Raw genomic sequence first — 60,948 nt, 5'->3', positions numbered from 1 at the left:
GCGCTGGAAGTCTCTACCCTTCCACTTCCCTTCTTTTTTTTTTTTTTTTTTCCCCCCCAATTTATTTATTTTCAGAAAAACAGTATTCATTATTTTTTCACCACACCCAGTGCTCCATGCAAGCTGTGCCCTCTATAATACCCACCACCTGGTACCCCAACCTCCCCCCCCCCCGCCGCCGCCACTTCAAATTCCACTTCCCTTCTGCTCTTTTCTCCTCCATTGCCTGGGAGCCTCACCCCAATATTGAGAATGGAGTAAATATCTTCTCCTGATCATCCCTCCTTCCAACCTCCAGAGTTCTTGAAATGAAAACTCACATTCTGGGATTCTGGATTAGTGGCCTGTTGGGGATCTGGCTGTTAGTGAATACAGCTCCACTTTCTGTTTACATAGGATTTCCCCACAACACTAAGGCAGGTGGTTATCAAGGAAGAGAACAATTCTAAGGGATCCTAAGGTGGTTCCTGCCAGAATCCTAGGTAGGATTCAGCCGGATGGAGGAGGCTACCCCTGTTACAAAGTCTTGAATTCAAATTTCAGTTCGTTAACTCTCCAAAAAAGTTTAAAAAAGATTTTATTTATTTATTTGAAAAAGAGAGATGGAACACAAGCGGGGGAGGGGCAGAGTGAGAGGGAGATGCTGACTCCCTGCCCAGAGGGGGGCCTGACTGCCCTGGGCTAGATCCCAGGACCCCGGGCTCCATCCCAGGACTGTGGTATCATGACCTGAACCAAATCAGGTGCCCAACCCACTGAACTACCCAGGCGCCCCTCATTCTACAAACGTTTGAAGCAGCTAGACTGTACTGTGCTGGGCCCTTAGCCATTAGATTTCTTTTACTGAAGACAAAATAAGAGGGAATAAAAAGTACCCGCTACAGGAGGGGCCGAGGTGAGACACTAGGAATGGTTTCCTGGTTCTAACGGAGTTCCGTACAGAGACGATGCAGTCCTGCCGGCTCTGGCAGATTCTGTCCGGAAAGCTTTAAGCTTAGAAGAAACTCCCTCTGGCCAAGGGGATGGATAGAGGCACCAGGAGGGAAGGCCACAGCGCTGGAGACAGATCAGGACCATCAAGTTAAGGGAACTGAGGGGAGGAATGGGGCCCCATGGCAACTCAGAGCAGACCTTGAACTTGTCCCCTCAAAGGCCGGAGTGCAAGGTGGGAGGCTCTGGTCCCGGGCCGGGTTCGGAGGGTGGTTGGCTGCCCTCAGCCACAGCACCCAGCTCCCCGGGGCGAAGTGGGGGAACTCATCCCCGACCCCTCCCTCACGCCAAGGGGCTACAGACGGCTGGGCGCTCATGGATACACGAAGCCACAAGCACATCCACAGAAACTCAAAGCACAGAGCCGGGAACGCCCCCGGCCGCCCACGCAGAGGGCTGCGGCCGCCCGCGCTGCCTGCACTCTGTCAACACGCACTCGCGGCCCCCGCGCGGGGCACCCGCCGCCGCTCGTCCCGGGCGCCCGGCTGCGTGCGCTCGCCCTCGGCACCGCCGTCTGCGTGTGCCCCCGGCTCCCCGTAGCTCCGCGGGGAGGGGGAGGAGGGGCCGCGAGCAGCGAGAGCCGAGCCGGCAGGCCGAGGAAGGCGGGAGCGCAGGGAGGGGGGCCGGCCGAGGGAGGAGGAGAGAGCAGAGGAGGCGGCCCCGGCAGCGCGCGGCGGCGGCGGCGGCGGCGGCACGGAGAGCTCGGACTGGGAGCCAGAGCTCGGCTGGACAGCGCGAGAGCAAGAGCCGCAGGAACTGCAGCTCCGCCAGCTTGGGCCGAGCCTAGACACACCGGCCTGGCTGCTCCGCGCCAGCCGCAGGTGGGAAGGGGCTGGGGTGGGCGGGCGAGGGGCTCCTGGCTCCGGGCTGAGGCTGAGCCGCGGGGCCGTCCCCTCCCTTCGTTCCGCAGACAGAGGGTGAGCATGGAGCTGTCCCCCCGCAGCCCTTCCGAGATGCTGGAGTCGGATTGCCCGTCACCCCTGGAGCTGAAGTCAGCCCCCAGCAAGAAGATGTGGATTAAGCTTCGGTCTCTGTGAGTCCCAGGCCGGGAGTGGGGGGAAGGGATCTCAGGGAGCCTGGAAGTGGTGGTGGTAGCGGCGGGGTGGGGGGGAAGTAGCCGGAGCCCGGCCAGTGGATTGTCTCCTGCACACATGTTGGCAGGTGCGAGGAAATAAGCTGCCCTGACACGCAGGGTCAGGCCACATGTGCAAGGCGTGTGCGGAGCAAGCCGGCTGGTTGGAGCGGGTTTAGAGGAGTTGCAAAGCTAACGCTGTGCCAGTGCCCGTGGACCCCCGGGTGACACACGCAGCGCGGACAGGAGGCACATTATGCACGGTGTGGCAGGGCTGCAGACGGGCAGCATTCAGGAGGTGCCGGGCTGACTCACACGTATCCGTGTGTAGGGGTGTGCAGATGTGAGACACACATGACATGTGTGTGCGCGAGTGTCCGTGGGACACACAGATGTGTGTAGAGTGATCGCACACAGCTGCAGATCTAGTGCGCGGGGATACTTGTGCCAACCTGTGGGTCATATGGTTCCCTGTTGGGATTGGTGGTTTCTGCCTCCTGCATCTTTTAGGGGGTGGGGATGGGGGGGCGCTCCATACCTGAGCTGCTCAACACTGGGGGCCCGGGAAACCCCTTGTGCACAGTAATGTTGGGGGCTGTAGCTGGGATCTGGGAGAGTTGGGGTGGAGCCCCTACCTGGGAGCTGGGGTGGTGGTGAAGAAAGATTGATTGACAAGGGCAAGGCAACTGTCAAATCTTTTTGTTGCTGTAGCGTCTCCCAAGGATCTCCAAGCACATTTAGGCATCTTTTCTTGTTGTGGCAGGAGGAGGGCATGGGGGTGGGGGCTGGATAAATAGGAAAACCAGGGACTTGGGTGTCCCTACTCCAGTCCCAGGAGAGAGAAGCAACTTTTCTTTCTGTTCTTCAGAGATGGAAAGGAGTGGGTCAAAGACAAACCAGGCAGCACCTTTATCTCCCAGCCAGCCGTCATCGGGTAACCTCCGCAGTCTGTTGATTCTTGATCAGAGAATGAGGGAAGGTGCCCCTGTCCCGGATATGACTCCCAGTGGTCCCAGGAAAGAGACCGTAGATGTTCAATGATGCAATGCAGGAACCATAGTCCTGAAACCCAGTTCCTTCTCCTTATCCTCAATAGTGAGCCCTGAAGCTTTCCATTTCTGGGGTCCATTGGAGGGAGAGATGGTGGTAGGAGATGGATAGATGCTAGCGATTGTTTTGTTTTTTAAAATACATCACCTGTGGTAATAAGATGACACCTTGATATTGGGTGGGTGGGTCTGATTTATACTTTAGCTGCTTAGCGAGGCCTTAGGGAGAACTGAGGCCCAATGGGCAACAAGGCTTGGCATCCAAATGTGCTTCTCAGTTCCTGTCCTTTGCTGCCTCTAGCCAATGCAATTTGCTGGGCTCTGTGAAGCGCAGCCTTGGAATGAGTTCTGGGATGAAGAAATGGAAAACCGGATTGAATTGATTTTTGTTGGGAGGAGCACCGAATGATTCTTGATAGAAAATGATGCTCTGTTAATGGTAACTAAGCTGGGGGGGTGGTGGTGGTGGTAGGTAAGGAAGTGGTGGAAAGGCAAAGAAGGGGGCTCAGGGTTTATAAATGAGAGAATTCAAGGTGTCCCAGGACAGCTTCCCCCCATCATATATTTTCCTTGCCTCCATTCCTGGTAATGAGTGGGCCATGCAAGAGGGCAGGTTTTCCCTGTTTCAATGTCTCCCATATCTTTCTAACCAAAAGTCTTCCTTGGAAGCAAATCACTATTTCTTCCTTCAGTATGAGACGTACTCAATGGTGAGAGAAGATGATCCCCAGAGGAGGCATTGAAACCCAGGGAAAGAAGGGAGTAGAGGCAGCTGCCCCTACACAGTGCATTAGCTGAGATGTCCTTAAGGAGATCATGGTGGACAAGGAGCACTAATCTTATTGATTAAATTATTCCGGTCTTCACTTACTTCAGCAGTCTGGTCCTTAAGAGTGTTAGCTGCATGTAATAACTTAACCAGAAAAGGCCCATTTCCATATTGTTAATCACCAGGAATAGATTCTCACTTTCTTAAAGCAGAGAAAGATTTTGATATCAAGGTAGATCCCCACTTGATGGCTTACTGGATTTGGCCCTGTTTGAATATTGGTGAGGCTCTAATGAGAATAGGGGGATAGACACGATTATCTCATGGCTGTGTACTGAATAGAAATGAAGATATATAAGGCCTCCACACAACACGTCCTAACCCCCCCACCACCACTCCCCCAACTAACCTTTTAATTTTTAATCTAGGACATCTAGATTGTCTTCAGGGAGGCCGGGTTTGGTGTTTTTGCCTCCAGTTAAAAAGCCCATACTAATATAATTTTGCAGGGCAATTTCTTCTTGGGAAGGGCATCCAGGAATTCTGTTTTCCACAGCAGGACTCTGCCAAAGATTAATTCAGAATCTGGAGCATCTGAGCTGAAGAGTCTCCAGCTATGGGATTTCACCTCTACCTAGCATGAAAATTTTCCTAACTAAGCAGACTCAGCAGTGAAGGCATTCGAATGGCTGGAATAGGGAGTCTGGAGATGATGAGCTGACTGGGGTGAGCATTTCTGGCCCTAAGATGAAGGATTTGACTGGACTGCTTGCCTTCCTCTGAGACCCGAGGACCTTGAGAAGCCTAGAGGAGGCTCAGGAGCAAGGGGTTTCCTGTGTCTTTTGTGAGTCAAGAAAATCTGTGAAGGGAGATTGGTTTGGCATCCTTAGCTCATTCATTCATTCATTCATTCATTCAGCAACTATTAATTGAGTGCCTCCTGAGGGTCAGGTGATGTGCTGGAGACCGGGGTATGGTTATGGGCAAAGGAGACACAGTCCCTGCTCCTATGGAGTTGATAATCTGGTTCACATATCTCGTGGAGTTGCGAGTGGGTGAGGCACCCAGTTCCTCATTTTGCTACCCTCATCCAAGTGTTAAGACTTTACCACTTTGGTTTCGAGCTGATCCTTTCCTTTGGACCGGGGGGTGGGGGGGGGGGGGGTGGGGTGGGGGGGGGTGGGGTGGGGGTGGGGGCGCTATGCTCACAAGAAAAGCATAGAAACAAATTCTTTCTCTTTCTCCCAGGATTGTACAAACATCACTTTCTTCTCTCTGCCCCAGTTTCTCCTGGAATTTTACAGATAGAACTTCCCTTTTCCTTTGGGATACTATAAACACAATCCCTTTCTCTTCTCCTTTCTTCACATGGGACTCAGTACTCCCAAGGTCTAGGCTCTATGTCCTAGGCTGTGGTTCAAGGTCATTACAGCTGAGCGGGAACAAGGAGCCAGCTGGGTATTCTTTTTGCTCTTCTTTGTTTCATCTGAGTCTAGTGTGGTACCTGAAACATAATAGGCACTCAAGAAATATTGTTAAATAAAGGAATGGACAAATGAATTAATGAGTATCCGTGTATATGTCATGGAGCCCAGTTCTGTCTGATTCTGTGGTTCGTGTGCTCCTGTGCGTGGGCGGGGGGGTGGATGGGGGAAGGAAAGGAGGTGGTGGTGTTTTGAGAGGGTGATGTTTAAAAGGTACAGGGTTTGAGGACCTCAGGACAGAGCCTGGAACTGAAGGAGTTACAGAGAGGCTATGGAAACGTTATTTGGACGTGTGAATGAGATGTTTCAGGATGAAATCGTGAATGCCTGACGTGTATACATATGTGTCTGGGTGAAGGTTGGCAGGCGGGTGGGGGACAGCTCATGGAGTCAGAGCTCCGAGATGATGTCTCTTTGTTTTCATGTTTATAAATGGCACATGTGATAATGAATAGGTTCAGAAGCTTTGCACTTACTTGAATACCTGAGATTGCCTTATGTATGAATGAGATGATGCATGTGTGTGAGTGAGTGTGTGTGTGTGTGTGTAGGTAATGGGATATTATGTACCTGTGATCTTGTGTATGTGTTTGTGACACACCAACATTTTTTTATAATCCTGGGGAGATCAAATGGGCAGGAGGAGGAAGCTGAGGGACTGGACTGGGTGCCTTACCGGTTGATTTAGTCCACCTTTTGTCTTCATTTTCTGTATGCCCCACGGAGTGACCTTCTGTGGTTCTCACTGGTTTTGAAAGCTGTACAGTGGTTCCCCTTTTTCTGCATATGGTCGTGGAGCTGCTGTGAACATAGCAAGGTATATGTGCTGCCGAAGCGAGCACGTGAACATAGCAAGGTAAACTGTGGCCCCCTGGGTCTCTGGAGCAAAAGGAGCACCATTTTTCCCAGGCATTGGCAGTGATGAGTTTTTGTGCCTCCCTCCATGGAGCAGCCCTTCCTCTTTCATTTCCAGCCATGGCCAAGGGGATCTCTCCTCCCTGAGTTTTAGATTCCCTCTCCCATCAATGCCTTCTGTCTTTACATTTCTTTTATCAGCTGTGTCTTGAATGGGGCATCTCTGGATGGGAGAGGGTAAAAAATGCTTGCGGGAAGGTGAAGGGAGCTGCAGAGAGAGGGGACATCAATTTAGACCAAAGAAAGAATTTCACAAAGCTCTGGTCAGAAGAGGGGATTAGGGTCGCAGGGAGGTAGGAGGGGAAGAAGAGAGGGAATGGTGGGAGACTCGAGTTTGAGTTCAGGTTCCCATGCTGCGAATTACTAACTGCATGATCTTGAAGTCACATTGTCTCTCTGAATCTCAGTTCCTCGTTTGATATTATGCATATGAAAGTGATTTTGAAATGATATGGTCTGGAGTTCTTTCAGCATTGGAGAGCTTGCTGTATGAAGAGGCGGTGGAATGGGAATGAATGGGGGACCATTGGCTGGGATGGGGAGAATGATAAAGATCCAAGAGGCAGGAATATGAATTACTTAATAAGTTTAAGTCCTGCTGTCTGGGGCATGATTCAGAAGAGGCTTGTTGATGAATGGTTGTCTGGAGGGGGCGAGACAGGTGTCTGAGCTGAGAAACTAGAAGCTTGAGTGGGGCAGTCTTACAAAGGATGTGGGCCACCGAAGTCAAAAGAAAAGGGAAGGACTTAACTCCTATCATCTCTTTTCCCAGTGGTTAGAGCAACTGTAGTTCTAAGATGTGGAGGGTGTGGGGAGCTCCAGGACTGCCGTTGGTGAGTTCTGTAAGCGTTGGAGAAACTCTCTAGCATTTATCCTGCATTTCTAGGCCTTGGGGGTAATATAATCAGGTATGCCACATCTTATTTTAGGGAATCCCTAAAGTCCCTGAAAACCCAAATATCACTTTGTTTGCCCAGAAGCCCCAGGAGGCCAGTTAGAAAGACTGAGAGGAAATTGGACAGTGGAAAGTTGCATTTGTCCCTTTTGCCAGGAGGAGAGTGAGGTAGGCCGGGGATGCTCTGATCCTGGAAGGCCACATGAGAGACCCAGGAGGGGAGGGGCCTGGACTTCTCTAGACCCCTTTCCACCTGCCTTCTGTCTAGGGAGCTTCTGAAGGCACTGAAATGAGTGGTTGTTTCCCATCTTCCCCTCTTTTTTTGGCCACTCCCATCTGACTGAGATGGAGGAGCAGGGAACCTTTTTCCTCTCTTTGATTCCTCTAGAATCCTGTCTCTCTGTCCCTTTCCTCCTTTGTTCCCATCTCTCTTTGCTGGGCTGCATTTTGCTCTTCTCTCTTGTCCCACTTCCTCTATCCCTATTCCTTTTGACTGGGCTTCTCTGGCCTTCAGTGCCTCTACCCCTTTCTCACCTTGGCTGGGAGCCAGGAAATCCCTGGGGGCTCCCTCCTCCACCCCCAGGTGTTGGGTTGGTGGCTGTACAGGGTGAGTCGGCTGTGGGAGGACCCTTCGGGACCACCTTAGGAGTCCAGCCTCAACTGCTGCGTTCTGCAAGGCCTTTCTTTTGCCTTCTCAGTGACCTCATCCTCCCAGCTCCCCTGGGGAGGAAGCCAGTAATTGCCTTCCACTCTCAGGGGGCTGATTTTCTCAGGTACTGGAAGTTGAATAGCTATTTTCCAGCTCTCTTCAGGACAGCAGCAAAGAGGGACAAAACCAGGGCAGCAGGTGGGGTGCAGGTGAGGCCCCCCCCCAGGGTCTGGAAGTTGTTAGATAATGAGATTGTGCCCTAAGGGAGGAAGACTTAATGGTCCTCCAGAATTGGTAGAGCATCCTGGGGCTATGGAGTGGGGTAAAGACGGGAACTGAGGGGGAAGGATGGCTTCTGAGAAGGGAAAAGGAGGAAAACAAGTTGTTGTCCATTCAGTGCTGGGAAGTCCCTAATGCCAGTGCTTTCGCCTCTCTGTCTTGAATATCCTGCCCCCCTCCACCCCACCACCTTCCTGCAGCTGCTTCTCTCTCCTCAGCTCCGGCTGCATCCATGTGGATCAGGGAAGGAAACATCAGGTTAGGATTCTACTTCAGCATCCCAGACCTGGCAGGAGTCCACTGAGTGATCTGGGATGGGGTTGTGGTGGAGAAGCAGGCTTGGTGGGGAAAGGACAGGGGAGATCCAGGTCTAGGCCCAGGGGCATGGGGCTGGGAGAAGAGCTAGAAAGAGGGTGCTCTAGGGGGTGCTGTTGGATACAGCCAGGTTCCTGGGTCAGTGGGTTCCTCAGCTGCAAAGAGAAGTCAGATTTGCAAATAATTATTGTGGCTGCAGTAGCATGATTTGGCTGCCAGCTGGTGTTGGCACCATTTAATTTTGGGAAGGGAGCTTGGCTTCCAGGGGGCTTTGTGGTTCTTTGGCAGGCAAGACCTGGGAGCTGGAGAAGCTTCTCTCCTTGCTATTCCTTGGCTTCCCTGCTCCCCTGTTTGTCTGCTCTTGCAGGTCTAATGTGGCACCATCTCCCTGGCTCTTGATGCCCACCATGTTTGGGAACTTTCTGGGGCCTGGGCTGAGGGAGCACACATGCCAGCAGTGTTGCCAACTGTATCTCTTCTAAGCAGTAGCTTTAGAAATTCCAGTCTTAAAGAAATACTATAAATCAGATTGCACCAGATTCACCCAAAAGACTTCTTTGTCCTGCTTCTCCTCCTCCTATCTGTTCTTTTTTGGAACGCCAAGAAAATTTGCTGTTGTTTTGATTGCAAGATGGAATAAGCAAGATGGAATAAAGATAGATATGCGGGAGAACTTCCTGGAAACTTCATGGAGGTTAGAATGTGACCTTCCTGTAATAAAGAAGAAAGCCCTCCTCCTTCTTTTAGCATCAGGTTAGGGATGCGTTGGGGAAGCAGTGAGTGAGTCAGAAAGGATGAACTTGAACCAGGGTATTGAGACCCAGGCATCCTATTTCCCTAGTGCCTCCAAGCCCAGCACTGAATCTGAGAACCATAAAATGGAACAGAGGAGGAAAGTGTTGCCTAGAGGTGGTTGGTAAGGTTTGGGGACAAGGGTTGGGACCCCAGTCGCACTGGTCCACACTCTTGTGCTGCTGCCATCACACCTGCAGTCAGTCCCTTGCCAAGCCTCCGACTCTGTTTCCCATCCCAGGCCACCTTTCACATCTGCTAGGCCCCCTGGACACAGGGCATCTGCTGGAACATCTGCTGGGATGTGATTTGGAGGCCTGGTGGGGTGGTCCATGTGGAGGTGGTTAATGAGCAGAATTAAACAGTGTTGGAGGGTTAGGGGAGAAGAGGGTTGTACAAGAGAACCAGAGAGAGAGAGTGTTCTTCTGGCCTGGGTCCTGGGAGCCTCCTCTCTCCTTAGCCTTCCTTGGATTTTCTTGCCCCCTGCCCCCCCCCTGCCCCCAAGTTCTTCTTTCTCTTCAGGGCTGAAGTCTGAGAGTGAGGTGACACTGGTGCATGCTGGGCTAGGAGCTGGGATATCTGGGGTCTTTTTAGTCTGGGCTAAGGCTCAAGCTGTTGAGAGTACCCTCTTCCTCATCTGATCTGAGCTGTGCTGGGCTGTTGCTAGGAACACCTGTTAGAAACAGCTTCTGGTCAGGAGGCAGAGGGGGAGTTGTTTTCAGACAGAGCATGGGTGGGAGCCAATCCCCTGTTCTAACAGTTCCCCTCCCCGTCCAACACCCCCCCATTCCCTACCTGTCCCCCCCACCCCCGCCCGCTACCGCCTCTGCTGCTGTGCTTCCCAGACCCTCTTTAGCATCTTTCAAATCTCTCTTTTTTTCCTCCCTACCCTCTTCATACCTCCTGCCCCCCTCCTCTCCCTCCACTCTCTTGGTTTCTGTTCTTCCCACACTACCCACCCCCCCATCCTCCGCTACCCTCCCTCTGCCCAGCTCCTCAGTCCAGTGCCTAGAGATCTCTTAGGACCGCTGCTGTGTCCACCCGGGGCCTGCTGCCTCCCAGAATGGCACCCCAGCTCTGCCACCAAGGGGGCTATTTTTATCTCCAGAGCCACCCCCGCCACCGTGCCCAGCCAGCTGCCAGAACCCAGGCTGCTCTATAGCAATGGGAAGCCAGCGGAGTGAGGGGAGCGCAGGGCTAGGGTAAGGTGGGGAGCCGGTTGTTCTTGGTTTCTGGAGCTCTATGCTGTGCACATTCCCCTTTCTCCTTCCACTGCCTCATGGCCCCTGTGGAATAAGGAGCCAGGGAGAAGCCCTGGACATCTGGAATGGTGGCGGCAGGGTGACTAGGGCTTTTCTGCACCAGAGGGCCTGGATACAAGGGTGGGCATAGGAGACTTTTTTCATGGAGGATTCTTTTTTTAAAAATATTTTATTTATTTTTTTGACACACAGAGAGAGAGATCGCAAGCAGGCAGAGAGGTAGGCAGAGAGAGGAGGAAGCAGGCTCCCCGCTGAGTGGAGAGCCCAATTCGGGGCTTGATCCCAGGACCCTGGGATCATGACCTGAGCTGAAGGCAGAGGCTTTAACCCACTGAGCCACCCAGGCTCCTCTCATGGAGGATTCTTTTTTTTTTTTTTTTTAAGATTTTATTTATTTATTTGACAGATCACAAGTAGGCAGAGAGGCAGGCAGAGAGAGAGAGAGAGAGAGAGAGAGAGAGGAGGAAGCAGGCTCCCTGCTGAGCAGAGACCCGGATACAGGGCTTGATCCCAGGGCTCAATCCCAGGACTCTGAGATCATGACCTGAGCTGAAGGCAGAGGCTTTAACCCACTGAGCCACCCAGGCACCCCGTCATGGAGGATTCTTAATGAACATTTGTGGAACAAACTAAATGAAAGGTTGGGCGAAGGACTATTCTGTTGCATTCATGCATCACTTTATGGTCCCTAAAGTGCTCCCATGTGATCTCATTTGATCCTTGTGTGAATTCTGTGAAGCACATACTACTTACCCATTTTATAGACAAGGAAATGACCTCAGGGTGTCCTGCCCAAGGTCATGCCTAGTGATAAATTCTAGGCAAAAGTCTCCTGATTTCTTTTTAGTTAAAGATTTTATTTATTTGACAGAGAGAGACTTAGGAAGAAGAGGGAACACAAGGAGGGGGAGTGGGGGAAGGAGAGGGAGGCTTCCTACCAAGCAGGGAGCCGGATGTGGGGCTTGATCCCAGGACCCTGGGATCATGACCTGAGCTGAAGGCATGCTCATGACCTGAGGCCAAAGGAAGACACTTAATGACTGAGCCACCCAGGCAACCTTAGAAAGTCTCCCGATTTTAATTCATATCCTCTTTCCACTGGATTTAGGTGATTTCTTTGGTTTTTTCAATTTCTGAGATTTTGGAGCCTTGAGATCAGCTGGTTAATCCCTTCCCTAACACCCCCTACCTCCTACCTACTCCCCCATCCCCACGCCCTCTCTGCTCCAACCAGAGTCAGGGTTTCTTATCCTTTGTTCATCCCCTATCCCAACTCCTATTCTTCAGGAAGGTGGGGAATGCTGGGAATCAGCTTGGGAGGGAGGCGTTATGGTTGTGCTCCTTGCTATTTTTAAACTAAATTTAAAGACTAGAGGATGATCCATGGTGGACTCTGCCAGGGCCATCATCTGTCTGCCCTGTCCCTCATTCAGGGAAGTCTCCCCAGCTCAGATAGGGGTGTGGTGTGTGTGTATATGCATGGGTGAGTGGATATGTGTGAGATCCCCAGGAAGGGCTGGTGGCTGGCCAATATCCTTTCCTGTTAGGAACAGTTAATCATAATACTAGACTGGAATGAGCAGGTGTGGGCTGCATGCTGGGACCGTGCAGCAGGTATGGGTGTGTGGGGAAGTGGTGAGCAGTCATTAGTCCAACCAGCTTTTGGTTGGGCAAGAGAGCAGAGGGATGGACAAGATATCCTCCGCAATGCTTTCCTAGTCTAAGAAATCTCCACCTTGAGGTGGGTTGAGGTGAGTGCCAGCTTGAGGTGGCAGGGCCTAGAGTGAGGGCCTGAAGTCAGGTGAGGGGTGGGAGCTGCCCTGGCTTGGTGTTTGTTGGGGTTTCAGGCTGTATGCAGCCAGCGTTCCTCCACTCCTGTCCTACCCTGGTCCCTCCAAGCAGGCATGGCCACGGAACCAGGGAATCTTGTCCTTCATCCCCTGGGTGTCAGTTCTGGGTTTCTGATTCAGACTCTAGTTCTTTTCTTCTAAAAAACACGAACCTGTGTGTGTGTGTGTGTGTGTGTGTGTGTGTGTGTGCGCGCACGCGTGTGCTGGGAGCGCAGAGAGAATGAGATGGACCCAGAGAGGGAGGGTTTCCTTTCTTCCAAAATCTGCAGCAGCCCTGCTTCATGGCTACCACGAGTTCACTGGAAAACAATTTGTAGATATTTAACTTCATCCCTCTGGTTGCTGTTGAAGCCCACTTCCACTTGTCCCACCGCTCACTGAAGCTGAGAAACAGCAGGTTCCCAAACTTCATTTGTTTATAATCATTCAAGGCTTTGGCACAGTGACAAGCTTTTTAAATTTCTCTCTGCTTTTGTAGGATAGAAGCGGGGAGGAAGGCTTCCCGTCATAAAATTCTGGTGCTTGGTCTGTTTCTTCTCTTTTACCTTTCTCCTGTCATACTCATCCCCACGGGTCCACTTTCCTCATTTCCACATCCTCCCCAGCCCTAGACTCTAGATGAAGGAGAAGGCTGTGGCGCTGAACTCTCCACTGGATGCGTTGTTCTTCACCCCGGGCTCTCCTCCTTAGCCCCGCCCAGCCTCTCAGCTGACCAATCGTGGCCCCGATGCGCTTGTATTGGTGACGTCATATCACAGCCAATCCGGAGGCGGGCAGGGGCTGTATGCGCACGTCCACTTAGCGCTGCAGAGGCTGGCTTCTGTCCCCCAGTCTGAGCGAGGGCAAAGCCTGGAGGCGGAAGAGGGGTTCCTGGTCCCCAGGCCCGCCCTAGGCTGTCTCATCAATGAGAATTGGCCTGGGCTGGGTTGGCCTCTTCCCAGTTAATGCCCAGTATTCCCCAGTGCTCGTTTTCCAGATGAAAAAAAGGGGGCTGGGAGTGGGAACGTAACTTGCCCAACGTCTTGGTTTGTTCAATCGAGCCATCCCGACTTTCATTCACTGCTTGGGCGGGGCCTTCCCTCCCTGTGAGCTGGTGTCTGGGTGAGGAGCCCCGGAGCCCCAGCTTCAGTGAGCCCCTCCCATGTGGTTTCTGGTTCTTTTCCCTTCTTGGCTTCGGCCCTTTCAGGTGGGCTAAAGCTCCTTTTGAAAAATGGCCCCTGAAGAAGACTGTGGGAGGGAGCTGAATCTGCGTTAGTCCGTCCAGGGGGCTCGCATGGACCGCCTGTCCACAGAAGATTCAGGGTGGTTTCCTGTCCCTGCTCCCTTAAGCCTTCTGCTAACCCCATCTCCCCTAAGAGGAGCCCCACCTACTCAGAGCAAGGGGCTGGACTGTGCTATTTCTGTCCTTTCTGGGATTCTTCTGAGAACAGATTCTTGTTTTCCGTCTGATTCAGATGTGAAACTTTTCCCGTGGCCTCTCACCCAGTTGCTGTGGGCTGCTGCTCTGTCTCTTCCTCCAGCCAGGCCCCTCCTGTTCCCCTCCCCAAAGCTCCTCTCTGGTCAGAAGCTCAGTTCTTCGGAGACCTGGAGGAGGAAGTTGGGCCCAAGAGGGAGTCATTCCCCGCGTGGGGCCCTGGGGGGCCTGGGCGCGGCATTTCAATACTCTGAAGTAGGACACTGTGATTCCCATGGCAAAGCTTGTTCCTGTGCAGAGAAGTCACCTGCAGGGCCCCATCCTCAGGTAGGCACCAGGGGGAGGCACGGAGAGGGGAGGAGGAGGACAAGTTGCTGTGGGTCCACCACTAGTCGTTTGGTGGAGGGGAGGGATCAAGGCTTGACAGTCCCCATATGTTGTGTGTGCATGTGTGTCCACATGTGTGTCCACTTCTCCACCTTTTCCCTTGCCTATCTTGCCCTTTCTCTTATTCTCCTCCCGTTCCCATCTCCCTTTCCTTTGTAGTGCTTCCTCTTGCCTGTGGCAGGTGTCTTAGCTGTGATTGCCCTCCTTTCTCTCTTTCCTCACACCAGCATCCTCAGGACTTCATATCCCTTGAAATCTCCCCATCTGATCTTAAGAACCTGAAAGGGAAATCCCATCCTTCTCCCAACTCCTAGCCTTTTGGCTTTTGGCTGCCCTGCACTAAGCCCCCTACTTAACAGTGATCTTTTAGGGTGCTGGAAGTAGGACAGGGGCTTTGGAAATTGCCAGATCATCAGCCATGATGGCCCAAAGAAACAAACTAGTGGGGAAGTTTAACTCTTCTGGGCTGTTGGGATTATTACTACCCTGAGACTTCTCGTTCAGTGGGCTGCCTAGAGCTGGGAGAGGTGCTTTCCAGGGGTCAAGGTCTGAGGCTTTTCCTGGGGTGCAGGGGCCAAGGGTAGAGGAGAAAGCAGTGGGTGTGGTGAAACAGGACTAGGGGGGGGAGGTGGAAGGATTGTTGTAGAAGATTCCAGTTTTCCTTAGGCCTGGATGGGGACCTGTCAGTGGGTGGGGAAGTAGGACTTCCTGCAGGAGAATGCTGAGGGGAGGGCTATGGGTGGGCCAGGGCAGGGGAGGGGGAGAGGATGGGGGATCCTAACTCCTATCCCAAGGCTCCAGCCACATATGACTTTAGAATCCGAGAGGCCAGTGCTGGGTCAGAGCGGCTGTGGGGGAGTTAGAGGAGGGTGACATTCATTCAGCACTTGGGTCCTTCTGGCTGCCTGAGTCCAGGTCCCCTTCTTAGACTCCCCATTTATCAAATTCATTCTTTAATCTTTCTTCCCCTTGATCCCCACTTCTTCTGGTGTCTGGATCATGTCCACGTCAGATTTCAATAGGAACTCTGAAAGAGCAGGGTCTAGAGGTGGAGTCAGGAGGAACTTGGAGGAAAGGTTGTGTGGAAGGCCAGCTACAGCCTCCTTCTCCGCAGGCTCTCCATTAGAGTTTCTGAAACCTTGCCTCAGAGATCTCCATTGTGAGCTTTGGCAGATAGCCCCCCACCTGATTAGTCTGCCCCCTCTCCCTTTTATTTGTTTATTTATTTATTTACTTATTTTTAAAGATTTTATTTATTGAGAGAGTGAGAGCATGTGAGAGAGAAAGAGAGAAGAAGAGAGATAGTGTGAGCAGGGGGAGGGAGGAGGGAGAGTGAGAAGCAGACTTCCCACTGAGCAGGGAGCCTGATATGGGGCTTGATCCCAGGGCGCCAAGACTTGAGCAGAAGGCAGACGCTTAACAGACTGAGCCATCCAGGCGCCCCCTCCCTTTTATTTAAGGAACATTCGCTGAGCACATACTGAGTGCTCCGAGTACAGCAGCAGGATAAACAAGTCACTGTCAGTCCCATCAAGACGCTCACAGTCTGCTATGAGCTGCCAGACACCAGCACTTCAGACCACAGATTGAGGAGCTGTGATGGAACAGGCCCCAGCCTCCCTCCAAGTGAATTACACGATCGAACCCCTTCTGCCCAACACCTTTGGTGTACAGGGCACAGTTAGGCCCCAGCAGTGGGAGTCATAGGCTTGCGGGCCTGACTGAGATGGACAAGTTGTGTGACCTTGGGCCAGTTGCTTAACCTCTCTCCTCAGGTGGTTATGTGGCCCAAATGAGGTTTGTCATTATGAAGGAGAGATTGTGGCTACTTTTTCTCTGTTAGGGGGCTTGCCAGTCACCAGTCTCCATGCAAGCTAGACTAACTCTTCTCCACCTGGACTTGGGAGGGAAAAGGCAGGCACTTGTTGGTCTGGAGGCCACGAGGTGTGAGCTGGGTGGGGCCGGGGTGTTGTTGGTCAGTTCACTTGAATTCCTATCACATTTATATAGTCCCACTCTCTGTGTCAGGCGTGTTGCATACATTATTTCATTTATTAAATAAATTATAAAATAAATAATAATTCTTATTAACAGGCCCTTCGCAGGTGGTTTGTCATCATCTTCACTGTTTTACAGAGGAAGGAACAGAGGCTCTAAAAGAAAGGTCCTGAAAGCTTCATGTGCAGGAGAATCAGCCTGGGTATTTGTTAAACATGTTTGCAGATCCTTGAATCCTACCCTCAGAAATTTTGTTTTAGTAGTAGGTGTGCCACGAGGCCTAGAATCTCAAATCTCGGTTTTTCGCAAGCATCCCAGGTAATTCAGATGCCAGTGGTCTACAGGCCACCTTTTGAGAGGTTCTGATTGAGAATTAGTGACTTGCCCAAGGGCTCAGGGCCAGGAAGTGATACTTTTGAACCAGGATTCCTGCCTCCCAGAACTGTGGCCAGAGCCTTGGTTTCAGCACTGAAAATAGGGGTGGCAGTTTCTTCCCAACTCCCTCCCTCTAGGCCCATTGTGAGGATAATCTGAGATAACGTAGGAGAAATCCCTTTTTAAAATGCAGAGCTGGCAGCATTGTTAACGATTATGCGAATACATGCAAATGAACACCCGTGGGCTTGGCTGTTCACTTTGGGAGCCTGTGCTGGGATGTGTGTTTCAAGATGTGGGTCGAGAGAGAATGTGGAAGAACTTTGGCGAGTTTAGGTTTGGGTTTTATAAAGGGCTGACCGACGTGGAAGATGAGGGCCAGGGTAGGAATCTGGGAGACGGATGGGACCAGAGGCTTTTCTTTCTTTTTGGATTGTGTGTTCCCTATATCCAAGGGTCTCTGGCCACAGGGACTGACCCGGAGAGAGAAGCCCTGGTTTGTACCTGGGCCCCAAAGGTGGAGCTAACCTCTTTGTTCTGTGACCTCTAGGTCAGCACCCTGGGAGATGCTGGCTCAGTCCCCCTTCCCAGCTCGTTGGCTGGGAAGCCTTTTATGTTGTCTGGCCTCTGTTCCACCTCCCTAATGAAGCCCTTGCTAGGCAGAGATTTACTGAAGTCGGCTTCTTTCTTGATGAACAACCGCTGTTTGCACTTGCTGCCCGGGCAGCAGGAAGGCCAGAAGTGGGGTTTGAAGATCACCCACTGAGGATGCTGCAGGGTCCCCCTCAGCTGCTTTCCTCCCATTTTCCCCTTTGCCCTTCTGCCCCGTTTGCATTCAGACCGTTCTGGGCGGGACTGCTGGCCCTGAGGTGAGAGCTGGCCTACAACTCTTCCTGAGGCTGGCTGTTTCCGGCAGCCCCACTCCAAAGCTGCTGAGACCCCGGGACTCTGGAGCTGCTTCTGTTCAGGAGTGCCATTGTTCTCCCTCCCTAGCATCCCTGGGAATTGATGCTAATTTCAGCCTCTGGTCCCTGACTCATTCTTTTTTCCTCCCTGACTCATAGGGTGACCTTGGATTTCTGAAGCCCCTCTCAGTGGGGAATTGTCCTGGCCGCCACTTCACCCCTACCGGGGTGTTAGATGGGGCAGGGCAGGGCTGGGGGAAAGGGGGAGCAGGAAATGTTTAATTGCTTTCTTTAAAATCACCATCTAAAGTCAAAAGAGTTTTGTTTGCTTAGTGGCTGCCTGGGCCAGACTTCAGACTTCTAAGAAGTCTCTGGCTTCATCCCTGACCCCCAGCATTCCTGAGTGCAAAAGATGAGGGACTGTCCCCTCAGGCAGAGCGTCCTGGAAGTGAGACCCCCTGGCCTCACCCCACCACTTGGGCTCTGGGGGAAGCCGCTGAGGGGCGGAGATAAGGGATGGGTACAGACACACATTGCCAGAGGTTCTCTTGGGCACCACATCAGGGAGGCAGGGGTTAATCCTGCTTTGTCCTGGTTGATGGATTCTGGAATCATAATCCATTAGCTCTGCCTGAATGGAGTGAGGCCAGGCGAAGAGTATTCAGTCAGATTGGTCTTTGTTCTGTATCTTCAACATCCCTGCCAGGGACAGAGAGGCTGTGGACATGTACCTCCCCCCCACCCTGCCCCCTTCCTGGCAATGACCAATGGATATAATGGAAGCATCTTGGGTGCTCTTTTGATTGCTGTTGACCCCACAGCTCACTCTGCTGGGGGAAATTGGCAGTCTCAGCTCTTGGTTATTCAGGCTATCAAACAGATCTTCCCCAGAAAACCAACCCAGGGGCTTGTACCTGCCTCAGTCTGCTGGGCCCTGGGCAGTGTAAACAAGTTTTCTGGGAACTGGCCCAGGGGAGGTGTGGGGAGGTCAGAGGTGGGCCTCGATGGTGGTGTCAGAAAAAGGCCAGGGGTTAAACTTTGGGGGTATGTAAATTTAATACAGGCAGTGGCAAGAGCCCAGATGAAACACCCTAGCTGCGATCCCACCCCTGTTGGAGAGAGTACCTATCTCTGGAAGACTGAGGCACCTTATCCGAGGGCGTTCTGCTCTTGTGACCAGGTAGGGATGGCTAAGCAGACTGTCTGTGCCCACTTCCACAGGTTGCGCTACATGGTGAAGCAGCTGGAGAATGGGGAGGTAAACATTGAAGAGCTGAAGAAAAACTTGGAGTACACAGCTTCTCTGCTGGAGGCCGTCTACATAGATGAGACGCGGTGAGAGACCTGCTCCCGCAGTAAGACACCCGGCAGACACAGTGATGGGGGTGGGTGGGAATAAGACAGAAGGCTGGAGATAGAGACCCGCGATAGGACCAGAGCAGGGAGGAAGAGCTGTAGATGGAAATACCACAGAGATAAAGGGGCAGAGGAACAGATAGGGGGTTGCAGAGACAGAGACAAACACAGGCGTCAAGGAGAGAAGACCGTTTCAGAGCTGGAAGGGACCAGAAGGCTCACGTAGTCCTAACCCTCTGGCCAGTGGGGAATCCCTCGAGACCTCTGTGGCCCAGCATGGGAGCCACTGGTCTCATGTGACTGTTGAGCCCAAGGATGAACCGAGACGTGGATTTGTGGGTGACACGCATGCTGGATTTCAAAACCGAGAGAAAGGAATGTAAAATCTCTATATTTTGTATTGACTTCACATTGAAATGATACTATTTTGGGTGTATTTGGTTAAAGAAAACTTATCATTAAAATGCATTTCACCCATCTGTTTTTACTTTTTTAATGTGGCTCCTAACCAATTTAGAATTACTTCTACGTGGCTTGCATTTTATTTCTGTGGGACAGTGCTGCTGGTCTCAGCCTCCCGGACAGGTGGCATCTCTTCCGTTTGCTGCCTGAGTGCTTCTAGAGTTGTTGGGTCACTCACTACCTCACAGAGTGGCCTGTTTCATTATGGGAGGCATCAGAGAGACAGAAATGAACAACACCAACATGTAGTGAGAGAAAGGAAGGGGAAGGTCAGAGAAGGGAGAGACCTGGCCTGAGTGTTCCTGAGCTGTGGGGTGTGGCTGGGCCCAGCGTCCCTAGGTTGTGGAAGCACCTGCTGTCTTTCTTCTGTGACTCCCCTTCTGGGACCTCAGGCAAATCTTGGACACGGAGGATGAGCTGCAGGAGCTGCGGTCAGATGCCGTGCCTTCGGAGGTGCGGGACTGGCTGGCCTCGACCTTCACCCAGCAGGCCCGGGCCAAAGGCCGCCGTGCCGAGGAGAAGCCCAAGTTCCGGAGCATTGTGCATGCGGTGCAGGCTGGGATCTTCGTGGAACGGTGAGGCTCCTTGCTCAGCCTCCATCTGCCTCTAGTTGCGTTTCCCCTTTCCCAGACACTCGGGGCTTCTGGGATCCCACCAGAGCCCCAGTGGTGTTCCTCCCACCCCCGTCCCCCAGAGCTCATCCCCATAGCCCCACCTGATCAGACCCCAGTTCCCAGACCTTCACTGTGGGCTGCTTCTCGTTGTTTGCCCTTAGGATGTTCCGGAGAACATATACCTCTGTGAGCCCCACCTATTCCACTGTGGTTCTCAACTGTCTCAAGGTGAGTGCTGGGTGTTTGGGAAAGAGGAGAAGGTTGGGGGAAGGAATGGTCACTGGGACTTTCAGATTATTTGTGGGGTGGTTTTTGCCTTCTCTTTTAACTGTCATTCCCCTATTCCTCAAAACAATATTTTGCCCCCTCCAGAGGCAAACTCCTGTCTTTTTGTCTCCCCTGCACTGGGACGAAAAAGGCCCATGCCAGCATTTCTTTGTTTTCCTTTTCCCCAGGTCTCTGTAAACACTGGGAAGTCCCCCTTGAAGTCTAACTATAACCCTTGCTGCTGCTGGGAGTCTCCCTGCCTAGTTTGTTGTTTCTCCACAGAACCTGGACCTCTGGTGCTTTGACGTTTTTTCCTTGAACCGGGCAGCAGATGACCACGCCCTGAGGACCATTGTTTTTGAATTACTGACTCGGCATAACCTCATCAGCCGCTTTAAGGTTGGGCAGCATCCTACCCCTGTTCCTGGGCAGGGTTCTCCACTCCCATCACTCCTGTTCTACAAGACTGCCAGCAAGCAGGTTCCACAAGCTCCTTCACTCAGTCTCACTGTCAGGGAAGTTTCCCCGTGCCCATCTGCCTAGTCTTTCTGTTACTTGTGCACCCCCAGCTTCTGACTTCATTTATTGCTTTCCAGAAGATTCTAGGTCTGTAATCCCCCAGCCTAGGATTCTGCTCTGTCCTGTTTTGCTTCTTCCCCATAACTTGTCCTCTTCAGGCTGGCTCGAAGTTTGCTTTCTGATTTCAGCTGTCCTGCCTCCCGCCTGTGGACACCCGAGGCCTAGAGTTCACATGCTGTCAGCCTGTGCCGTTGGGACTAGAATCTCTCCACTTGTTCTCTGGGATGGGGGGGTGGGAGTGGGGAGGAAGGGATAAAACTGGTCACTCTTCCCCTTCCCCTCCCTAGTGTCTGTCTGAGGAGTTTTATGGAGAGGATGGGCTCTTGGCAAGGCTGGATAGGACCGTATGAGGGGAGGCGAACTCCATTTGCTCTTCAGCTTGGCTGGCCATGAATATGGGATTAAAGTCCTCTCCAGATTCTATGCCAGGAGGGAGTGTCTTTTGGGAATAGGGACTGGAAAAAACCACTTCCATGTGGAAAAACCACACTTGGAAGTGGAGGGTGAAGGGGTTGAAGAGTCGCAATGGGAATATTTGGTTAGCACTTAGGTGGGGGGGTGGACATAGATATTAGAGTAGAGGAAAACATGTCTGTTCTGAGGGGGCTGTGGGGGAAGTCAAGGGAGTCCAGTTGGAGGACCCTTTCTCAGAGGGCTTTGGAAGATCATGAAGCCATCCTCAGCCTCTACTTTATCATAATAGACTGTTGGTGCCTGTGAACCTTTCCTCAACCTTTGACTCCTCATTTTACACCAACTCCCGAGAAGGTTTCCAGAACTTTCCTGAGATGCTCAGTTGTGATTTTTCCCTCAGTGCCTTCCTGAGGCATTATCATCTTTCCAGTCCTGCCCTTTCCAGGACAGAGAACAGCAGCGTCCTCCTTTTCCTAAGACTTTTCCAGCTCATATTTCTTCAAAGTGGTTCTCAGACATTCTCCAGACACCAGCTTCTCTTAAACTCTGCTTCCTTACCTGGAAGGACTGGTTTTGGAGGACCCCAAGAGTGAAAGCGTCAGGTTGGGTTTGGCCCAGCCCCAGTTCGCCCTGCTCTGAGGCAGTTGGGGCGGGGGGCACTTCTTGCTTTGGTGTTTACTCATGGCAGGGATTCCTGTTGGAGCCACCCTTCTCAAGCTCCACATTCCCGTCTTGGGCACCCAGCCCCTCCCCTGTGTCCCTTCCCTTCCCTTCCCTTCCCTCCGGGGACACCATGGCAACGCCGAAGAAAGGGCAGTTGTCATGGAAACAGTCCTTTAAAATTCCCTGAATTTGGGGCACAGCCCTTCGAGGTGGGGGTGGGAGATGTTAGGGTCTGACTGATCAGTGGTGTATCTTCTGTGTCTCATCACTACTGCTCATCTCTACAGAAGCTTCCCCAAGTCTTGCACCTTGCTCTCCTCACAGCCTCAGGAGATCCAGGGACTGGTGCAGGCACCAGCTCTGCCCTCTGGGAGCCTGAGCCTTTGAAGGAGGCAGGCAGACTGCAGGGGGGTAGACAGAGACAACTGATAGGAGCTGGACAGAGCTCTGGCTCTTGGTGTCCCTCCGTGTGGTCTGTGTGTGTGTTGGTGTAGGTACAGGGAAAGCCTTCTTAGAGGAGGGGATGACCCATGTCTGCCTGGAAGGATCCTCTCTAGGTCATCTTGCTCTTTCCCCTGCTTCTGAACCCCTTTTTATGGTACTGGATTGGGGATGGGATGGGGTGGTTGGAAGAAAGGAGGGAAGTTTGCTTTTCTTAAAAAGCTCCAGGGAAATAATTATAGCTACTCTTTAGAGAGCACTTACTAAGTGCCTTGTACTTATCTCATTAAATTCAAGGAGGTGGTGTTATCTTCATCCTGAGATTAAGTATCAGAGGCATAAGATTTAACCCAAGGTCACACAGCCAGCAGGTGGTGGAGCCAGGATGTGAGCCCAGGTCCACCTGACTGCAGCTGGTGCTTTCTACCCACGTCATTCTACCTTCTAAAGAAAGGTGGCATTGCTGATATCAGTCCTCAGCTGCCTGCCTTTCCTGCACATACCCCGTGTATCTCGATTTTCTCCCTCCCACTTCAGATTCCCACTGTGTTTTTGATGACTTTCCTGGAGGCCCTGGAGACAGGCTATGGGAAGTACAAGAACCCTTACCACAACCAGATCCACGCAGCTGATGTGACCCAGACAGTCCATTGCTTCTTGCTCCGCACTGGGATGGTGGTAGGTGCCCAGAGATCATTCTGTGATTTAGGGTCTTCTGGCTACAGGCCTGGGAAGTTTAGACTCTCCTCCCATTTCCCTTTGTCTCTCTTTGGTTCCTCTCCTTTGGTATTCCAGAGTCTTTACAGAACCAAATTTTACTTACTCCAGAGAATTCCTGGGTGGACCATAATGTCATGGGCAGTGCTGGGATATAGTGGGAATGTGTCAGGTTGGGGTAAAGGGGCGTATTTCACCATTCTGGGAGCTGAGAAACCTGGCCATCTTAGCCCAAGAGCTGGCCTTGAAGAGCAGAAGAGATGGGCTGAGTCCTATAGCCTGGGGTGGAGGTCTTTGGGCAATGATGGGCAGGGTAAAGCCCTTCTCTTCCCCCCTCTCTCCTGCCAGCATTGCCTATCCGAGATCGAGGTCTTAGCCATCATCTTTGCTGCAGCCATCCATGACTACGAGCACACAGGCACTACCAACAGCTTCCACATCCAGACCAAGTGAGGGGTGCCAGTGTGGCAGGGGCAGGAGGGGTCCAGTGGGGGTGGGGAGGCTGCCAGAGCCCCCACTTGCAGGGGGCTGGATGCGATGACCCTTGGCTCTGCAGGTCAGAGTGTGCCATCCTGTACAACGACCGCTCAGTGCTGGAGAATCACCACATCAGCTCTGTCTTCAGAATGATGCAGGATGACGAGATGAACATCTTCATCAACCTCACCAAGGATGAGTTTGTGTGAGCTGAAGGCGGGAGTGGGCCTCCCGAAGAGACCTCCCTCCACTCCCCCGACCCTCTCTTCCTATGCGCTGGACCTCCGGCCCATCAGCACTGTGGTGGGGGCTGATTGCTGTCTGGTTCTGTCCATCCAGAGAGCTCCGGGCCCTGGTCATCGAGATGGTGTTGGCCACCGACATGTCCTGCCATTTCCAGCAAGTGAAGTGCATGAAGACAGCCTTGCAGCAGCTGGAGAGGTGGCATCTGGGGGGATGTGGCTGGGTCATGGCCAGAGTGGGGGCTGTGAGAATCGGGCGCACGTACGCGGGTAGCTGGTATGCCAGGCCTTTACCTGGGTGGAGAAACTCTCCTGGTTCCAGGTGTCAGAGCCCATCTCCATAATGTGTGTGTGTGTGTGCGCGTGTGTGTGCGAGAGACGTGTGTGCACACGGGCCCAGATTTGCATCTGGGGCACTGTGGGAGGGCACATGGGGCCAGGGGTCTGAAATGCGCGGTTTCACTATGGGACAGCCTGACCCTGCAATGTTGGGAAAACCTTGCAACGTTTTTGGATTCGGTTCCTTATTGTGCCATGTGAGAATGAGAGGCCTCCCCACCACAGCTCGAAGCCACTTCCAACACCAGTAGGGCTAGCCTGAGAGTCATGTGAGGTTAGAGGAAAAAAGCACAGAGCAAATGCCTCGATAACATTGAATGTGGCTTAGAAATAGGTGGGAGAATATAACTGTGTGTAAGAGAGAGGAGACTATGTGTGGGGGGGTCCCCAGGGTGTGTGTTCATGTCCAGTGTCTCTGGGGGACAGTATGCAGTGTGGTACCATTGGGGAATAATGACAATACTTATGATGATGAGGAGGATGATGGAGATTAAAGATAACATCTACTTTCAGCACTGTGGGCCAGACACTCTACTAAATACTTCTGTGTTGTGTGTCATTGAATTTTCAGAACAACCCTACGTGGCAGATTCTGTTCCTATTTCCTGTTAGGATTGAGGAAAGTTCAATATGAACATTTAAAATAACTTGCTTTGTGTCACACAGCTAGTGTGTGATACGTACAGTGGGGATTTGAACCTGTGCCCCCTGATTCTCAGCGCTTGGCCTGGTTCCACCTATATAGGTGTGTGTGTGTGTGTGTTTGCACATGTGTGCGTATATGTTGCCCCAGAGGGTGGCTGAAATTCCCTGCAAGGATCCCAGGGCTTGTGATGGGAAGTTAGGAATGGTCCAGTTTTTTCTTCTCCTAAAAAGATGAGTCTCCCTTCCCTTGTCGCCTGCTCTGACCAGGATTGACAAGTCCAAGGCCCTGTCTCTGCTGCTCCATGCTGCTGACATCAGCCACCCAACCAAGCAGTGGTCGGTCCACAGCCGCTGGACCAAGGCCCTGATGGAGGAGTTCTTCCGTCAGGTAGCGGGGCGTCTTCACCCACGCCTGCCCCCCTTCCCCTTGTTCTCCGGGCTCCCACTTCACTTCCAGATCTTCATTCAGCTCCCTGTAGCTTCTGACCTGATCCCAAAGCCCTGGGAACAGAGGTCATTTTCCTAAAAGCTTAACTGTGGTAGCATTGCATTTGCGTATCGTCCATTTCCAGGTCAAAGGCACCGAGATGCCTCTTCTCCCACAATAACCCCTGACCTCCCCCAGCTGCACCCCAGAGTGGGGGTGGTCTGAGGCAAGCCTCAGAGGAAAGCCTTCAGCTTTCCCACCTTGTCTTCTCCCCAGGGTGACAAAGAGGCAGAGCTGGGGCTGCCCTTTTCTCCGCTGTGTGATCGCACTTCCACTCTGGTGGCACAGTCGCAGATTGGTGAGTGGCCTCTCCTGTGGGGAGGAGAGTCCTGGCAAGGGACAGGATGCTTTCTGGGCTGAGGCCAGGCCTCTCCGAGTTGCCATCCCTTAAAACCAGTCTTCCTGTGGAGTAAGCTTGTGCTGGGGCCTGGGGTCCTGGGTGGAAGGCCTGGGGGTGCAAAAGTGGGGTCACAAAGACATCGTTGCAAAGGCTGCCCCCTCTGGGAATTTCTCAGCCTGGGTCACCCTGTCTTACCCGCAGCCAGGGGTTCCAGCCACACAGGCGCCTCTGCCCAGCCCTCTGTGTGTGTGTGTGGGGGGGAACTCTCCATTGTGTTCCCCCTTTACTGCAGGTTTCATCGACTTCATTGTGGAGCCAACCTTCTCTGTGTTGACTGATGTGGCCGAGAAGAGCGTCCAGCCCCTGGCGGATGAGGACTCCAAGTCTAAGAGCCAGCCCAGGTGAGGGTGGCTGGGGCAGCTCTGTCTCCTGGTTCTTGGGGAGGGAAGAGGGACTCTCAGAGAGCATTGATCGCAGGGAGGAGGTACAGCCATGGCAGGCCAGTGGAGAAACTTGGCTACCCAAAACTTGAGACTCTCTGTTGCCTGTCACACAAAGGGGTGAGAGGGTAAGGCCGGAAGGCTGTGACCTGCACCTGTGGTCCCCTCCAGCCATTTTTGTTTGCTCTGTCTTTATTGCCCTTTTGCTAATGTTGTTTTTATTTTCTTTCTAGTAGTAGGGAAGGTGTGGAGAGGAAGGGGTGAAACTGTAGGAAAAAGGGGCAGGGAATTGGGGTTACCCAGCAGTGGGAAAGGGGGAGGATAAGTCTCCCTAAGCTTCCTCCTGGTCTTCCATCCCTGCCGCTGAGGGCTGTGAAGGCAGTTCTGGAGTGGGCTGGTCTCACCTCTGGAGTCGGGGTGGGGGGCTGCTTTAGTTTCCAGTGGCGCCAACCCTCTCTGGATGTGGAAGTAGGAGACCCCAACCCTGATGTGGTCAGCTTCCGCTCTACCTGGACCAAATACATTCAGGAGAACAAACAGAAATGGAAGGAACGGGCGGCAAGTGGTGGGTGCTGTTGGACCCAAGGGTTGGGGTGGGGTGAGGGTGAGGCCTTGTGGGGAGGGTGGCTGATGGAGCCAGAGCAGGTCTACTTTCTTTAAACCCCTGGAGCAACCCTTTGTGTGACTTCCAGAGTTGAGGATGGAGCTGATCAGACTAAAGTAAGATGATAGAAAAGAGTGTCAAGCTGATTGGCCTGGACTAGGGACAGGGACAGGAGACAGGGGACAGGAGAGAAGATAGGAACAGCCATAGAACAGGGACAGGAGAGAAGATAGGAACAGCCATATTCCACAGCCCAAAGGACCCCATGCATGTTGTGATCTGTAAATGGTGCCCCAGTAGATCTGGGTGACTTGGTGGCCTTGGCTGGGAAATCTCTTTTCTTTAGGTGTGAGTTGACGGTTATGAATTTTAGCAAGGATGGGAAAGAATGCTGGGGAGGCTCTCCCTAAGTTGTCATGTGTTGAATGCAGCTCATCTTGAAGGCAGGAGGATGCATGAGAATCCTTTACTTTTCTCCACGTGCTCCTGGCATTTTGGGGAAAAATATTTCTTGTCTGGGTCCCAACTTCCTAAATGCCCCCCTGCAGGTGTCACCAACCAGATGTCCATTGATGAACTGTCCCCCTGTGAGGAAGAGGCCCTGCCCTCCCCCGCTGAGGATGAACACAACCAGAATGGGAATCTGGACTAGCCTGGGGCTGGCCCACGTGAGCCTGTGTGCTGGAGGGGGGAAGGTCTGGAGAGTCTGTAGGGAATAGAAAGAGCTGGGTGTCCAACATGGAGTCTCTGAAGGGCCATGTCTGGGGTTCTGTGGATGCGAGGTTCTTCCTAGCTCTTCTGAGGGAGGAAAATGGAGGAAGTGAACACATACTTGAGCCAGGGCCTGAGTGGGAAGCAGGGAAATCTTTCCACCCCTTCTATCCAGTCCCTGCAGGAAGGAGGTAGCTCCTCAGAACAGGGAGGGCCTGAGCAAGGCTACAGCACCTTTGTGAGGGTTCGGGAACAGGGCCTAGTCAGGGCGCAGGACTCTGAGAGGTCGGTTGGGTGGCTTCGAGAGCAGCCCCCTGCTCAAATGCTTGGTTGAGCACCCTATGCAGGCATTGTTGGCACAACTGTGTGTGGGACTGGGGTGGGGGGTGGGTCTGGCGGGCCTTGGAGAAGGTAAATCAGGCTGGAGATAAGGCAAAAATCAGAGCACTGAGGCCTCTCCCTCTTTCCCAGGTCCTCAATGCGTCCAAAGTGTTCGATGTCATCAGCACCATTCATCGGGACCGGCTCCCCCATCTGCTCCAAGGGAGCACGGAGGTTGAGGAACAGACAATCCACCCGAAGGCCAAATGCCAGAGATTGTGGGGTTGGGGGAAGGGCCCCTCCCCACCTGACACCCATTGGGGCGCACTTTAATTTCCCAGCAGCAAGTCTGAGAAACTTCAGGCTCCCAATGGTCACTGTGCCCATTCCCCTGCCTCTGGACTCCCCCCCCCCCACTCTTATAGCCAGTTGGCTGGCTGGGAGAGGGGAGCTTCTTGGAGGCCTCCCAGGGCCCAGGGGGGAGGGTCAGAGATGCCAGCCCCTGGGCCCTCCCCCATCCTTTTTTGCCTCCAAGTTTCTAAGCAATACATTTTAGGGGGTTCCCTCAGCCCCCCCAGATCTTAGCTGGCAGGTCTGGGTCCCCCTTTTCCTCCCCTGGGAGGAGCTGGAATAGGATAGAAAGCTGGGGGTTTTCAGAGCCCTGTGTGTGGAGAGGGGAGTGGGCTCCTTCAGGGCATGGGATCTTTCTAGGGCCTGGGAATGCAGGGGGTGTTCTCTTTACCCCAGACCTACACTGCTACAGCACCATCCCCAGACCCTCTCCGCATCCCAATCTTCCTTCCCTCCCATTCTGAAATGTGGACTGGGGGAAGAGAGGAGGCCTTCCCTGGGGTCCACAAGAACTTGGGATTGGTCTAGGTCTCTGGGGCTTGTCACCTACCCTGGCTGTCCTGAGCCCTTTGCCTCCTTCCTCTCCCCTCGGGCTGGGAGGCTCCCATCCGACCAATGTCTGTAAAGTGCTCTGAGGTCTCCCCAGCAAAGCACCTTCAGGATGCATTTTATGAGCAAAAGCAGGAGAGACCAGCTGGGTTGGGGCTAAGGGTGCACGGGGAGGGTGAAATGTAATCCAGGAAGCCTGTAGTGTTCTCAGAGGGTCACTCCCTGCCCTCCCCCTTCCAGCACCTGTCCAGCCACTGCTGACGGCACCAAGAGGCCCCTCCCCTGGGACAAGTTTGGAGTGGTGGGTAGAAGGCAGATGGAAGGGACTCAGGGATGCTGCTGTTGTGCTTCCTGAAGAGAGCCTGCCAGGCCCTGTGTCCCTTCTTCTCAGACTCTCTGAGCAGCCTTGTCCCAGGAAAGGCCCAAGTCCCGGTGACTGCCCTCCTCTTATCTTGTAAATACCAACCATGCATTTGTACAGTGGGCCCTGTTCCTGTGAAGTCCATATCCATGGTCTCTTAGACCTACCACCTTGACACTTGTCCCTCCTCCCCCACCCCAAGTGGGGCAGAGACGCATGTGACTCACCCCTGCCCTTGGTCTCCCAGAACCCTGCTATAGCCAGAGATCAATAAAGAAGGGAGACCAGGCCTGGTTGTGTTTCGTGTTCACTGGATGGAAGCATCTTCATGTATACTGTCTCTGTGAAGCTCGAAAAAATCCTGGTGTGGTATTCTCCCTATTGTGTATGTGGGTGGGGATGCTGGGGCCCCCTGGAGAGGTGAGGTCTTCCCTGAGGGCACATAGTAGGGACCCCTGAGACTCTCGCTGCCAAAGTGCTTCTTCTGTAAGGAAGGGCGATTCTTGCCTTTCCTTCTCCCCTCCCCACTCCACCACCTGGAAAAATCAAAAGCAGTAGGCAGGAGAGGCCTGGCTGTCCAGGGAAGTTTCTTTCCCTGTTCTGGGTTTTTGTCTTTTGCCCTGGCCCCTCCGTGTCTTAGACCAGGGAGAGAGAGGCTCCCAGCCAGGGCCTTGTCATTAATAGTCACTGTGTTCTCAACCCAGCTTTGCTATCAGGTTGGAATAGGGGTGGTGGTTTCCTCATCTCTGGAGGAGGGACCACATCTTGAAGCCGGGAATCACTGAGGCTTGGAGAGCGAGCAGTCAAGGAGGCATCCACACAACACAACAACCCCTTTCCCTTGGGCCAAGGGCCAGGATACAGTTCCCCCTTTTGCCCAGTAGACGGCGGCCACAGCACAGGCACAGCTGGATGGGCTGTAGAACCAAGTCTCTCAGCTTTGGGACAATCCTGCTGGGGGCTGGTATCTTTTCCTCAATTAAGAAGAGAACCCAGAACCCAGGCCTTTCCTTCCTTCTTGGTGCCCTGGAAGTTAGTCCTTACACCTGTCTGACCCCCCCCCCCCATCTCTCTTGCCACAGCAAGTAGGGGCAGGGCTGAGGGGAGAATTCTCTCCCCTTCCCCAAGGCTCCCATCCAGCTTCTCTATTTCCTCTCTTCCAGAGGAGCTGGGCAGGAGAGGGGGCTGCAGAGAGGGCAGGACAAGAAGGGAGGGAAAGAGGATTCTCCATGCCGGGAAAGAAGGAAAATGCCAAGGACCTAACACCAAATTTATCACTTTTTAAAAACAAGAGATTTTCCCCAAAAGTGAAGAGTAAGAAACTGATCCAGTGTCCATGCATTCCCAACCGCAGTCTCCATTGCAGGATACCTCCTCCACTCTCAGACCTGTTGTGGGGGAGGGGCAGAAAGAGAGGGCGAGTGAGAGACCAGAGGGCCTACTGTCCCCACCCTGGCTGCTCTGCCCATCGTCAAGCGTCTAACCTCTGATGTCTGACACCAGTCCCCCCAACTTGTCCAGCTTCACGCAGGGGAGGGAGGAACTGGAAAAATCAAAGCCCACAAGGCTTCTCATCAATGCCTCCACTCTAGGCAGGACTACTGCTCACAGACTGGACATGAGGTTCTTCCTTTGGGTTCCAAATACTTTTTCTCAGAAAGCTGATGGCAGACTTCCATCACCCATTCTAGGAGCCAAACACCCTAGTACTGAGCCTAACCTCACTCCTTTGTCCTGTAGCTTAATCCCATTTCTCTTTGTCCATGGATACATAATACCCCCAAATCTCCTGCCTGAGACAAGAGCTTTTCAGTGACTGAAACTGGTCCTTTATTCCCCCTTTTCCTGATTCCAGATCTTCATCCTTGCCGTTATCTACGCAGCCTACATTCCTGCAGACTGGGGCGCGCAGTCCTGGGCTCTTACCGAGTTGGCTCCCTGGGAATCCAATGGTGGTATATGGGTTGTGGGTTCCTCTTTGCTGTGTTTCTCACTGCCCCTCTCCTGAGCTTTAGGGATGGGTTCTGCAGGCTCTAAGGAGGGAAAATGGGCGGTGGGAGGGAAAGGCAGTATTCATGAATTTTGGTAGAGGTTGCTGCTCCTCTTACCCCATCTGATACTCTAGTGACCCTTGAGAGGGGCCCAAGACCAGGAGGGGGGCAATCAGATAAGACCCATGGTGTGTCCTCTGATCACAGCTATGACTATAGGACCATTTTTCTTTTTTTATTTGCCATCAGAAATTAAAAAAATAAAACAAAACAAAGGAAAGTTAAAACAAGTTTGGGTACAATTTGGCTAAACCTGACTTTGTATGGGACTACGGATGGTCTTCATTGATGTCATTTAGTGGGACCATTCAGTTCACTGCAGAACTATTACCATGTTTGATTACAGGGTGCCCTGCTGGGTAGTATGTAATACACAGTACATGTATGATGTCACCTTCATGTAACTGGAAGAACTCTGGATTCTGGAATCCACGTGGGATAAGGGACTGCGGACACGTGTTAACAGCACTTCCATTTACTGCAAGCTTTGTGTGTGTCAGATCCTGGGCTAAGAACCGGTCTCATTCCATTTCCACAAACAACCCAAGGCCAGAGGCGTTGTCATTATCATTTTATAGACCGAGGGCAGTGAAAAACAAACAAACAAAACAAAACTGCTGGTGGAATGACAGAGCCCAGGTTCCAGCCTGTGAGTGTGGGTCCCTTGTTGGTGGGTTCGCAGCACCCAGCAGGGAGCACCACCCCCCAACTCTGTCTAAGCAGGGAGGGGCTGGGATCATTCAGTGAGGCAACGTGAACAGAGGCAAACACGTGTGGTCCATAGAAATGGATCCATATTCTCAGGGCAGTTTCTGGCTATGATGAGACCCCTCCCCATGATGGGTAAGTCTGCCTCCTCCTGGGCCAGTCCCTCCCCAGCCTGAACGTACTTTGTGCTCTCCCAGACGAGCCCAGCCTTAACTCCGCTTCTGTGTCTTTCATCCCAGGCGGGCAGGACTCCTGGGCCCCTGTGCTCTCTGCTGCTCCCTCGGGTTCCTCTCCCTGCTGCTGTTGCCCCAGGTGATGTTCAACCATCATCTGGAGCTCTGGGGGCACAGAGAAAGGGAGGGATGTGATAGCTCAGAGTCTCCTCTGTGGACTGTCCTATTCCACAGCCCCATGGAAGGGCCAGTGGATCCTGTGTGACTTTTCCACCCTCTGAGACCTGAATGGGGTGGGGGTAGGGGGATATTTGCTGGGCACCAGGGAGGGCCTAAAGGTATACAATAAAACATATTTCCTTCGAAAGTAAGGGAGGGGAGGGGCAGGGCCTTCAGGAACCATAGATCTTCCTAACTCTCTGAGATACTTGATCTCCCGTGGGGGGAAAGAGTAAAGACTCCATTTAGATTCAAGAAATACTTGAGAACCTTCCGTGTGGTGAGCACTCATTGTCTCTTTAGCTGCCATAGTGAGGTGGTGCTCAGGGCTCAGTGGGTGAAGCAGGTTCTCCTAGGCCTCCCAGCTAGTCGGAGGCAGAGCTGGAACCCAGCCCAGACTGTCTAGCAGCAATTCGATGATAATAAAGGCGGGTTTAAGGACTTCCCAAGGATTCCCTCCAAAAAGGGGTCATTAGGTCTACTGCTCAGTCTTAGGCACAGAGGGGAAGAAAGGGATGGGAAGGTGGTGGGGGGGTCTTCCTAACCTTTCATTGTGGGTGTGGTCCTTGTCACCTTCTTCCGTTGTCGTGGAGACATGGCCAACGTGGACTGTGAAGGACACAGAGCATAGGTGGGGGGGCCAGCCCTTCTCCCCTGCCTTCTGTGCCTTGCCATGCTTTTGGATTGGAGATTGAGGGTCAGCTATGGTCTTCAGAAAGTGAGGGGAGAAATATCCTGCTTCCCAGGGTGCTCCCCTCCCCCACACAGTGGTGAGCAAGGAGACTGGGTATGGGGGATATGGTGTGTGTATGTGTATGTGTGTGTACGCTCATATTCACTTGGAGGCAGAGGAGAGGGAGTCAAAAGGCCTTACAGATTGGGGAGTGGGTGGTCTTAGGAATAATCCTCTGAAGAAACTCTGGGTTCTCTGGGCTGGGCTGAGCGAGAGGGACCGGCTCACCTTGAGAAGCGGGTTGGGGATCCGGTCTTCATCTATCTCTGAGGGGAACAGGGAAAGGATAATGTGAAGAGGACTGAAAACCGAGGGGTCCCTATGGAGCTGACTTCCCAAGGGGAGAAGCCTCAGCAGTCACCAGCTTTCCGATCTGTCCCTCACATCTGCCCTAGGATGCTGGCCCTGATGGCTGCCCCAGGCCCGCTCCCTTTGGCTCCCTCCTGCCCTGCTTTCTTCCCTGCACGGAGTCCTGTTCTTGACTCTGTGGTCAGTCTGTGTCTACATCCTTGCCTTGGACCTGGAGGTTCCTGAAGTAGAATCTGTGGTCCTTTGGCTCTTTCCCTCCATCTCCTCCCAACAATTGCCCCCCAACCCCGGGTCCAGAACTGAATCCTGCACGGGAGGGAAGACCGGATAAAGGAGAGCAAGTTTCCCCTGGGCAGGGAAGTACACCAACCCTTTTTGGTAGTTGGGTGCAGGCTGGAGATTCCAGCCCTTTGAACTCCAGGCTCACTTATGAGCACGATCGCCTTTCTGCCACTGTCCTGGCAAGCTCCCCTGATATTCTCAAACACCTGGTTCTCTCTCTAGACCTTGCTGGGCACATGGGTGACCGGAATGCCAGCTGCTCCCTGAGCTGTGTCTAACCTTCCCCTTCCCCTCTGGGGGCCGGGAAGATGGCTGATAGAGGCGGTCCCTCCCCCTCACAGCTGTCACTGCCTCTGGGGGTGGGGGGCCTGCAGCATCTCCGATGCTGGAAAAATCTGGAAGGCTGTTGCCGCAGCAACCAGCACTCAGTTGACCACCCCAATTCCTGGGGGGCTTAGGAGCCAGGTGCTTTCCCTCCCCTTCCCCAGAACTGCTCCATCTTGCCAAAGCAAAGGAAATGCTCCTGCTAATACAGCCACCACTTTCCCGACTCTGATCCCCGGGGGGCTGTGGAGCTAGCTTTCTGAATCCTTGGATCTGCGCTTGTTCTCGCTAGTGCCCGCCTGCTCTCACTGGACCTGGCTGTCCGCAGCAGCACCCATGCCCTTCAACGACCCATCCCTGGGGTTACCTGGGGAGGACTGGTCACTGGTCAGCACGAGGGTGGCAGGGGTGGGGCGGCGCCTCCGAATCTGAGGGAAGAGGTCAAGTGCACGTGGAAGCATCGAAGCCCCACCCAGTACCACTCAGCAACATAATCCAGGCTCCTGGCTTAATACATCTCAAAAAATGCCACATTACACTGAACCTACCATCCCAAGATGGACATTCTCGGGCCCATCCCTCTCCCTTGGGGACCCAAAAGACCCCCCAACCCCTTTCTGTTTTTGCATCTCCCTCGTAATCCATCTTAGCAGCTTTATCTGCTCTCATGCATTGATCTCTGGCTGGCTGTCCTTCCGTTCATCCTGATCAATGGTCAGAAATAACCCTGGAGGTCCAAGGCTCTTCCCTCAGTGTTCCAGCCCACAGCCCCAGACAGACATTAACCTTTAGTGCGCTGGCATCAATGGAGAGCACCCTTTGGTCCCCGCCCAGGCTTGGGGAATGGCGCAGGGAAGGTAGGGCTGAAGGTGTCTTCTCCCGGCCAACGCCCATGCCTTGGCTCATTCTCCAAAGTCCTCCCTATCCTTGGGCACACTGCCTTTCTAATTTGTCAGGAAATGCGGTCTGGGGAAATCCTTGTCATGGTAAATAAAATACTAGCAGGAGCCATAGGCAGGAGTCTAATCAGGGCCTAAAGTTACCTGAAAAATCTTATCCTGGGCTCCAGGGTCCCGTTCTAAGAAATTAACATATAAAAGCAGACTGCGGGCAGGGTGACTGCTGTTCCTTTGCCATGCTGCCAATAAAGTTGATTGTTGTTGAAGTCAGTCCAAGGACTCCTGGGACGTGTGGTTTTTTTCCCCTTTCTCTGGAGGGTTTAGAGGCTTAGAAGCGAGGGGTCTCATGGGGCTGGAGTCCCCGAAGCTCCCTCCAGGGCAGGAGAGAGGAGGGAAGTGTAAAGGGGTTGGGAAAGGGGCTAAAATTATCCAGGGCTGAGGGCAGTAGGGTGAGGATACTGAAGGATCAACTTCCTATCTTCTGTGTCCATTATGTAGCTTCACTACCATTGGGGGTGGGGTAAGACGCCTGCCCTTCTCTATGCCCAGAAATGGATTTCAGCCCTCACAAGAGGTTAGTCTGAGAGGGGGACTCTCCCCAAAGAAAATGGGATGCATTCAATGGGGGCATTGTGGGGGTAGGTCACTGTTTCTCTGGAGATTCCAGCGACATCTGTTTGGGGTGACATTTCAAGGTCCCTGGCAGTACCAGTCCTCTGTGTGTGTGTGTGCGTGAGCATGCGTGTGTGCACACACACGCGCGCATGCACATGCACATGCATATACATATAGGCACTACACAAACATCAGCTGTGAGTCTGACTGGCCGTTCCTGAGGCAGAGGGGCTGGGCGCCAGCAGGCCAGCATGTGGGCTTCACATCTGTGGGGTGAGGGGAATCCCTTCCCCGGGGAGGACTCCTCTTTATGTCTTTCTTGCTGTGGGTGGAGGGGGGATACTGGCTGTGGAGGAGTCAGAGACACAGGGAGAGGATGGGGATGTTAGTGGAAGGTGGGAGGCTGAGAAGGGACCACAAGGAGGACAGAAAGGGCCTTTGAGAGGGCAGCAGGGCTCTGCGATGTTGGACAGGCCCCTTCCTTAGCCCATTTCCTTGCCTTGGATAAGATTTCTAGGCACTCAGAGTCTTTGAGAATTTTGATATCATATAGTTGAAGGGAGTCAAGTCAGCCTTCCCAAAGCACCTTCCAGGCACCTGAACTACTAGGTAACAAATAGATGGTCTCTTCTTTCTCTTGCACCTATTTTCAATCCCAGTGTTCAAGGACACCTGGTGCCTTTGCCTCTGATTTGCTGCCAAACCAGTCATGCCAAAGACCTGGTAGCTGTGGGCACCCCTCCACCCGCTGCCATTCTGTGCTCCATAACTCACAGCTTCTAACCTCTTTTGCTCTCCCATGTCAGTCTGGATTAGGAGCTCCTGCCACGCCTGGAGCTTCTGGATTGGGTAACACACTTGGGTGACCCAGCTAGAGGGGCCGAGTTAGACTGCAGGTAGAATTTCAGGTCTAGTGGACACCAATTTCAGAATATTAGAGAAAAGCAGGTGGAAGTCCCAGTTCTTTTTTCCCTCTGGCTCCTTACCACTGTCTTCTCCTCCTCTGTTTCCCGATCCCTGAACAAGCTGGCCTATCCCCTCCTCCTTCCAACACACACTGACACCTGCCTTCTCCAACACCAAACAGATGCAGGTGTCAGGCTGTGAGACCTGTCTATGCTGGTGGAAGGCAGTCCTTCTTGGCACCTCACCCTTAACCCCACCAGCCCACAGTCATGGGCCCTTTTTTGAGTCTGAGGTTATCTTAGCCAGCCCCCTGCCTCCAGGTATAACAGTTTTGCCCTTGACTCTGGGGAAACACTCCCCATGCTCAGGCTCTCCACCCTCCTCATCCTCACCAGGCCTGAGGTCTCCCCACAGTCCCTCCTACTGTCACCCCTTCCAGGTCTGGAGAAGCAGCTTACCCCAGGCCAGGGCGAGGGGGCAGGTGCAGGTTCTCACCCCTATCCACACTTTGGGAAGCTGAAGTCACAGGGAGAGTGTGTGTCCCGACCCTTCCCTTCACACCTTGACCTTATTCCACCAAACAGCTGGAGCAAGCCAGAGGACACTCTCTCCATCCCATTCCAAGAGGCTACAGAGTTTTTTCAGGTGGGGAGGCCCAGCCAGAGTCCTGGGAGCCATTTGGGGGAAATGGAGAACTGACCTTGTGGCCAATGGATATTCCTTAGGAAGGGGGATGTCCAGGGAAATGGACAGAGAACACAAAAAGAGATGGAGCAATGAGCAAATGAACAAATATTTCGTAAACGGGCGGTAGTAGTGATCATGGGGGGTCACCGTCTCCACACAAATGCTCACTCTCCCTGAGACACACACTTGCTCACACACTCTCATCCACTGCCGCCTCTGCCAGGCGGCTCTGAGCTAAAAATAGACCAGGCCCTGGGCTGGGCCAGGGCCTTGGACTCCCACCCCTTGAGCCAAGGCCAGCACAGGACTGTTCCCCTGCCCATGGGGTTCCTTGCACCCAGCCCCCAGAAAGCCCCTGCCTCTGGCTTCCCTGGGCCCATCTCTCCATGCCATCCCCACTCCCTGTGCTCCAAAGGGCAGGAGTTGGGAATAGGGACCCACGTGTCCAGACTTACAGAAGAGGGGACCCTCAGCCTGTGGACCCGACCACCCTTTCCCCAAAGCTCCAGCCCTTTCAGTTTTCTTGAGCTCCTTCTTGTTCTCACTCTCTGGAGTCAGGCAAGGTAGCCTTTGGTTAGGGGAGGACCCGGGGGGCTATTTCTCTTCTTTCAACTCCTTTGACAGCACCAGGCTCCCCTCCATTACCTACCTTTTCCCCGAACCCCTCCCGCAAGGCTGCCGGTACCCTTCGGCGCCCCCACCGAGCTCAGAAACTCTGGCGGGGGCTGACTGGGTGGGGGATGCAAGACTGGCGAAGGGGGGGAGGGGTCGTGTCCTCATGCAGGCCCCCTCCCCCAGGGCTGGGGAGGCAGAGAGCGACCCTCTGCAGGGACAGGCTTCGAGGGGAGGCGCTCGCCCTAGCACAGACAGGGAGATGTGGCTCCAGCGGTGGGGGAGGGGAGAGAAGCCCCCCAAACTGAGCGCGGTCGCCCTCATAGGGGTGCATTGCCAAGGGCGGACGAAGAAGGTTTCTCAGCCCAGGGGTCCCTCGTCCTTTGCTGGGCGAGTCCCCGGCCACCCCACCCTGCTCCGCACCTGCTCCGCCGCCTCGGGGTCAAGGTGCGGCTCCAGCAGCGGGACTGTGAACTGGATCTTCCGCGGGCTGTTGTCTTGCTCCATGGCTGGGGCGGCGGCCGCTGAGCCCGCGATGCGGCGGGAGGGCAGGCGGCGGGACTCGGGGCTGGGGCGGGCGCGCTCCCTCTCTGCTCCGCTCCGCTCGGGCCCCGGCCCCAGCCCGGCGCGCTCAGCTCCCGGCTCCCGGCACAGCGCTCCCTGCTTTCGGCCCCGGGGACTCTGCGGCCGCCGATTGGCTCCGCACCCGCCCCTCCCGGCCCCCTCCCCCTCCCCCAGGCCGGAACCTTAACCCCGTCGTGGCTGCTCCGCCGACTGCGGGGGTCCCCACCCCGCGGGCGGGCGAGCCGGGTGTGGCCGGGTCCGGGTCGTGGTCTGCGGCCCCTGCCGGCATCCAGGTGTCCTCAGAGATCCGGTCAGGGAGTGGGGGTGGGGAGCGGGACGGAGAACTTCTTCAGGCTGGGACAGGTTTTATGAGTGGGAAGGTAGAGAGGGGCGCTGCCAAGAGGAGGCGGCAAACGCGAGAGGAAGATTTCATTTATGATCTTAAAACGGGTTGTCTCATGGAGCGAAGAAGGAAAGGGGATTTAGGCATGCAGCAGGAGGGATGAAGGCTAGATACGGAGAGGGACTTTCCCTGGAGAGGAAAACACTAGGACGAAGGTGAAAACTTGGAGGGGAGGGGTGCGGTCCGGGCGCTGGCAGTTCCCTCGGCCCACCGGAAGGGAGAACTAAAGACCTTAAAGTGTCTCCAGAGGCCAGAGCCTCTCTCTCTTGAAGTGCCGATGGGAGTGGGTGGAGGGCTCGGGGAGAAAGGACCATCTGGGAATCAGCAGACGGAGCGTTGGGGGTGGGGAGCCGATAATGCTTGTGAAATAGATTTCTCTTTCTGCTTGCTAAACTGTGGGGCTGGGAAAGCAGGTGAAAGGCCTGCAAGGGGTGAAGGCTGGGGGATGGAGGGGGGAGCTCCTGGTGGGGTGGCTTGTTTACAGCTGGGGTTGGTTTCTGATTCCGCTACTGGCAGGGTGATGAAAATGATCTGCTGTAACTGAAGGGATGGAGGTTAGACTCCCTGAAGAACTTACTATGTTGGTATATGACCAGACGTCAGTCAATACCTGTGATTGAGGCAGATAGGTTATTCCTAGGATCTGGTGGGTACCATGCCAGGGTCTGGGGGCAATTGGATAGAGGGAGGAGAGGTGCTGTGGCCCTGGGGGGGGGGGCAGGGCTGGGTGCATCACTGGGGGAGGAGAAGGACTGGAGGTAGGGAGAAGGGACAGGGAGTTCTGGGGGAGGGGCTGGGCCAGGGCCAGGGCCAGAGATCTGTTTCTTTAGCCTTCAGACCAGCAACTGGCAAGCTCCACACAGATTAATGCTTGGTTCTCTGGGGTCCCTATGATCACCCTCTCCTCTGAGGGCTCAGCCTTACTTCCTAGTTGCCTCCTCTCTTTGGGCAGCCCTTCCCTGACCTGGATATCAAGGCCTCTTCCCCTTTTACCTCCCAAAATAACCTCCCCTGTCCTCCCCCCTAGCCATATCTCTTTACACACATCAGGCCCAGCTCGGTTTTCTCAGGGCAGGCCTGGGGTTATAGGGACTCGGTGGGCCAGCCAGACCTCCATTTGCTTGTTAACCGACCCCATTTTGCTGGGGGTCAGTCACCTGACTCTAGGTCAGTCACCTGGACTCTAGAAATGACCCCCTACACTCAGTCTGCACTTGTAGGGTGCCTCTGATTCTTTTTAAAAACTTTTCCTCTCCGGTTTTATTGAAAAACAAGCAACATACATCACTGTATAAATTGAAGGCACACAGCACCACAGTTTGACTGACATATATTGTGACATGAAGACCACAGTAAGTTCAGCAACACTCATCTTCTCATAAGATATAGTAACAAAGAAAAAGAAAGAAAGAAGAGAAAAAAAGGGGGAAAATTCTGTGGGATGAGAACTCAGGAGTTAACTCTGTAGCAACTTTCCTGTGTAACACACATTGGTGTTAGTTTCCGTCATCATGCTGTACAGTACACCCCAGCACCCATTCATCTTAGATCTGGAGTTTGTACCTTTTGACTACCTTCCTTCATTTTCCCCTCCACCTCCCCTTCGCCTCTGATAACTGCAAATCTGATCTCCTTTTCTAGCAGTTTGACTTTTGCTTTAGATTCCACATATAAGTGAGATCATACAGGATTTGTCTTTATCTGGTTTATTTTGCTTAGCATAATTCTTTCAGGGTCCTTCCACATTGTAGAATTTCCTCATTTTTTAAGGCCAAATAATATTCCATTGTATATACACATACATCTCTATAGCTATATCTTTATCTGTGTCTATCACAACTGTCTCCATTCATCTGTTCATCCCTCAGCGGACACTTAGGTTGTTTCCACGCCTTGGCTATTGTCAAGAATGCTGCCAGGGGCACCGGGGTGCAGATAGATATCTTTTTGCCTTTACTCTTTCTTTGATGTAGCAAGGCCAGGCAGGAAAACAACTAGTTGTATTTCCTAGCCCCTCCCCTGAAGCTGTTCCCCAGCACTGCCTCCCAACCAGAAGTGACCGAGAAGGGAGGGGGTATGAAGACACTGAAGCCAAGGGGAGGCAGATGGGGAGGGGAACGCAGGGTCCATTAGCATGCGGGCGCTTGCTCTGGCTCTGCCCCACTTGCCCACCTCCTAACCACACATACACAGAACAGGGTCCCAAATATCCTCCAAATAGGTGACTTGTCCATCCCTTACCCCATTCCACCAGGACCCTGGAGCTTAAAGTCAGGATGCTCACACCCCTGCATCTCTGGGGCCTCAGAATTCCCTCACTGAGCCTCATTTGTAAAATGGGAGAAGAGACCCTGCCTGATAGGGTTAAGTCTCATATGAGCTAAGGTACCTGGCACATAGAAGACCCTTGATTAATCCGTGCCTGCTATTGTTACTGTCTTGTCATCTCACAGAAGGCCAGCCGTGAGGGGAGTCATCTCCCTAGACTCTCATCAGGAGAACCTTCATGGACCGCCATCAGCCAGTTTGCCTGGGCCTCTTTCATATTTTTTTCCCCCTCAGACTGTGGTCTGGCCATGGAGATGCCTCTCAAAGTCCTACACCCACCCTTCATGTTGCTTCCTTAAGCTCCAGATTCTCCAAACCCCTTTCCCCAAAAGCTACAAGAAAGGAGATGGACCCAGGTTGCTCAGGCTTTGGAGAGATGGCTGATGAGGGCTGTGTGGGGAGAAGGGTCCCAGGAGCAGCCGGTGCTGGGGCGGAGGCAGAGGAGGAGAGAGCAGGGAGAGGGAGGAGACAGCTCTGGGTATGGGCTTGGCTTCAAGAGATGGAGGCTGGGTGCAGGTGGGCGAAGCGTTTGTGGGTAGCAGGGAGGTGGAGTGTGGCTGGCTCTCACCTCTGGGGCTAGGGTCTCTGCATGGGCTAGAATGAGGCTGTCTGGGTATCCTGTTTTGACCTTCATTTATACCCAGAGCTGGGCGGTGGCTGTGAGTGTATGTTGAGCTTGTGGGTGGAAGAAGGCATGGGTTGCTCACACACAGGGCTGGGGAGGTGTGGAGGGCCCACTACTTGCTCTTGGAGACCCCTGGTTGGAGGTGGAGCCTGCCCTGCCCGAATCCCTTCCTTGGCTTGCAGGTGCCTGCAGGGAGGTGGGCACGCAGGTGCAAACGTTGCCATCGCTGCTGCAGTCACAGCCCTGGCTGGAGGAGAAGGAGCTGTTCCGCGCAGGGCACTTCTGGTTCCATGAAATATTTAAGGCCACGGGGATGTGACTTGGTGACGCAGTCACTTCATCTCTGCTCTCCCCCTCCCCCCCCAGCCCTGTCTTAGAGCTGGACTCTGGGTTGATGGGTCTGTTCTTTTCGTTCTCAGGATGTCCTGCTTTTATTTAGCTGTCCTCCTTACCTCCACAAATCTTCTCATGCATTAATTCACTAAACCTCACAACCGACCGGGAGGGAGGCGTGTGTTAGATCTTGATTTTACTTCTTATGGGTGAGGTCACGGAGTGAGCTGATGCTGGAATGGGTCGCTAGGTTATAAGGTTAGAGGGTCAATTCCTGCCTCTGCTACCAACTCTCTGGGCCACAGTGGTGGGGCAGTTACTGGTCTCTGTTTAATCATCTGTAAAATGAGGGCGACTAGGCGGTGGCGTGGGTTTCTTCCCATTCTAAAATGTTGTCATCCCGAGTTAGGGGTTCTCCAACCACATCCTGGGAAGTCTCAGACCCAGGCTTGGAATCAGAGGCAGGGATCATATGTCTGTCTTTGCATCTCTCCCCACCTGGCTGTTGTGGTGGGGGTGAACTTCTGCTTGTTGGATACATGACATACTCATACTTTTTCACACACTTGGCTCTGATGAGGTGAGGCTTGAGACTGATTTACACACCCAAAGGAGCAACGACCCCATCCAAGTGGTCCCCCCAGGAAACCATATGTTCACACCAATTTGCTGTAGTTTCTCAAACATTTCTGGAAACTCTTTTGGAAGCATCTCAGAGCCTGTGGCATATGCTCTGAAAATCCTCACTGTGGAGTGACTCTTTGTCCTTTGGAGTGGCTTTACTCTGGTGGAAATGACTGGGGGGTCATGCCTTGTGATGAAGGAGGGAAGCCAGCTGGGGAGCAGAATTTGACCAGGAATTGAGGTGTGGGTACCTTGTAATGAGGCCATGTGTCCCTTGCAGCTCCGACACCCATCTAGAAGACCTCTCCGCAAGAGAAGTTTCCAGAGCTTCTTGTGGGCGTGAGCAGCACCACTGGAGTAGATGTTGGCCTCTCAGGGGATGACTTGAAAGCCTCTGCCACCCTTCACTGTGTATGTCCTGGTTTGCCTGTGAAAAAGCCCATCGTTGCCACTCTGCCAGGCATAGGGACACACCCCCCTGCAGCTGGCACTCTCGGGAACGGGGCCAACACTGGTGATTCAAACACAGGGGCTGCTCATTTCCAAAGTGCTTTGTGTCTTCTGAAACCACACAATGGCAGGGGTGGAAGAAACTTGAAGATCAATCCATCCCCCTTGAACTAGAGAGGAGAAACTGAGGCCCAGAGAGAGGAAGCAGCTCTTCTCAGGACTAGAATCCATGCCAGCACTTTTCCCGAGAATCCAGATTTGGTGGTTTTGGCAGGGCAATGGCTGAGCCTGAAATAGGAGTGTGGACCAGATGGCCTCTTGAGATGTATTTTAACCCTATGATCATCATCGGTCCAGAAGAGCCAACCCTTAGCTAGCCCCTTCTACCACAACTCTAACAGTTGGGTTGGATTCATTCTTCCAATCAGTGTCTATTGGGGGCCAAACATTATGCTAAGTGCTGGGGATATAGCAGAGAACAAAACAGGTAGTCTCTGTCCATGGGCATAGCAGGGGTCAGGGTAGTGGTGGGCTGACCTAGGAATCACAAACGATAACTATTACAAAGGGGGAAATACAGGAACAAGGTGCATCAAGACAGGAAGAAGATCAACATACTCTCTGACTGCTGAGAACCCCCCACCCCCACATATGAGTTCCTTCCAGCATGGTGGTTAAACACCCAGCTTCTGCAGCAATCCGCCCGGGTTCAAGTTCTGCCACCTGATAGCTCTGTGACCTTGGGCAAGCTGTATGACCTCTCCGAGGCTCAGTTTTCCCACCTGTAAATCACAGCAATCCCTATTGTTATAGAAAGGGCTTTATTGTTATAAAGAGCCTAGCTCGGTGCCTGGCACCCATCAGGCATTTGAGAAATGGACAAGAGTAGGTAGGAGTTCATCTTAGCAAATGTTTTCTCTGTTGGCTCTGGAAAAACAGGGAAGAAAAATGGGGATTTCAAAGCTTTCAGAATTAGGGGTTGGGTATCTGCGGGCTATCCCTTTCCCCTTTTCAGTCAGATCCTACTCCTGCCTACCTTGTCTGATCAGATGTCCTGCTGTGTCCTCATCCGCATGGGTGATTACCCTGCCCTGCTAATTAACACCAGCCCTGTTAATGATTAAATCTAATGACTTTGACTTGGGGATGTGATGGAAAATTCCCCAGCCATAGGACAGGATGAAGGTAGGTTACCAAGAGTAGGAGTTAAGGGCCCCCCTGAGATCTGGACATGTTGTTGAGGGTTGGTGGCTGGGGATGGGTGTGGCTGGGGAACAGATGCCTGGGTTTTTTCTCGGGGCTGCTCAGCAAGGGAGTGTGGAGGGAGGGGGTCATTTGAAAGTTATAGTCAGCCCTCCTCCCCCATTCCTCTTCCCAGCCTTGGCAGAGTACGCTGGGCCCCAGCCCAAGCCTTGGCATTCCTCTTGCTAGGGGTTGGTTAATTGCAGCTAGAGCAAGGACAGGTAGGAGATGGTGTATCGGTGTCCCAGGACTGCCAGAACAAAGGGCCATTAAGTGGCAGGAACTTACTTTGTCCCAGTTCTGGAGGCTAGGAGGGTGAGATCAAGGTGTCAGCAGGGCCAGGCTCCCTCTGAGGGCTCTAGGGAAGAATCCCTCCTTGCCTCTCTCAGCTTCTGATGGTCCAAGTGTCCTTTGGCTTGTGGCAGTGTCACCTCGATGTCTGTGGCTGTCTTCACGTGGCCACCTTCCCGCGGCACCTCTCTGTGTGGTGTCTTCTTCTTACAAAGACTTCAGTCCTTGGATTGGGGCTCCACCCTAAATCCAGGATAATTTCGTCACAAGCTCCTTAATTCATTACATCTGCAAGGACGCTGTTTCCAAATAAGGTCACATCTGAGGTTCCGGGTGGACGTGAGGTTTTTGGAGACGTTCTTGGCCCCATGGCAGATAGTGAGAGTGCCTGGTAGGCAGGGAGCCTGTGCTTACCGCCCCCACCCCCCAACTGCCCTGTGCTGGGGCCCCCCCCCCGTCTACATCTCCCTCTCCCCAAATAGAGCGAATGCTCAGGAACTCTGGGAGGCCTAGAAAGGGGGGATATTAGTGGGAAGAGGTGAAGGGATGGGAGCAGGGGTGTTCTAGATTGGAGAAAAGAAGACTGCAGGGACTTTGAAGGGAAAATCCTGGGTCCCTAGAGTTTAGTACTATTGGAAGGGAGAGTGTAACCCACATTATATTGTATATCGCACAAATTATGTGCTATTATACATATTATATATTGTTTATTATATTCTATGGTATTTGACAACCACAACATGTCATGCGATTAAAAAAAATAAAGTTGCAGTTTGATTTCCTGGTGAGTTTGATTCACGACACAATCCTTTATATTGTATTGGGCTGCTGAGCAGGGGTAATATTTTCCCTTGCTCTTGAGTAAAAACCCAGGAATGGCTCTTAACTTTTTTGGTTGTGCTCAAGTAAGAGACAGGCATTGAGCATTGATCAGAAACTAGAACAACCAGGCCGGTACAAGACTCAAGACTCAGAACTATTTACTGTCACTCCTGGACAGCCTGTTGGGCCCTGCTTTAGTTGTACCCTGGGAAAGGGGTGAGTGGCTAGCTTTTGCCTGTCTCTCTGTCATGTTTTCCCTTGCCCCTTCTAGGCCGACCCCCCCCCCCCATTGTATGCCATTTCTGAGTAGGGTGAGGTGTGCTGGGGAGGATTTGGAGGTGGTGTGGGGCAGACCTGAAGGGGTGATTCTCAGCCTCCTCCTCCATCAGCTGGTACTGTCCTGGCGCCTTTCTCTCTGGTCTTCTGCGGTGACTGTTCTCTTGTGGGCCTTTTCCTGGACCCTCAGAGCTTTGCTGTCAGACCCATTCACCTGTGTTCCCTTACTTCAGGAACTTGAGCCTCCTTCCTTAGCTGTTGGCAGCCTTCTGTCCCTTGAGGGGGCACTACTGGACAGCACCCAAAAGGGATGCCTGGGGATATGCTTGCTTCTCTCCCAGGACCCAGAGCCGATCAGTTATTTGTCAGGCAAATGAACCCAGGGCATCCCAGAGCACCAGCCCTGTTAACCCGCCCACATGGAAGTTCCTTGGTCCTTCACTCTCCTTCTAAACTTCTGGGGGGCACCCAGACTCCAGGACACTCTGCCCTCAACTCTAGGGGCCACATACTCAGCTCTTGGGGTAACCCACTTAGCATCCACTGGGTTTGCTCTAAGGTAGGTAGCTCCTTTCCTCTTCCTTGAGAGAGGGGAGAAGGGGCTCATAGCATAGCATTATTCATACATTGCCTCCCCAAAAGATCCTCCCTTCTCTCTATACTATGATTTTTTTTTTTTTTTAAATCTTTGATCTGGCGAGGCAGTCAGAAACTAATTCTTAAAGTTTTCCTTTGAAATTTGTCATGTGATGATTTGGCCTTCCCTTTAAAATGTCATCTATTGGGGTGCGTGGGTGGCTCAGTAGATTAAGCGGCTGCCTTAGCTCAAGTCGTGATCCCAGGGTCCTGGGATTGAGCCCTGTGTCGGGCTCCCTGCTCAGAGGAGAGCCTGCTTCTTCCTCTCTGCCTGCCTTTCTGCCTACTTGTGTTCTCTATCTCTCTGTCAAATAAATGAAAACCTTAAAAAAAAAAGATGTCATCTATTGGGGGTGCCTGGGTGGCTCAGTAGGTTAAGCGTCCAGCTCTTGATTCCAGCTCAGGTCATGATCTCATAGGTGAGGGGCTGGAGATCCCCGCACCCGCCCCAACTCCCAGGTCAGGTCAGGCTCTGTGCTTGAGTCAGCTTGAGGATTCTCTTCCTCTGACACCTCAACCTCCACCCCCCCCCAATGCTCGCTCGCTCTCTTTTTCTCTTTCTCTCTCAAATAAATAAATATTTCATCTATTGTATCTTGGTGCTTACTTGAAATTCCAATTTTAACATCTTGCTGCAAAAGCACCTGGGACAGTTAAGATTGTCCCAGGAGAGTGGGGCATCAGTTCCTAAATCCATAGGGGCAACTTGTCTATGTCGGGCAAGGGGGTAGGTGAGGATACCAAACGAATGGCCTAGAGGCCGAATGGCCACCAGAGGGCAGCAGATCCTACTTCAAACTCGGCCTCTTCCTCCTACTGGTCGGAATGACTTTCTCCTTCAGTTCCTGGAGGCCAGGTAGTGCCCAGTGGTCTGCCACGTGGAGGGCTCAGCTCTCCTGGTATCTCGACTGGTTCTCCAGAGGTGGCCCTGCCTTCTGACTTTCTGCCGTCTAACCACTCTTCTTCTGCCTGAAGTATCAAAAATGTCAGTTGACACTGAGCAGGAACAGCCAATCACTAAACACCTGCATTGTAATGGGCCTGAAGATTGGGCCATACTCTGCCCCGGAGAAGCCCAGCCAGGGAGGGAGACTGCAGAACACGATGAGCTGCAGAACAGCAAATGTTGTTGGGGAGGCAGAAATGAGGGCTTTGTACTGAACACAGATATGGAGAGCAGTGTGGGCGTTGCCAGGGAACAGGGCTGGGGGGAACGGGGACAGGTGGTCAAAGGTACAAGCTTTCCATTATGAAGGATGAGTAAGTTCTGGGGATATTGTATATTTGAAAGTAGCTAAGAGGGTAGATTTTTTTTTTTTTTTTAAGATTTTGTTCATTTATTTGGTGGAGAGAGAGACAGAGAGAGGGAACACAAGCAGGGGGAGTGAAAGAGGGAGAAGCAGGCTTCCTGTGGAGCAGGGAGCCTGATGTGGATACCAGGACCCCGGGATCATGACCCGAGCCAAAGGCAGATGCTTAATGACTGAGCCATCCAGGCACCCCCAAGAGGGTGAATCTTAAAGTTCTTATCACACACACACACACACACAGGCACACACATACACAGTTGTAACTGTGAGGTAATGGGTGTGCTAACTACATTAACTTTGGGGACTGGTTCCCAGTGCATGCCTATATCAAATCATCATACTGAACACCTTGAGCATACATAATGCTAAATGTCGATTATATATCAATAAAGCCGGGGGGGAAAAGAAATAAGGGCTTTGGGAGCACTGAGGAAGGACCAGGAGCTGGAGAAGGCTGCTTGGAGGAGGGGAATTGGGGCTGGGTTGGGTTTTTTTTCCCCCCCAGGGATGAATAGGACTTTGGGGAAGAAGAGGTGAGAATAGGGACAGATAGCTAGACAAATCTTGGGGGACAAGTGAGTTGAGAGGTGACAAGGGAGGTGGAGGATAGCAGAAGGTGGTAGGGCTATCTGGAGTATAGTGGGGGACCTTTGGGAAAATTCCATTTCTTTTTTTTTTTTTTTTAAAGATTTTATTTATTTGACAGAGAGAGAGAGATCACAAGTAGGCAGAGAGGCAGGCAGAGAGAGAGAAGGGAAGAAGCAGGCTCCCTGCAGAGCAGAGAGCCCGACTCGGGGCTCGATCCCAGAACCCTGGGATCATGACCTGAGCCGAAGGCAGAGGCTTTAATCCACTGAGCCATCCAGATGCCCCATGGGAAAATTCCATTTCTGATACTGGCAGAAGCAGACCTTCCTTTCCCGCTCCCCAGTCTCCAGGAAGCTGGCCTGAGGCTGGATAGTGGCAGGATTTTATTGAACATGGAGGATTGGAGAAAAAGGGGAGGATGGGTGCTTTGAGCTTCTCAGAGGAAAAAAAAAATGCTTGAAGGAATTCATGTGGTTTAGCTGCGATTAAAGAAGACTCAGGGGTGTGGGTGGTGATTTTGGTATAACGGGGGAGGTGAGGGCATGGGCTTGGGAAGGAGTCAGATGGGTGCTGGAACGAATCCTGGTTCTCCCAATACCCAAGTGACCCGGGGCTGATTGCTTTACTTCTCAAGCTTCTATCCTAATCTGTGGAATGGGAATAATAACCCCTTCATGCTAGGGGTACTGCAAGTATGGATTGAGATAATATACATAAAATGCTTAGCACAGTGCCCGGTAAGCATTGGCTAAATGGTAGCATTTATTACTGGGGTGGTAATTACCTTCAGTTGTCACATGGAAACAAGCAACTTATTTGTGCCGTTCCAGCAGGCTGGACTAGCCAAGCAAGCGAAAGGGAGACAGACTTGGGCTGGCTGGGAGGAAGGGTGTTCTCGCCATCAGAGCCACTCAAGCCTGGAAGGGGCTGTGTGTAAGGAGTTATGCGTGGCTGGAGGTACCCAAGAGACTGTCCGGGGTATCCTTCCTTGGGGGCCAAAGCCTGACATGTATGGGCTCTTTCCAATTCGATTCTTTGGGATTATAGGTTGTTCTGAAACTGTGCATTGGAGGCTATGAATGGAAGATTCTGTGATTCACTCTGAAGGGCCCCAGGGACAGGGGAGATGGAGCTGGCAGTGGAGAGAATCAGTGACTCTCCTGGGCTCGGCCAGATTACCCAAGGCCTTAGCTATCCTTTCTCCTCAGGTGAGGGGAGGGCATGTGGGAGTCTCTGTGAAGGTTGTCCAGTCCCTCATACTGCCTTCATGTGATAGAACTCCATTTTCTGTATTGGTACGTTTGGGAGTGGGGAAAATTTTTGTTTAAGACCCTTCCCCTACTTCCAGTAAAAAAGTCCCCATTCTGGAGTTCCCCTGCCTGGGCATGCATTGAGAAGCCCTTCCTGCGACATAATCTCATGCTTCCTCATGGCAGTGTCCGGACCTCTGATATGTACCATGTTCTCTGTGAAGGTGGTCTTCTCCTTGCCTCTGCATTAATCCCACAGATGCTGGGGAAGGGAGCCCTGGGCCTTTGACCAAGAGCTGCCCAGGACTTTTTCTTCCCAACCACTCTGAGGGCTGGAGCCCCTTATCTGCCACCACTTCCCCATGCCCCTGTCCGTTGGAGGAGAGGACTTTGTTCCCTTCTTCACAAGGGGGTGAATGTGGCAGTGAATGCTTCAAGACTCTGTTCCTAACTTGTTCCTCCTAGGAAAGGAGCAGCCAATTTATTTCCTTCCTTCCTTCTATTCACTCAGAATTTCAATTCGGATTTATTCACTGAACTCCACTTGCCCAGTAATTGCTGTTCAGGATTCTAGAAAGAAATGATGAATACTAATAATTGACACATTCCCAGGTTTCATAGAGTTTACATTTTTGTGACATAGAAAGTATATAAACAGGTCAACAAATGTGTAAATAAGATGCTTTCAGGACGTGGTAAGTGCAGTGAGAGAATAAACAGGGTGAGGTGGCAGGAGTGACTGATGAGGGTAGATGGGGGTGGGTGTTGAGTGGGTGGCCAGGGGAATGCTCTCTGAGAAGGTGCCATTTCTGCAGAGTCCTGAAGGATAAAAGGGAGTCACCTAAGCAAAGAGCAAGAGGAGCCAGGTTCTAAGGAGAGGGAACATCAAGGATTAAAGTCCTGAGCTGGGAAATGCTGGTGTGTACCAGGATCATGGGGGATGCCTGCATGGCCACGAGGTATTGAGCAGGAGAGTGGAATGAGACGAGCTTGGAGGACTAGGTGGGAAGCAGACCAAGCCGGACCTTTAGGCCTTGGAAAAGAGTTAAGATTTTATTTAATGTGCAACTGAAAAACACCCAAGTCTTTTTCAGCAGCAAATGGACTGACACGATTTGATATACTTTAAAGGATCACTTGTCTAAATGCTGAATGGAGGGGGTGCCTGGGTGGCTCAGTGGGTTAAAGCCTCTGCTTTCGGCTCAGGTCATGGTTCCGGGGTCCTGGGATCGAGCCCCACATCGGGCTCTCTGCTTCAGCGGGGAGCCTGCTTCCTCCTCTCTCTCTCTGCCTGCATCTCTCCTGCTTGTGATCTCTGTTTGTCAAATAAATAAATAAAATCTTAAAAAAAAAATAAATGCTGAATGGAGGATGGGTTGGGAGGCGTGAGGGTGGAAGCAGAGAGGTTAGTCCGGAGGCCATTACAGAGGTCTAAGTGATAGATTGTTCTGGTGAAACTTGGGTGGTGGTATGGAGATGGAGAGAGGGGGATGAAGTCATGGTATATTTTGGAGAGAGAGTCTAAGACTCCGTTGACGTGGGGACTGAGGGAAAGGCAGAAATCAAGATTGACTTTTAATTGAGTATATGAGGTTATACTTAATGAATAGGAAGATGAGATGGATGAGCATATTAAGATACTAGTTCAGGTGCCAGTAATAAGGTCTTGATACCATGACTTAAATGGGAATTAAACAGCAGTGTTACGGTGGCTTCACAATATTCAAGACTCAGGTTCTTTCTATCTTGTAACTCTTTCTTTTCAAGATGGGGCTTCCATTTAGTGGCCTATGATGGCTGCCCCAGCTCCCACCTCTTCATCTCATTCTAGTTGGTTGGGAGGAGGGAGAAGAGCAGAGGAGGACGTACTCTTTTTCTGGCAAGGACACCACCCATGATTTGCCCTTATTGTATTGGCTCATATCCTACTGGTCACTACCTAGTCACATGACTGCATCTAGCTGCAAAGAAGCCTGGGAAATGTAGTCATTAACTTCACAGGAAGAAATTCTGGTGTAGATTAGAGGTTTGGGTAAGGTCAAAGCGTTGTTACCACTGGACTTCTAGAGTAAAGGAGATGGGAGGTCAGGAGGTTGTAGACAAGATGGGATTCTTGAATTGGAGATTTTGGTGGTTACTATGGCAAAGTTTAAGTGGAGGTACAAAGGTCAAGGACTGAGAAGCCAGGGTATTGGAGAGGTCATCTGTGTGGATGTGGGACATCCTCAGGAATGTTGGGGTGGGGGGAAGCAGGAGCTGAGGTTACCAGTGAATGGGGCTAAGAGGAGGGGTAGCCTGTGTTCAGAGCTTCCAAGGAGGGGAGGTTTAGAAGTTAAAAGGAGGAGCAGTGGTACAGAAGCAATCTCCCCTTCCCACATTCTGGCTCTGGGGTAATTGGTGGTAAGAGGGAAAGCAGCTCCCACTTGAGAGCCTTGTAGAGGTTGTGGGATTCTCAGGAATTTAAGACTAGCCAATAGAGAGAACACTCAAAACAAGACATTGTCACTACCAAGGAGTTTGCTGATCATATGCCAGGAATTCTAGAAGGCACACTAAAAGGTTCTGGGAGAGAGGCTGAGTAGAGAATTGGTTTGGGTTAGGGAGATGGGAGTCTGGATAACTGGGTCCTGGAGGCTTTGGCTTGACCTTGGCGATGATTGAGGAAGACAGACCAGGTGTGGCAGGAGGGATTTGGTTGCCCATCTTCTTCTGAGAACAGTGGGGACAGAGTATAGACCTTAGTACCTAACTGGATGGTTTGGGGCCTCTGGCAACCGATTCCTGTGATACCAAGGCCTGAGGGGGTATGGGTGGGCTGATCCCATGGGAGTAGGGTATGTACATTAGCAAAATAATAGCCCCAAAGATGTCCGTGTCCTAGTCCCCAGAACCTGTGAATATGTTGGCTTTCATGGTAAAGGGGAAATAAGGTTTGGGATGGAATTAAGGTTGCTAATCAGCTGGCTTTAGAATAGGGAGCTTATCCTAGATTCTCTGGATGGGTCTAGTGTAATCATAAGGAATCTTAAATATGGAAGAGGGGTACAGGAGAGAGTACCAGGTGGATGGCAAAGTGAGAAGAGCTTGGCTGGTTGTGCCTGGCTCCAAAAACAGGGGAATGGGACCGAGAGCCATAGAATGTGTATGGCCTCTAGAAGCTAGAAGGAGCACAGAACGGGTTCTCTCCCGAGCCTCCACAAAAGAATATGGCCCTCTGGACACCTTGATTTTAGCCTCATGAGACTCATCTCGGATTTCTGACCCCTAGAACTATAAGATGAGAAATCTGTGTTGTTTTTAGCCAGAAAAGTTGAGTAATTTGTATTTAGAAATCATAATCTGGAAACTACTACAAGTTGAGAGGGTCTCCTCTTCCAGGCAGCCGGTCCCTCTTGCATGGTGGGGTGGTATGGCAGCTGGGGAGACAGAACACTTATTGGATGCATTTCGCCAGGGAGTGCTGTTCATGTGTTAACGGGAATGTTCCTGAATAGCACCACTCCAGTCTCTGCCATCCTCCCATGATGCAAACACACAAATTTGTACAAGGCTTCCCTGCCCTGTCCTCCCCTGGGGCATGTCTATTCTTTCCCTGTCTGTTTAGTGGCTCAGGCAGAGAGGAAGTAGAGGGGGCCCCTTTTGGACTTGTGTCTCGATTGCATTCTTTAGTTCGGTTTGCCAGAGAGGTGAGAGTACTGTGGGTTGTCTGGCCAGTAATAACATTGGCATCTGCTCTCCCTTTTGCTCCTGTTCTTGGGGGCACCTTCTACATCGGCCTGATTCAGAGGGGCAAAGGGTTGACATGCTAGTGGGCCTTGGCACTGAAATCAAGGCCTGGCCTAGAAGCATTCCAGTGCAGTGGATTTTAACAGGCAAAAGGTTTGAAGGTAACTTTGACCTGCAGCTTTATAGGTGCAGCTGAAGTGGGAATGAAATTGCCCCGATTTCATGGGGGCACAGAACACGAGACAGTTAAATTTTGGCTTCAGATTATTTGTGCTAATCTTTGGTGAGCAATGCTCACTTGGCTGTCCCACATCCTGATTGTCTACTTTGTTTTAAACTATGGTTAGGACCACAGAGGGGAGCATGGAGTGATTTTATTTATGGCCTGCCGACAAGATCCTGAAATTATTTCCTACCACACAGTCTCAAGTTGGCTCTGGATTGTACATTTGTTAAATCGACCCTGACCTCTGACCTCAGGGCCCACTGTGGGATTAACCACATGAATGTGGTGGACTTCATGCAGGTAAAAAGGACCTGAACCCCTTATGTGGAGGAAACACCAATGTGGATGAGAAAAAAAAAATGTATGAAATTATTACAAACCGGAAGGATAGGAGAAAAATGAGCAAATCTTGTACCTGGAACACTGTGTCTCTAGACATCAGACTTAGGGAATTAAGGAGACATGGAGTGCATGTGAGATATAAGTTTTAGTTTGAGAGTGAGAAAAATCAGCAAGAAAGGGAAAGAAAAGAGAAGGATGTTCTGTTGACTGAGTTGGAGAAAAAGATAGGATTTTCTTGGAAAAGAGGTTGAATTCGTAGGGGCCATACCTGAGGTATATTAAAATAAAAAGGAAACGTCTCCCCATCTAAGTGCTTTTAAAAACCGAACTAGAACAGACAGAATATTTATTCATTTCTGGATCAGGGAGGATGACTGGGGGTGAGTTGATTTAATAAGGATGCAAAGTGGAGTGCGGCCGCTAGAGGGCGCGCTGATCTGGAAACTAGCGCGAAGCGCGGCTGGCGCGGGTGGGGGTGTGTGTGTGGGAGGGAGTGTGTGTGTTAGTGAGCCCTGCGACTGTTAGTTTAGTTTCAAAGCGGCACAGTTATTCAGGGGTGAGGGCTGGAGGAGGTACTGCCCATGCCCTGAAGGTACATGCCCAGGAGTCCGTGGTCAGGACCCTCCTCCTCCACACGTAGTTACTGAAAAGATGAAAACACACACTAAGGTGGGTTCATGCAGGAAAGCAATCCATCTCGCTACATCTGAGTCAAATTAGGATGACTGGGAGCACTATTTTAAATTTTTAAATATCACAAGATGACAGAAAGTATTAACCACCCCGCTTTGACAAAAAAAGCAGTAGTCATGCTCCCCACCGTCTAGAAAACAATGTATGAATTAACCTCTCCATGGGATGGGACATGTAGGACGTGGGAGGCTGCTGGGGCTGAGGGCCCCTCTTCCATATTGTCTTCTCTTGAACTTTGAATCCTCATTAAAGGTCCCTCCCCCTCCCCCCAAAAACCCACAGGGTTTTTGTGCACTGGGTTCTGGGCACCTAATTGCCCTGTGGCCTGACCATATGCTTTTGTTTTAAGTTTTGTTGGTGTGGAGCTGGTGCCATAGTATTAGTCTTTGTCCGCATCACTCTGAGTTTGGAGCTACTGGAGGAACTGCTTCTAGATCAGGGGGACCAGGATAGCCCCCTGCCTCCACACATAACAGCCTTGCCCTTGACTCTGGGGAAACACTCACCAAGCTCAGGCTCACCACCTTCCTCATCCTCACCAGGCCTGAGATCTTCCCACAGTCCCTCCTACTGTCCATCCCTTCCAGGTCTGGAGAAGCGGCTCCCCCTAAGGCCAGACACGGGGGGAGGTGCAGGTTCTCACCCCTACCCACACTTTGCGAAGCTGAAATCACAGGGAGAGTGTGTGTACCGACCCTTCCCTTCACACCCTGACCTTATTCCACCATACAGCTGGCTTCAAATGACACTCTTTCCATCCCATCCCAAGAGGCCACAGAACTTTTTCAGGTGGGGAGGCCCAACCAGAGCACGGGAGGCATCTGGGGGAAATGGAGAACTGACCTTATGGCCAGTGGATAGTCTTTAGGAATTAAGATGGCCAGGCAAATGAACAAAGCTAAGTTCCTTGGGGGTAAGACCTCCTGGCTAAGAATGAGCAGAATAGGACATTGGAAAGGGAAAATTTTGGACTTTTCATTTTCTTGCATTTTCATGTAAAAGAAAGTATATTTAAATTTTGCTCATTGTTACTTTTGATATTAGGACGGGGAGTAGGTTCAAATTTAGTGCAGTTTTTGTCTGCTGGAATTGAATTATTTGATATTTTATGGTGCCAGCTCATGTTTGTTTAGTCCTCTGCAGGCAGCCAGAGGGAGGAAATGGAGTTTTAGGGCACAGAACAGTCCTGGAGTCCATCTCTGACCTTTCTGGATCCCATTGAGAGGCCTTGGGGGGCAAGAGTATTCTGGTCACCCCACCGATTCCAGGAGGATATACACAGAATAGTGGTGAGAAACTGTTACTTGATTTCTTCATCTGAAAATGTAGATAACATTTTTTCTTTTTGTTTTGTCTTTTGCAAGGTAGGTTTTCGGGAAGCACTTAGAAACTTCTTTCTTCATTTCCTGTTTGGAAATGTATTTCCTGCCACAGTGGGAGCTATAAGAATCAGTGAATCATATGATGTGGCCACTTTGTAGGTCACAAATGGCCAAATATCTGTGATTGGGAGACTGCTCTGATGCACAGCTGGTCTGACCCCATCCCCCACCCCCTGCCTCCCACACCTCCAGGCACACCTGTGTTTGGTTGCAGATTGTAGGCCCACCTGTTAAACCTCAAAGATTGAGAGAAGAGATGGCTACTCCGTGTTGAGGGCTTTCCCTCTTAGATGTCCCCTCCCCACAAGAGGAGCAAGTTGGAGGGAATATTTCACAGCCTACTTTCTCATTTGTTGCTTACTCTCCTTTGGTGATAGAGTAGATGATTTTATGGGTGAGAACCCCAGAATAGCTTTTCCAGCTCTGCCTCTTGTTCGGTCTGTGAATTGGGAGTGGGGTGAGGTGGGATGGGGTGAGAGTGGGAGGATGGGGTCAGAGTAGAAGGCCCCTTTGGCCTGGGATCTCCTATCCAGTTTTTTTTTTTTTTTAAATGTTATTTATTTATTTGATAGAGAAAGAAAGAGAGAGAGAGAGAGATCACAAGCAGGCAGAGAGGCAGGCAGAGGGAGAGGGGGAAACAGGCTTCCCGCCAAGCAGAGAGCCCCATGTGGGGCTTGATTCCAGGACCCTGAGACCACGACCCAAGCCGAAGGCAGAGGCCCAACCCACTGAGCCATCCAGGTGCCTCTCTCCTATCCAGTTTTAACAGAGAGCCCTGCGTTATGGGTTTATAGAACATTTGTCCAGCCATTAGTAAGGGGGATACTTTCTTTGATCCCCATTACATCATGACCTTCATTTCATTTTTTGTATTGGTCTGAGGCTGGAGGGTCAGAAGGATGAGTCTGGGGCTTTTAATCTCCAATACACTTCCATTTTCCTAATCTAATCTTCTCAGGAAACTTCTCCTCCCAATTCCTTTCTAAATAGGATAATCTCTCATCTCCCTCTGTTATTTTGGCAAGAATTTATGTCTTATCTCAAGCTGCAGCTTGTGAGAGACCCATCATAGAACTTTCCATCTAGGTTGGGAGATGTTTTTGGTGGGGTTGTGAATGTGTCTTTATACTGGAGGGGAGGGTGGGTAAACTAGGGAAAACAGGCAGGTAGAAACTTTCTGTATCAGAAGAAAGCAAAGGAAGGAAGGAGATCATTTTATTTACTCCAGCTCGGAACACACTTCCAGATTCCCCTGGGACGGGGCAGCCCCAGGCCTGCATTGCAATATATCAGTCACTCTTTGGGTCTTTGGAGTACGTCTTTCTCTATGCTCTGGGGGTAGGACAATAGACCTCAGAGGTGCCTCCAGAATTGGAAAAACTCAGTCATCCACCTGTCTTTCTTTATTCACACTCAGGGTTTTGAAGCTTTGTGCCAGGAAGGGGGGAGCAGAGACCATTATATCTATATTCTGTTATCTCTCAGTTTCCTTTCTGCCACCCTATCTCCTCTTGAATGGGCAGTCTTCCTTCCATTTGCAACATGGGAAGATATTCTTCTTTTTTTTTTTTTTCCCCAATTTATTTATTTTCAGAAAAACAGTATTCATTATTTTTTCACCACACCCAGTGCTCCATGCAAGCTGTGCCCTCTATAATACCCACCACCTGGTACCCCAACCTCCCACCCACCCGCCACTTCAAACCCCTCAGATTGTTTTTCAGAGTCCATAGTCTCTCATGGTTCATCTCCCCTTCCAATTTACCCAAAAGCACATACCCTCCTCAATGTCCATAACCCTACCCCCCTTCTCCCAACTCCCCTCCCCCCAGCAACCCACAGTTTTTTTGGTGAGATTAAGAGTCACTTATGGTTTGTCTCCCTCCCTATCCCATCTTGTTTCATGGATTGGAAGATATTCTTCTTTTCCCATTCTCTTTTCTCCCCATTGTGTCCTATATGCCTTTACAGTGAACACTGGCCAGGGTTGGGGGGAGTTTGGCACATATTGGGTAGACGAGGATAGCATGTGGTAGACACTTGGAGGATGTTTGGTAAGTGGGTCAGTGGGTCAGTGGGAGCCATGCACTGACAGAGGGGGATGATGGGGATGTAGAGGAAGGAAGGCGGAGAGAAGACAAGAGGGCACAGGATAGGAGCATAGAGCACACAGTCAGGAAATGTGCCAGAAAGGAATGTGAGGGGACTCAGAGAACCAATCAAGTGCAGCACATTGGAAGTCAGCGAGGAGAAAATTTCTAGAAAGTGTAACTGTGTCCAGTTCTGCAGAGATAGCCAGGAGAGTAGGGACTGGAAGTAGCCACCAGGCTTGTTGCTGTCGGTGATTTGGGGCTGGCAGGTGTGAAAAGGGAGATGGCAGGGGGACAAGGAGGGCAGAAGGGTGAGGGAGCATGGAGGCGGGAGCACGGAGAGGAGGAGGGGCAGTTTGAGGCCAGTCAAGACCTCACGGAGGTTATTTTGGGATATGAAGACCTGAACGGGTTTGTAAGCTGAGGAGAGGTTTAAAATTAGAGCGATAGGGTAACTCAGAAAGAATCCTAGGAGAGTGCGAGCCTCCAGCCTTGCTTCCTGCCCAACAGAGCCACCACAGAGCAAGCTTGGGATGCAACGCTTTAATGAGGAGTGTGAGGGGCTGAGAGCTGGCAGTCAGGGTGAGTGGAGTGTGGGTGCTACAGACACTGGCTTTCGCCCAGCCTGGGATTGGGCCTCCTTATCACTAGGGCTTTGTGACTTCATAGGAATGAGGGAGTAGTCTTTTCGGGTAGTTTATGGTCTCTTTTATGGTTTTGTCCAGGTTCTTCCCACTATTATGGCTGAGCTTGGACAGTTTTCCCTCTGGGGTGGTTGCTGGGAAATATTGGGAAAGAAATGTCGAGGTGAGGCCAGTGACCCTGTGTCTCTTCCACATACCAGTCACGGCCTTCCACGGTGCCATCATAGGCAGTCAGTGGATCCTTTGAGTCTCATTTACCTTTAATTCTTGTTCCCCTGAAGCTTCCTTATTCTTCCTAACTCCAACTTCCCACGGCCCCTCAAGGCACTGTTGGGCCCGTTAAATGGCCTCCCTCCCAGCTTCTTCCCTCCGCCCTGGCTCCTACCAGCCTTCGGAGTGAGTTCCGTAGTTTCTTCTGACTGAGGGGCAGCATTTCTGAAACTGGCCTCCTGGGGGATGGGGTGAAGCAGCTCGAGCTTTTGATTTGTTTAGATCTGATCACACCTTCCCCTTTGAAACCCAGCTCTTCGCTGGAGATGGGAGTTTCCTTAGAAGGGTTTTCAATGGAGACTTGGTCCCTTTTTGGGATCAGCTGGGCAGCTGGGACCGAGGAGATAGAGGGAGTGAGGTGCAGAGAAAGAGCTCATGGTAAGGAACAGCCAGCTGGCACTGTGCCATATCCCATAACACGCAGAGCAGGTCATAGTAGAGCCATTGCCCAGTCAGTATAGACCAGAATTGATGTCCCACGCCTGCATCCAAATCTATGAGCACCTGAAAGGCACATCCCTGATTTTGAATGGCATTGAATAGGAATTCTACTTCTAGCAAATTCACCAGCCTCCTCATCTCAGGGTGAGCTGACACTCTCCACCTGCTAACATTTGGGTATGAGTGGTTCCTACACCCATCTTCAATGACTACACAGCATGAATTGCTGTTCAAATTGTTCCTGGCCCCTAGATGCTGGCTAATTAATGCAGTGGAGTCCAACACTAGGGTCCAACACTAGGAGGGATGGCCTTTGCTCCACTTCTTCCTCATGGGGAGAATTCATTATTTGCTGGGCAGACTTTTACTACCACAACTTACTGTACAGTTTGCCAACATGAGACTTACAGGCATCCATGGGCTGAGCCTCCAAGTGGATTTCATCTTCTGGCTCTGAAAAAGAAGAGGTTAGTCTCCAGGGGTCTTAAGACATTTAACATGGGAGATGCTTCTATGTACCCCCTCCTGCCTCAGCATGTCCACCTTCCTCATCCTGGTCTAGGTCTTAACATTTTCTAACGCACTATGCAACCTAAAATGCTAATTATTTGTTTCTTTCTCCTGGGAGAAAATCTCAATGATGACCGAGGTCTTTGAGTTTTGTTTGTGTAGCCCAAGTGCCTAGAGCTGTGTGTCTGGCACATAGTATGTGTTCAATAAATAGCAGTTAAATGAATGTGTGTATATGTCTTGCCCTCATTGTTACAGAGGGAGGCAGGGAGGCCCAAAGAAGGACAGTGGCTCTGCCTGAGGCATCCAGCATCCTCAGAGGTTGGATCTAATCTGAATCTCTGTTGACACATAGTCCACCTTGATTTGCGTCCAGGTGGTTCCTTGGGCCCCAGCCCCAGGCTTTCTAGTGTATAGGATTTTTGGGGTCATGTGTCCTAGTTCCCTGCCTTCCTATCTCAGTCATCCCAGGTGTAAACTTTTTTTTTTTTTTTTAAGATCTTATTTCTTTATTTGAGAGAGAGAGAGAAGAAAGAGAGAATGCAGGAGGGAGAAGCAGACTCCATGCTGAACAGGGAGCCCAATGCAGGGCTCAATCCCAGGATCCCAAGATCATGACCTGAGCCAAAGGCAGACATCCTACCCACTGGGCCACCAGGAGACCAGGAGTGCACTTTTGGTTATGCATCTCCGAACCTCTCCACACAACACGTTACAAGGATTAAGGAGAGCTCGCCCTAGAGCTGAGGGTGCTCCAGCTGACAGCTCGAGGACCTCTGAGGGACAACGAAGAGTGTCACTGGATCCAGCCAGACTCACCATTAAGGATGGCAAGAGAGGTGGGGACTAAGCTGGCCAGCAGCAGGAATGCGAAGCAGTTCATGGTGGAGCAGGGGCTGTCTGCCCTGGGGAGACGTTGTGGAGGGGAGTAGCCTAGTGGTTCTTTATTTATCTTGGGGGTGGGGCAGGGCTTTGGGGAGCCCGGTTCAGGATTGGATCTGGGGGCATTCCAGGTTTCCCCTCCCAAGTTCCCTATTCTGAATACATTTGTTTTTGGGAACTGGGGTTTCTGGGAAACTAGTTAACAGGAAAGTGAGGCCCCTAACCTTCCCCTGGTTTGGGCCACGCCAAAGGTGTGCCAGCCCCAGGCTCCATCTTGGGAAGTCCTTGGAGTAACTAAATGGGTGTGAGTTTCTCTCCTTCATGGTACTCATTATTGGTATAATTTTATTTTTATTTGTGTGATCACTTAATGAACATCTACCTACCCCAGGAGAATGGAACTTCTGTGATGGGATTAGGTTTTTGCTTGCCACTGTTTTCCCAGCACCTAGAAAGGAGCCCACACATAGTAGGTTCCCAGAATATAGTAGCAGGGTGAATGAACAAAGAAAGGGCTAGGCAGTTTCAGTCATGCTGACCACATGCCAGGTGCTGTCCTGAGTTTGCTCATGTGGGATATTTTATTTAACTCATCACGGTCATGAGGTATGTGTTATTTACCAAGCCAAGAAAGTGTATTCACAAAGGTGAGGTGACTTGCACAGGATCACATATCTGGGTGGATTTGAATCTAGGTTAGTC

General features: G+C 51.9%; 2 protein-coding genes across 4 annotated transcripts; one reads left to right on the top strand and one right to left on the bottom strand.

Moving 5' to 3' along the window:
• Positions 1–1,686: 1,686 nt before the first annotated feature.
• On the top strand, positions 1,687–29,069 carry PDE1B (phosphodiesterase 1B). Of its 2 annotated transcripts, XM_044227109.1 has the most exons (16): positions 1,687–1,811; positions 1,901–2,023; positions 18,622–18,735; positions 19,611–19,793; positions 19,994–20,060; positions 20,382–20,498; positions 22,734–22,874; positions 23,262–23,362; positions 23,470–23,595; positions 23,730–23,831; positions 24,884–25,004; positions 25,320–25,401; positions 25,736–25,844; positions 26,318–26,448; positions 27,036–27,155; positions 27,670–29,069. In XM_044227109.1, exons 2-15 carry the CDS (start codon positions 1,914–1,916, stop codon positions 27,137–27,139), a joined length of 1,608 nt encoding a protein of 535 aa, XP_044083044.1. In that variant the 5' UTR covers positions 1,687–1,811; positions 1,901–1,913; the 3' UTR covers positions 27,140–27,155; positions 27,670–29,069. The 2 variants fall into 2 exon arrangements, with proteins under 2 accessions (XP_044083044.1, XP_044083045.1); XM_044227110.1 differs by lacking the exons at positions 1,687–1,811; positions 1,901–2,023 and adding an exon at positions 13,887–14,062.
• On the bottom strand, positions 29,070–37,882 carry PPP1R1A (protein phosphatase 1 regulatory inhibitor subunit 1A). Of its 2 annotated transcripts, XM_044227113.1 has the most exons (8): positions 37,722–37,882; positions 33,947–34,007; positions 32,893–32,930; positions 32,477–32,540; positions 31,722–31,877; positions 30,707–30,813; positions 30,152–30,168; positions 29,070–29,567 (listed from the first exon to the last, which is right to left on the bottom strand). In XM_044227113.1, the coding sequence occupies exons 1-7, from the start codon at positions 37,803–37,805 to the stop codon at positions 30,163–30,165; spliced, it is 516 nt and encodes a 171-aa protein (XP_044083048.1). In that variant the 5' UTR covers positions 37,806–37,882; the 3' UTR covers positions 29,070–29,567; positions 30,152–30,162. The 2 variants fall into 2 exon arrangements, with proteins under 2 accessions (XP_044083048.1, XP_044083046.1); XM_044227111.1 differs by lacking the exon at positions 29,070–29,567 and having other exon boundaries at positions 30,037–30,168.
• Between the last annotated feature and the right edge of the window lie 23,066 nt (positions 37,883–60,948).

Source organism: Neovison vison, chromosome 12 (assembly GCF_020171115.1).
Source record: "Neovison vison isolate M4711 chromosome 12, ASM_NN_V1, whole genome shotgun sequence".
In the NCBI taxonomy this organism is placed as follows: domain Eukaryota; kingdom Metazoa; phylum Chordata; class Mammalia; order Carnivora; family Mustelidae; genus Neogale; species Neogale vison.
The sequence above is the reverse complement of the archived record's forward strand: the minus strand, read 5'-3'. Positions and strand labels throughout refer to the sequence as shown.

Bases quoted from the DNA above. Each gene is read 5' to 3' on its own strand.
- PDE1B (XM_044227109.1), top strand. From the start codon at position 1,914: ATGGAGCTGTCCCCCCGCAGCCCTTCCGAGATGCTGGAGTCGGATTGC. The intron at 23,363-23,469 runs GTGAGGGGTGCC...TTGGCTCTGCAG, and splicing joins AGCTTCCACATCCAGACCAA to GTCAGAGTGTGCCATCCTGT. The intron at 25,402-25,735 runs GTGAGTGGCCTC...CCTTTACTGCAG, and splicing joins GGTGGCACAGTCGCAGATTG to GTTTCATCGACTTCATTGTG.
- PPP1R1A (XM_044227113.1), bottom strand. From the start codon at position 37,805: ATGGAGCAAGACAACAGCCCGCGGAAGATCCAGTTCACAGTCCCGCTG. The intron at 32,931-33,946 runs GTAACCCCAGGG...TGTTCCCCTCAG, and splicing joins CAGTGACCAGTCCTCCCCAG to AGATAGATGAAGACCGGATC. The intron at 32,541-32,892 runs GTGAGCCGGTCC...TGTCCTTCACAG, and splicing joins TCCCCAACCCGCTTCTCAAG to TCCACGTTGGCCATGTCTCC.